This window comes from Poromitra crassiceps, assembly GCF_964638095.1.
Source record: "Poromitra crassiceps genome assembly, chromosome: 10".
Classification (NCBI taxonomy): Eukaryota; Metazoa; Chordata; class Actinopteri; order Beryciformes; family Melamphaidae; genus Poromitra; species Poromitra crassiceps.
This window is the reverse complement of record NC_139631.1, coordinates 7,457,002-7,517,949: the sequence shown is the minus strand read 5'-3', so window position 1 is coordinate 7,517,949 and position 60,948 is coordinate 7,457,002. Positions and strand designations below refer to the sequence as shown.

At 44.5% G+C, this 60,948-nt stretch overlaps 2 protein-coding genes and 1 pseudogene across 3 annotated transcripts; all 3 read left to right on the top strand.

Annotated features, from left to right (window-relative positions):
- The first annotated feature begins 228 nt into the window (after positions 1-228).
- Positions 229-30,846, top strand: LOC310783814 (uncharacterized protein). The gene is made up of 4 exons (XM_083644714.1): positions 229-1,918; positions 7,024-7,167; positions 14,373-14,516; positions 28,489-30,846. Exons 1-4 carry the CDS (start codon positions 267-269, stop codon positions 30,152-30,154), a joined length of 3,606 nt encoding a protein of 1,201 aa, XP_083500840.1. The 5' UTR covers positions 229-266; the 3' UTR covers positions 30,155-30,846.
- On the top strand, positions 9,917-11,819 carry LOC310784030 (tripartite motif-containing protein 16-like; the record flags this gene model as incomplete). Its single annotated transcript, XM_083644985.1, has 1 exon — positions 9,917-11,819. One exon carries the CDS (start codon positions 9,917-9,919, stop codon positions 11,570-11,572), a length of 1,656 nt encoding a protein of 551 aa, XP_083501111.1. The 3' UTR covers positions 11,573-11,819.
- On the top strand, positions 19,196-21,359 carry LOC310784031 (tripartite motif-containing protein 16-like; annotated as a pseudogene). Its single transcript has 2 exons — positions 19,196-19,604; positions 20,103-21,359. The product of its transcript is annotated as a tripartite motif-containing protein 16-like (transcript).
- Positions 30,847-60,948: the final 30,102 nt, after the last annotated feature.

Here is a 60,948-nt window from a genome sequence, read left to right as displayed (position 1 = left end):
TCCCCCGGTACAGCCTGCAGCCAGCAGCCAGTTCCATTCAGTTCTCTCCAGTTATTTCCTTGTCCCCTCCCCTTTCACAGATCTGCCACTTTATAGATGGGTGTAAAGAGCATGTTGTGAAGTCACGTGACAGAGCTGACAAGCCCATTCACTGCAGATCAGCAAATGAACATGAAGACAAGGAACAGAGGTTTGGTTTGGATCACAGCCCAACTTGTTTCTGAGAAAGTGAAACTATCTGACATTCACTGTCACTGAAAAGAGAAATGGCGCAGCGAGGACTTCAGCTGGACGAGGCAAACTTCTGCTGTTCGATCTGTCTGGATCTACTGAAGGATCCGGTGACTATTCCCTGTGGGCACAGCTACTGCATGAGCTGCATTAAAAGCTGCTGGGATGAAGACGATCAGAAGAAAATCCACAGCTGTCCCCAGTGCAGACAGACCTTCACACCGAGGCCTGTCCTGGTAAGAAACACCATGTTCGCAGAGTTGGTGGAGGACCTGAGGAAGACAGGACTCGCAGCTGCTCCTCCTGATCGCTGCTATGCTGGACCTGGAGACGTGGGCTGTGATTTCTGCACTGGGAGAAAGCTGAAAGCCCTCAAGTCCTGTCTGGTGTGTCTGGCCTCTTACTGTGAGCAGCACCTCCAGCCTCACTATGATGTAGCTCCTTTAAAGAAACACAAGCTGGTCGACCCCTCAGGGAAACTTCAGGAGAACATCTGCTCTCGTCATGACGAGGTGATGAAGGTTTTCTGCCGTACTGATCAGCAGTGTATCTGTCTTCTCTGCTCCATGGATGAACATAAAGGCCACGACACAGTCTCAGCTGCAGCAGAAAGGACCGAGAGGCAGAAAGAGCTCGGGGTGAGTCGGCACAAAATCCAGAAGAGATACCAGGACAGAGAGAAAGACGTGAAGGTGCTTCAACAGGAGGTAGAGGCTATCAATCTCTCTGCTGATAAAGCAGTGAGGGACAGTGAGAAGATCTTCACTGAGCTGCTCCGTCTCATTAAGATAAGAAGCTCTGAGGTGAAGCAGCAGATCAGATCAATGCAGAAAAATAAAGCAAGTCAGGCCGAAGAACTTCAGGAGAAGATGAAGCTTGAGATCACTGAGCTGAGGAGGAAAGACACTGAGCTGGAGCAGCTCTCACACACAGAGGATCACATCCACTTTCTACACAGTTACCCCTCACTGTCACGTCTCAGTCAATCTACAGACGTCCCAAGCATCGATACCCGTCCTCTGTGCTACTTTGAGGATGTGACTGCAGCTGTGTCAGAGGTCAGAGATAAACTACAGGACATTCTGACAGAGGAACGGCCTAAGATCTCACTGACAGTGACTGAAGTGGATGTTTTAATGCCACAACCAGAGCCCAAGACCAGAGCCGGCTTCTTACAATATTCACGTCAGATCACACTGGATCCAAACACAGCATACATACGTCTGTTATTATCTGATGGGAACAGAAAAGCAACACGCGTGAGTGAAGTACAGTCATATCCTAGTCACCCAGACAGATTCATTCACTCGTATCAGGTCCTGAGTAGAGAGGCTCTGACTGGACGTAGTTACTGGGAGGTGGAGTTGAGTGGGACGGGATTCATAGCCGTCTCATATAAAGATATTAGCAGAGAAGGATCGGGGCTGCAATGTGTATTTGGACACAATGACAAGAGTTGGTCATTACAAGGGAATGTATTCAGACATAACAATATCCACACTCTAACCCCAGGCCCGCTGTCCTCCAGAGTAGGAGTGTACCTGGATCACAGAGCAGGTATTCTGTCCTTCTACAACATCTCTGAAACCATGACTCTCCTCCACAGAGTCCAGACCACATTCACTCAGCCTCTCTATGCTGGATTTAACCTTTCTTTTGGAGACACAGCTGAGTTGTGTGAGCTCAAGTAGACATGAGTGATTAAAGCAGCGATGAGTGAGATTCTTCTTTTTAAGTTTTTAGTCTCCATCTTTGTTGCTTAGTGCTCGTTGCTGTGATGTTTCTACACTGCACTTAGCACCTGTCAATCACACATGTGGGCGGGACTGTGACATCTTTATCCTTGAATTTTCTGTTGATGACGTTTGAGTTTCTGTAGGTGGTGCTGTTTTCTTTGTCTTTCCTTTTCTGTGTATTACTGTATATCAGTCAGTGATAGAGAGAATCTTTTCTGTGTATTACTGTATATCAGTCAGTGATAGAGCCAATCTTTTCTGTGTATTACTGTATATCAGTCAGTGATAGAGCGAATCGAAATTGGTGTTTATTCATATGAAATCATAACTGTCATGTGGTCTATAAATATGTTTGTTGCATATTTCTATTGTTGCTGTAATATTTTCTGATGTTTCTGTTCCACTGCATGGGCCTTAATGGAGAAGCACTATGTCTTCCCTTTATTATAGCTGAATAGTTGTTAATATGTTGATTTTGTTCCCGGCTCCTTGTACCTTTTTTTGAGAAAAGTGCACTACAAATGTAATCATTATTATAATCAATAGTGAGAATATTCATTATTTTCTCCACAGTGATGATGGCATACTGGTTTAACACACTGATTGTGTGGATGAAGTTAATACGTAGATGGAAGATTGAACGAGAGACCTTTACCAGGCTTTAGTGATTGGTTGTGTGAACAAAGTTAATGTTTGCAATAAATTATTAAAAAAATCACGAATGAATGAAATATTGCCTCTGTATTCATTTCAGGAAATCAACCAAAGCTACTAGAGAAAATGAATGACATTATTTATAACTGAGCCGATTTCGCCCCTAAAACACAACAAAGTGTAATCTTAATTTTTAGAGAAGGCGTGGAATCAAGTCACATGAATCCGCAGTGAGAAGAAACACTAGCTGTTCAAAATCTCAAGCTTGAATGTCAATTCTGTGATTGATTGACCCGTCAGTGCACAGGGGAGGAGTTTAGAGAAGAGGAGGTTATATAAGAGGTGGGTGTGCTCTGTTCAAATCCTTTGTGTGAAACCTGCTATGTGACAAGTAGTTTGTTTGTACAAATCCTTTCTCTGAGACCAAGCAGCTCCACCAATCATGATGTGTTGTTTTCAAGCTGTTTGATATAGAGACACTGCATGAAATAGGCCACGCCCATCACAGGGGAAAGCACTCCATTCACTCCCACACACCAGCGTCATTTTCCTTGAATTAAACATAGCTAAAAGCTGTTGTGTGGTGGGCTGCACAGACAACAAATGCAAAAAATCGCCTATTAAAGTTTTTTGTACTCCCGAGCAAAACAAGGAAGCCATTGAGAATTTGCTGAGAAGAAAAATGTGGATCTTGCTGTCAATGAAGTAAGTTGGAGTCAGTTTCTCCCACAGGATTTTGAGTTGTTGTGGTGGGGGACCACATACCCCCTAGGGGGGTGCGGTGGCATGCACCCCCACAAGATTTCTTTTTAACATTTTAAAGTAAAATGCATGAATTTGGTGTACTTTGAGAAAGCAATTAAGAGCAAAATTAAAAGGCTAGATCTATGAAGAACATATCATCCTTACTGTGGGTTTACAATGACAAACTAAATTTCTCCCTATAGATATATTCTGAATACAGGTCACTCAGTAGAATACTGCTTGTTTAAATACAATGGCCCATCTATACCAAAATCACTTCCAGGGGAGAACTCAAAATACAAAGTTAACATTTGTTTGGTTCTCCTACAGGTACATTCTTCTGTTATCTCACATCACTAAACCATCTAAATCCTGGAATTGATCAGAAATTGAATTTTGATGAAGCAGGAATGATTAGATGAATAACTTCTCTCTTTGACTACACATTGTGCATGTCATTTATTAGCACAAAATAAGATATCAGATCTCTCAAATCACAAGACCGAAAACTAGGCCGGAACATGACCTCTGTGTCCCCCTGATACCCTAAGTCTCCATGAGCCCAAACCTGTGTTCACTAGTACTGTACGTCACTACAGGAACAACTTTTCAATAGGTCTCAATGACCTGACATGAACACAAGCTGAACATCAACCATTTTCTTTGATGCTCATCAACATTGAATTAAAGAAGTAGTAACTCACTGCTCCAGGCTCTTTTAGTCAGAGCTGCAGAAACAAGTTTTTATGCCTGTGTAGTAAGATGTGTAAGTGCACTCACACGGTGTATATGACTGCAACATATTTACATTACATCATGTTTTGCATCGTTTTGTTTTATTGTGCTTTGTTTCATGTTTTGACTTATGTGTTTTAATGTTTCCTTATGTGCTGTTTGTGTGTTCCTGTCTGCCTTTTAGGCTTTTGAGTCTGCAGTTTGTCACTGTATGCTTTGACCTATGTGCTTTTTAATATTTGATTGTGTGTGTTGTTGAAACTATTGCTGCTATCTTAGCCAGGGCTCCCTCGAAAAAGAGATCTTGTCATCTCAACGGGACTCACCAGTAGCCTGTACTACGAAGCTAGTTTAATGCCTTATCCGAGTAAGTTTGAGTTTAAACCTGGTTTAGCCGTACTACAAAGCAAGTTAACTTTCAATCACCATGGCAACTGACGCTGCAAAGCTAACCTGGTCGCGACCAGGTTAGCTTCAGAGGATAAGATCAAAATCCATGACAGACCCATATAATCGGCTCTCTGGAGTCACTCACCGTTCATATAAGATCGCCATATGAAAAATAGATTGCAGTCAACTGAGAATATAACAAGAAAAACATTTGTGGCTCTGTAGGCTACATAATTAAATTAAGCCTACTTACCACTTTATGTCTTAACAGCTCAACGATGCGTGGAGAAATATGATCACTATTAATCACCGCCGCGCATATCATGAATGGACCCTCAAATGGAGTGAGGGTGATATTCTCCTACATGCCAGAAAATCCGCATGTCTCAATTCAGTTCAGCAGTTTTCTCTTTTATAGTAGGCTATTAGGCTTTATACTAGGCTATTTTATATATGAATTATTCGATCAGTGCAACCACACACATGAGTGATAGAGATCATTATTCATTGAGCATGCGTTTCTAAATCTATGGTCTAAATAGGCTTACAGATTGTGGAAATGTATAGACTGAGATTACATTTGTTGCTGCTGTATCAATGTATGCAGCTGTATCAGACAGAAATCGCTGATCGAAGTAAATCAAATGACTGATGTGAATACAAGCTGCTGCTTTAGACAGCCCTTCAGCAGACTATCCAACGCGGATTTTCATTCTGACATTAAATCGCGGATACATTAAATATCCGCTAAAACTCTGATCATGCACTGCGCTTTCATGGAACGAGGAAATGGGTGTGGAAATTGGTGTGGGCGTGGATCAACTCAGCTGTTCATAATGTGATTGGCTAGTGCACCTCTTTCGCGTGGACGCGCGCCTGTGCACGAGCGAAAAACGTGCGCGTGCACAGGCAGATCCCAGGTCCACTTACCTAGTAAAAAACCAGCGTCGTAGTATCAGTTAACTAGATAGCTTTGATCCTGTTCAGTCAAACCAGATCAAAGGGACTTATCGCGGATCTGTTAAACTAGTTTCGTAGTACAGGGCTCTGGTTAAATAAAGGTTTAATAAAAAAATAATAATCATGTACTTTTTCATTCAAATAAATATAAATAAATATAAACCCCTTAGAAAATGGGGTACAAGAAAGTGTGCAATTCTCCTTTAAACTAAATGAAATTACGGTAAATAAAAATAAAACATAAACCCAACACTATATAAACAGACTTGGCAAAAAGTGTAGCAGTTGAAAGCAGTTACTTTCTTTCTTTTTAGAGTTTGATGCAGAGAAATAAATAATACAAAAACAATAGAAAATGAGTCAAAATAAAGTGTGCAATTCTCCTTTAAAATAAATAAATAAAATTAAAAAACAAACAAACTGTTGAATGTTATTTTGAGCTATGGTTAAGTCGGAGTTTCAGGCTTGTTTTGATGCCCTTTGATGTGTAACGTTAGTGAACAGTGGCTGGCTGATATTAGCGGTCATTAACCTGGTTACACACGGGAGTTACGCTACGGGGAGAAGGGGAGCCACTAGCCCGGCGGCCTCTCTCCAGGCAAGACCGCGGCTTCACTAAAGCCCCGCCTCCGGCCTAGCGCAGCCGACGTTACACGCAAGTACAAGGGCTTCCCCGAGCAGCTGACTTTTTCTCTCTCAAAACAATTGAAACACGTCATGTTAAGGCTGATGGAAATAAGAGAACAGAGAATTAGCAACCAAAAAAACCCACCAAAATCTAATCAGTTCATCCTTGAGTCCAAGTCGATGTTTGAGGCAGATTTGGCCTGGCTATCGCCAGCGGCGGAGGCATAAAAACAACATCTAAAAAATATTTTCTTCACGAAATGTGTATGGGAAAATAAATGGCGGATGAAAATCTCTGGTACAGTGCTGAAGCAGGAAGTAGGCGATCATTTTGCCTCTCTATAGTGATCAATATCACCTGTGACCCGTCCCAAGGTGATCAGTATAAGAGGAGTGCACTGTAGTGTGTGTAGTGTCACTCTGAGGTCATGAACTGGACTCAAACCTCAAGTCTACTCAGCCAAGTGAATGTTTAGCATGATTACAGCTGCTTCATCTATCTGGTTACTTCCTCGTTACTGCCGTCACATGATAGCCTGGCTCCAGACCTGCGAAGCCACGCCCACTCCACAGTTGTGGAGAGGAAATGAGTTGACGATGCAGTCTGAATATCAGGCTAGTCACATGAGGCTTCCCTCTCACCTCCATATTCACATCTCCTAAATACCTTTCAGCATGAATGAATGGAATGACGCACATACATACGCACACACACGCACCCACACTTGTTTCCCACGTAGCATATTACAAGGAGACACACAGTAAGTACAAAAGTAGAGTAAGCTTCAATTCTTAGGTTGATTACAAGCGATCAATAGTGAGGATTGTGAAGTTCAGAGCCAAAGTCCCCTGACATTATTATGGGTCCTGACATTATTACTGTGACCAGAATGATGCTACTGGAATGATCATGCATCTGGGCCACAGAGCACGTTCGTTCTCTCAGGTCTCTGCATATTCCGGGCCTGGAGAACACGGGAGCTGATCTGATGCTGAGAAGCTACCGCCTGCAGGACGAATGGAGACTACATCCTGACGTGGTGGACCATGGAGACATTGTCAATCCTCCAGTGCTGAGAAGACAACTGACGTACTCTACTGTCAAAAGTGTTTGTGTGTCAGCGATCTCTTCTTGTCATGAAGGATTTGGGAATATGTTGGTTGTCGGCCACCCTCTCCTGAAGTGCTTCCTGCAGAGTTGGTGGGTAGGGATCCTTCTGCTGTGATCCGCGCACACATTCAACATGGGGTGTTGCTGCACCAACGCCACTGTTTAGGAGAACAGGTGTGGAGGAGATCTGCACTGTTTAGGAGAACAGGTGTGGAGGAGATCTGCACTGTTTAGGAGAACAGGTGTGGAGGAGATCTGCACTGTTTAGGGGAACAGGTGTGGAGGAGATCTGCACTGTTTAGGAGAACAGGTGTGGAGGAGATCTGCACTGTTTAGGAGAACAGGTGTGGAGGAGATCTGCACTGTTTAGGGGAACAGGTGTGGAGGAGATCTGCACTGTTTAGGGGAACAGGTGTGGAGGAGATCTGCACTGTTTAGGAGAACAGGTGTGGAGGAGATCTGCACTGTTTAGGGGAACAGGTGTGGAGGAGATCTGCACAGCGGCGTCCTGGATGACCTGTTGGATATGTCTGGGTCTTTCTTGGGCTCGGCCCCCATTCGGGACCATATCTGGCTGACTCATGACATTTGTACAGTGGCACGCTGGCATTCATGAGTTTTTCTGTTGGATGTGGTGGGTCTTTCTCCAGTTCGGTACTCACTAGTGGTACATGAGAATGGTGAGGAAGTGACCTCTCAGGTGTGAGTCTCTCAGGTGTGGCTGTGGCTCGACAGAGAGCGGTCTCCGGGGTGACTGGAGGTCCTACTGTTTTGAAACAGGGGGGTAACGTTGGGCTCTTGCACCCTCTGTCAATGACAGGGATGTGGGCAGGATCTTTCCTGGCTGACCTTATAGATACAGTCAATGTCTCGTCATAGACGCTGGGGTAGCTGGCTGGGGGCGTGGTCAGGGTGAGGTAAATCCCCCCTGTTCTTCCCATTCAGCATAGTTAGCATTTAGCTGCCAGGCCAGGCAGACAGGATTGGGGATTCAACCCCCGCAATAAACGCACATCTGAACAGACGTCTATGTACCTGCTCTAGAATCCCCACCGTCCTTTGGTGAGTCAGCCCATTGAAATATATGCAGGGTTTACCCCACTCGCGCGCCAGCCGTAGTAACATTTTGTGGGCGTTTCCACACAGCACTATGGAGTCAATCCAGGTGTGACATGGCATTGTTGTTTGTGCTGGTGTCACGGCAGGGGGTATAAGTAAACCAGCTCCGTCCCTGTAGCATAGGAGCCGCTAACAGGTGGGGACTGTGTAAAATAGACTGATAGTTACATATTGTGACTCTAGTTCCTCTTAGCAGCCATCATTCCCCTCCAAAGTTGCTGAAAGTAAGTTTAGTGGATAGCGAGTGGGAGGAAGCCAGTGGTTTTATGCTTGCAGAGGTTCAACGTGATTGACTGAGGTCCATGTTAATTCAGTGTGCTATTCCCTTCATGTGATTGGTTGAGCATAGGAGCCGCCAAGAGGCTCTGCTTGTGATCATAGAACTACAGTTACAAGGTGTAACTATCTCTACTACTTGAAGGGATGGTTTGTAAAAATCATCATTTTGTAGCTTATGCTATAATCAAATATTCTTATAGGTCCCCAGTAGTCTGAGCTCTAAGGCCACATAGTCAGTCATTTAGTAATGCTTAGGTCTACAGTAAGCTACAGCAGTGGTTCTCAAATCGGGGTCCTTGAGGGGGTTCCAGGGGGTCCCCAGCCAAAAGGGGGGTAAATTTATTTTCGCATAAGTAACACATTGACTATTTTGGTCATGGGTTTTATACACTTTCTGTAATAAAACATCTAAAAGCATCAATCTTATTATCATATGGGGGACCGTGGGACAAAATCCTATCAAATGGGGGTGGGTGGTCTAATCATTGTCAGTTTAGCGGTCCTTCATGTGAAGACATTTGAGAACCACTGAGCTACAGTATATGTAGTGAGCACCACCATGCACCACCATGCACCACCATGCACCACCATGCCTCACCATTGACAAATTAAGCACTGCTGATAACCTTTAAGTAAAAACTCAGAACCACTGTCTGACACTCCACACACAGCATACGCCCATGCATGGGAGAGAGAGAGAGAGAGAGATACAGGTATTTGTTTTTTAATAAGTTTAACAAGTTAAAGTTGAACTATAATCCATTTTTATTTGAGATAATCATGTTGTAAACACACAGTGCTCTTTAAATATGGCTCCTCTTCCTGGAATCAAGCAAAGCCTGATAACCCAGGTACAGCCTGGAACTGGCTGTACCTGGTCTCAGGTATACAGCAAGTTCAAGGCTGTTCTGTCCAAATATTTCCTTGTCCCCTCCCCTTTCACAGATCTGCCACTTTATATTGGCCAAATTATGTGCATTATATGCGCATTGTATATGTATTAACTTGCTAATAGTAAGTACCGTATCATTTTTTGTCATGTATCTTGATTGTTTAGACATTAGGATTTTCTTTTAATTGCTGTATTTGATATGTACTGTGTGTGCACAGGACTCTGTGTGTGCGCCCAGGGACTACAGATGCAAATTAGCTTTTAGCTATCTCTGGTGCAATATATTTATTGTGTACTGTCCCTGCTCAAATAAACAATAAAGATAAAGATAAAAGATAAAGAGATAGATGGGTGTAAAGATCAGGTTGTGACGTGACAGAGCTGACAAGCTGACAAGAGAGTGAAACTATCTGACATTCACTGTCATTGAAAAGAGAAATGGCGCAGCGAGGACTTCAGCTGGACGAGGCAAAATTCTGCTGTTCGATCTGTCTGGATCTGCTGAAGGATCCGGCTACTATTCCCTGTGGGCACAGCTACTGCATGAGCTGTATTAAAAGCTGCTGGGATGAAGACGATCAGAAGAAAATCCACAGCTGTCCCCAGTGCAGACAGACCTTCACACCGAGGCCTGTCCTGGTGAAAAACACCATGTTCGCAGAGTTGGTGGAGGACCTGAGGAAGACAGGACTCGCAGCTGCTCCTCCTGATCGCTGCTATGCTGGACCTGGAGACGTGGGCTGTGATGTCTGCACTGGGAGAAAGCTGAAAGCCCTCAAGTCCTGTCTGGTGTGTCTGGCCTCTTACTGTGAGCAGCACCTCCAGCCTCACTATGATGTAGCTCCTTTAAAGAAACACAAGCTGGTCGACCCCTCAGGGAAACTTCAGGAGAACATCTGCTCTCGTCATGACGAGGTGATGAAGGTTTTCTGCCGCACTGATCAGCAGTGTATCTGTCTTCTCTGCTCCATGGATGAACATAAAGGCCACAACACAGTCTCAGCTGCAGCAGCAAGGACCAAGAGGCAGAAAAAGCTTGGGGTGAGTCGGCACAAAATCCAGAAGAGATACCAGGACAGAGAGAAAGACGTGAAGGTGCTTCAACAGGAGGTGGAGGCTATCAATCTCTCTGCTGATAAAGCAGTGAGGGAAAGTGAGAAGATCTTCACTGAGCTGATCCGTCTCATTAAGATAAGAAGCTCTGAGGTGAAAGAGCACATCAGATCAACGCAGAAAAATAAAGCAAGTCAGGCCGAAGAACTTCAGGAAAAACTGAAGCAGGAGATCTCTGAGCTGAGGAGGAAAGACGCTGAGCTGGAGCAGCTCTCACACACAGAGGATCACATCCACTTTCTACACAGTTACCCCTCGCTGTCACGTCTCAGTCAATCTACAGACTCACCCAGGATCGATACCCGTCCTCTGTGCTACTTTGAGGATGTGACTGCAGCTGTGTCAGAGGCCAGAGATAAACTACAGGACTTTCTGACAGAGGAACGGCTTAAGATCTCACTGACAGTGACTGAAGAGGATGTTTTACTGCCACAACCAGAGCACAAGACCAGAGCTGCCTTCTTACAATATGCACGTCAGATCACACTGGATCCAAACACAGCAAACACACAGCTGTTATTATCTGATGGGAACAGAAAAGCAACACACGTGAGAGAAGCACAGTCATATCCTAGTCACCCAGACAGATTCATTACCTTGTATCAGGTCCTGAGTAGAGAGGGTCTGACTGGACGTAGTTACTGGGAGGTGGAGTGGAGTGGGACGGGAAAGATAGCCGTCTCATGTAAAGATATTGGCAGAAGAGGATCGGTGCAGCAATGTGTATTTGGATACAATGACAAGAGTTGGTCATTACAAGGGAATGGATTCAGACATAACAATATCGTCACTCTAATCCCAGGCCCGCTGTCCTCCAGAGTAGGAGTGTACCTGGATCACAGAGCAGGTATTCTGTCCTTCTACAACGTCTCTGAAACCATGACTCTCCTCCACAGAGTCCAGACCACATTCACTCAGCCTCTCTATGCTGGATTTTTCCTTTTTGTTGGAGACACAGCTGAGTTGTGTGAGCTCAAGTAGACATGAGTGATTAAAGCAGTGATGAGTGAGATTCTTCTTTTTAAGTTTTTGTCTCCATCTTTGTTGCTTAGTGCTCGTTGCTGTGATGTTTCTACACTGCACTTAGCACCTGTCAATCAAACGGTGTGGGCGGGACTGTGACATCTTTATCCTTGAATTTTCTGTTGTTGACGTTTGAGTTTCTGTAGGTGGTGCTGTTTTCTTTGTCTTTCCTTTTCTGTGTATTACTGTATATCAGTCAGTGATAGAGCGAATCGAAACGGACGTTTATTCATATGAAAACATAACTGTCATGTGGTCTATAAATATGTTTGTTGATAATTTCTATTGTTGCTGTAACATATTTTCTGCTGTTTCTGTTCCACTGCATGGGCCTTAATGGAGAAGCACTCTGTCTTCCCTTTATTATAGCTGAATAGTTGTTAATATGTTGATTTTGTTCCCGGCTCCTTGTACCCTTTTTTGAGAAAAGTGCACTACAAATGTAATCATTATAATAATCAATAAGGAGAATATTCATTCTTTTCTCCACAGTGATGATGGCATACTGGTTTAACACACTGATTGTGTGGATGAAGTTAATACGTAGATGGAAGATTGAACGAGAGACCTTTACCAGGCTTTAGTGATTGGTTGTGTGAACAAAGTTAATGTTTGCAATAATGAATTAAAAAAATCAAGAATGAATGAAATATTGCCTCTGTATTCATTTCAGGAAATCAACCAAAGCTACTAGAGAAAACTAATATGACATTATTTATAACTGAGCCGATTTCGCCCCTAAAACACAACAAAGTGCAGTCTGTTTAGAGCAAATGAAGCCGCAGTAAGAAGAAACACTAGCTGTTCAAAGTCTCAAGCTTGAATGTCAATTCTGTGATTGATTGACCCGTCAGTGCACAGGGGAGGAGTTTAGAGAAGGGGAGGTTATATAAGAGGTGGGTGTGCTCTGTTCAAATCCTTTGTCTGAAACCTGCTATGGGACAAGTAGTTTGTTTGTAAATCCTTTCTCTGAGACCAAGCAGCTCCACCAATCATGATGTGTTGTTTTCAAGCTGTTTGATATAGAGACACTGCATGAAATAGGCCACGCCCATCACGGGGGAAAACACTCCATTCACTCCCACACACCAGCGTCATTTTCCTTGAATTAAACATAGCTAAAAGCTGTTGTGTGGTGGGGCTGCGAAGACAAAAAAATCGCCTATTAAAGTTTTTTAGTACTCCCGAGCAAAACAAGAAAGCCATTGAGAATTTGCCGAGAAGAAAAATGTGGATCTTGCTGTCAATGAAGTAAGTTGCAGTGTTCATCTTCCGTATATATGATCTTTGTGTGCAACACCTGACCATGCACGCGACATAGGAGAACGCCAGGATTGGGGGGAGTTTGTGTTTTCCCCTGTTTTGGGCGTGGTCACTTTGTCAAGTAACTCAAGTTACAAATTGAGTTACATTTTATTAAATCAAAGCACATGATTTATGCCTGCGCTATTAGTTCTTTTCTTGAGTCAAAATCGCCATTTGAGGCAAATTGGAAGAAATTCTGTCAAGGCGCTCCTGAGATGTTGCGTTACAGAGCTTGAATGTGTGAGGTCACAGTGACCTTGACCTTTGACCTTTGACCACCAAAATCTAATCAGTGCATCCTTGAGTCCAAGTTGATGTTTGAGGCAAATTTGATGAAATTCCGCCAAGGCATTCCTGAGATATCGCGTTAACAAGCTTGAAAATGGTCTTCGAGAGGTCACAATGACCTTGACCTTTGACCACCAAAATCTAATCAGATCATCCTCGAGTCTAAGTGGATGTTTAAAGCAAATTTGATGAAATTCCGCCAAGGCATTCCTGAGATATCGGAGTTAACAAGCTTGAAAATGGTCTTCGAGAGGTCACAATGACCTTGACCTTTGACCACCAAAATCTAATCAGATCATCCTTGAGTCTAAGTGGATGTTTAAAGCAAATTTGATGAAATTCCGTCAAGGCGTTCCTCAGATATCGCGTTAACGAACATTGTACGGACATACGTACGGACAACCCGGATCCATAATGCCTCCGGCCTGGCTATCGCCGGCGGCGGAGGCATAAAAACAACATCTAAAAAATATTTTCTTCACGAAATGTGTATGGTAAAATAAATGGCGGATGAAAATCTCTGGTACACTGCTGAAGCAGGAAGTAGGCGATCACTTTGCCTCTCTGATCAATATCACCCGTGACCCGTCCCAAGGTGATCAGTATAAGAGGAGTGCACTGTAGTGTGTGTAGTGTCACTCTGAGGTCATGAACTGGACTCAAACCTCAGTCTACTCAGCCAAGTGAATGTTTAGCATGATTACAGCTGCTTAATCTATCTGGTTACTTCCTTGTTACTGCCGTCACATGATAGCCTGGCTCCAGACCTGCGAAGCCACGCCCACTCCACAGGTGTGGAGAGGAAATGAGTTGACGATGCAGTCTGAATATCAGGCTAGTCACATGAGGCTTCCCTCTCACCTCCATATTCACATCTCCTGAATACCTTTCAGCATGAATGAATGGAATGACGCACATACATACGCACACGCACGCACCCACACTTGTTTCCCACGTAGCAAATTACAAGGAGACACACAGTAAGTACAAAAGTAGAGTAAGCTTCAATTCTTAGGTTGATTACAAGCGATCAGTAGTGAGGATTGTGAAGTTCAGAGCCAAAGTCCCCTGACATTATTATGTGTCCTGACATTATTACTGTGACCAGAATGATGCTACTGGAATGATCATGCATCTGGGCCACAGAGCACCTTCGTTCTCTCAGGTCTCTGCATATTCCGGGCCTGGAGAACACGGGAGCTGATGTGATGCTGAGAAGCGACACCCTGCAGGATGAATGGAGACTACATCCGGACGTGGTGGACCATGGAGACATTGTCAATCCTCCAGTGCTGAGAAGACAACTGACGTACTCTACTGTCAAAAGTGTTTGTGTGTCAGCGATCTCTTCTTGTCATGAAGGATTTGGGAATATGTCGGTTGTCGGCCACCCTCTCCTGAAGTGCTTCCTGCAGAGTTGGTGGGTAGGGATCCTTCTGCTGTGATCCGTGCACACTCAACATGGGGTGTTGCTGCACCAACGGCACTGTTAGGGGAACAGGTGTGGAGGAGATCTGCACAGCGCGTCCTGGATGACCTGTTGGATATGTCTGGGTCTTTCTTGTGCTCGGCCCCCATTCGGGACCATATCTGGCTGACTCATGACATTTGTACAGTGGCACGCTGGCATTCATGAGTTTTTCTGTTGGATATGGTGGGTCTTTCTCCAGTTCACTACTCACTAGTGGTACATGAGAATGGTGAGGAAGTGACCTCTCAGGTGTGAGTCTCTCAGGTGTGGCTGTGGCTCGACAGAGAGCGGTCTCCGGGGTGACTGGAGGTCCTACTGTTTTGAAACAGGGGGTAACGTTGGGCTCTTGCACCCTCTGTCAATGACAGGGATGTGGGCAGGATCTTTCCTGGCTGACCTTATAGATACAGTCAATGTCTCGTCATAGACGCTGGGGTAGCTGGCTGGGGACGTGGTCAGGGTGGGGTAAATCCCCCCGTTCTTCCCATTCAGCATAGTTAGCATTTAGCTGCCAGCCCAGGCAGACAGGATTGGGGATTCAACCACCGCAATAAATGCACATCTGAATAGACGTCTATGTACCTGCTCTAGAATCCCCAATCCTGTAGTGTAGAGACACAGCACCGTCCTTTGGTGAGTCAGCCCATTGAAATATATGGGGGGGTTTACCCCACTCGCGCGCCAGCCGTAGTAACATTTTGTGGGCGTTCCCACACAGCACTATGGAGTCAATCCAGGTGTGACATGGCATTGTTGTTTGTGCTGGTGTCACGGCAGGGGGTATAAGTAAACCAGCTCCGCCCCTGTAGCATAGGAGCCGCTAACAGGTGGGGACTGTGTAAAATAGACTGATAGTTACATATTGTAACTCTAGTTCCCTTTAGCAGCCATCATTCCCCTCCAAAGTTGCTGAAAGTAAGTTTAGTGGATAGCGAGTGGGAGGAAGCCGGTGGTTTTATGCTTGCAGAGGTTCAACGTGATTGACTGAGGTCCATGTTAATTCAGTGTGCTATTCCCTTCATGTGATTGGTTGAGCATAGGAGCCGCCAAGAGGCTCCGCTTGTGATCATCGAACTAGAGTTACAAGGCATAACTATCGCTACTACTTGAAGGGATGGTTTGTAAAAATCATCATTTTGTAGCTTATGCTATAATCAAATATTCTTATAGGTCCCAAGTAGTCTGAGCTCTAAGGCCACATAGTCAGGCATTTAGTAATGCTTAGGTCTACAGTAAGCTACAGCAGTGGTTCTCAAATCGGGGTCCTTGAGGGGGTTCCAGGGGGTCCCCAGCCAAAAGGGGGGTAATTTATTTTCGCATAAGTAACACATTGACTATTTTGGTCATGGGTTTTATACACTTTCTGTAATAAAACATCTAAAAGCATCAATCTTATTATCATATGGGGGACCGTGGGACAAAATCCTATCAAATGGGGGTGGGTGGTCTAATCTTTGTCAGTTTAGCGGTTCTTCATGTGAAGACATTTGAGAACCACTGAGCTACAGTATATGTAGTGAGCACCACCATGGCACCACGATGCACCACCATGCCTCATCATCATTGACAAATTAAGCACTGCTGATAACCTTTAAGTACAAACTCAGAACCACTGTCTGACACTCTCCACACACAGCATACGCCCATGCATGGGAGAGAGGGAGTGAGAGAGAGAGATACAGGTATTTGTTTTTTAATAAGTTTAACAAGTTAAAGTTGAACTATAATCCATTTTTATTTGTGATAATCATGTTGTAAACACACAGTGCTCTTTAAATATGGCTCCTCTTCCTGGAATCAAGCAAAGCCTGACAACCCAGGTACAGCCTGGAACTGGTTGCACCTGGTCTCAGGTATACAGCCAGTTCAAGGCTGTTCTGTCCAAATATTTCCTTGTCCCCTCCCCTTTCACAGATCTGCCACTTTATAGTGGCCAAATTATGCACATTATATGCTCATTGTATATGTATTACCTTGCTAATAGTAAGTATAACTTTTTGTCGTGTATCTTGATTGTTTAGACATTAGGATTTTCTTTTAACTCATTCATGGCCAAATACGTCTTTAACGTCTTATCAGGAATGTGCCTCCCCGCCAAAGACGTGTTTGACGTGTTTTTGTTTTTATTCGTGTTTAGCGTAGTTCAAAGACTTCCCCAGCCTGTGACATGGTATCAGGTCCCTGGCCTCAAAGGCAAGCCGACAACACGTTATCAAACAACTACGCAGCTGTTGTTTTGAAATGGGGGAGGAGGAGAAAACGGAGAAACGCTGCCTGTTGCAGAGAGGAGAAACGCCATTGAAACGCCCCTCGGCGTGCTGCGCTGGTCGCCTTGCTGCAGTGCAGGGAACCTGGATTGAGTTGTTCGCGGTAGTCAAACCCGTGACCAACATGATCGATCCGGTTCCAGCGCCTGGTCCCAAAGCCAAGCCGGACCCCGTTCCTGTGTCCCAGCATTCGTCCCAGCCCGAACGAGAGGAGGAGGAGGAAAACGAGGACAACGCAGCATTTTGTTGTTGATATACAGAATATGCATTGCCAACGATGCAGAGGCAGAGGAGGCTAGACGCTGATCTCAGACCAGTTTGGTGTTCTCCTCCTATGCTAATTTGCGGGGCGATCAATAGTGTTCCCTGGGAAGGAGGTGCGATCCAGCAGCAGCTGTGGACAGAACTCTCTCTCTGTGTGTGTGTGTGTGTGTGTGTGTGTGTGTGTGTGTGTGTGTGTGTGTGTGTGTGTGTGTGTGTGTGTGTGTGTGTTGATGTTACTCTACTGCAGCTGCAAGGCTGCTTTGGATAAAAGTGTCTGCTAAATGACGAAATGTAATGTAATGTAAAGAGACACACATGGGCCCCACTCACTCACACTGAGTAAACTGTATTGTTAACACATTGACTGCCAGCCCTTTTTTCAATGCTGTAGGTAGGTTCTGCCAGGTTTTTTTTTGAGGATTCTGGCTCATTTTACAAGAGCCGAGGATTCTTTTCTGCTAAGATTTTGTGAACACACAATATCTCAAAACAACTAATAGAATGTGTGCTTTCTCTGTCTAAAAGAGTTAGTTTGTAGAGTTAGTAGTTATGTAAGCATTAGCAGTTGAATACAGCATGGTTTCAGCGTCAGAAAAATTATTCAGAGATAAACGGCTTTTTGTGAAATTCGATAGAACAGTCACTTTAACCATTCATTTTTGGCATCAGTAAGACCTAAACAATAGTTTTGAACAGTAATTTCCTCCATAACAGCAGGAAACTCCCCTCTGCTTCCAACTCCTCCCTCCGTGGGCGTTCCTCTTGGCTGCAGCCAGCGGCCGTGTCACAAGCTTGTCACCAGTCTCACTGCTTTGCAGCTGCTGTGCGGCTGTGCCTGTCTGAGCGGCCGCTCTTTGAGGAAGTCTGGTTGGACTCGCTCGCTTCTTGGAGTTTTGGTTGAGAGCTTTGATCAAGCTTTTGCGATTCTGGTCATATTTATGCTGCGTGTTTCAAAGTGTGTTCCATCCGTGATCTATTATGCAAATTTGCAATCCCGCACTGCCAGCAATCAGCGCGAAAACGAAAGCGTTTTCGCCAATCCATTTTCATGAGAATGGCTTCGTCACACTGCTTTTTGCTTGCCTTCCTCCTTCCTTGTCGCCACTTAGTGGGTCGGTGGAATGGGTTGTACACGTTGTACACGTCCAATACTTATATAAGAGATGTAAAAGGGTTAGATGCACATCCCACCGTCAAAAAAAAAAAATCAATTTTTTTTGACGTGTTAACACGTCGTTGGCAGTCAACAGCTGGATTCTGAAAACGTGTTAACACGTCATTGGCAGTGAACGTGTTAAATGTAAAAAAAGCACTTCATGTATGTATATATATATATATATATATATATTTTTTTTTTTTTGTCATTTGTGTCATAACGAATAATATTTACATGTCTGATGTCAATACAGTTCAAAATAAAAGAATTGAGAGCGAGTTCTGCCTGAGATTGTGTCCTTTACAAAAATGCCTTTTTCTCCTATTTCCCTTCTCAGAGAGACCTTTTTGGTGAAAACAGGGTGTATATAAATGGCTATAAGTAGAGTACAGAACATGCTAAAAGCTCACTTTTTTTTCTGGTGAACCCAGAGACGTACATCTTCATTTTGAGGTATTGCAAATCACTTTGGTGCTAATAGATAATTTACTGTGGGTCTTGAATGATGACCAACAATTATGAAAATCTTTGGCCTGAGCTAAATATTGGCAGTCCTAAACTGGCCATGAATGAGTTAATTGCTGTATTTGATATGTACTGTGTGTGCACAGGACTCTGTTTGTGCGCCCAGGGACTACAGATGTAAATGAGCTTTTAGCTATCTCTGGTGCAATATATTTATTGTGTACTGTTCCTGCTCAAATAAACAATAAAGATAGAATAAAAGATAAAGAGATAGATGGGTGTAAAGATCATGTTGTGACGTGACAGAGTTGACAAGCTGACAAGAGAGTGAAACTATCTGACATTCACTGTCATTGAAAAGAGAAATGGCGCAGCGAGGACTTCAGCTGGACGAGGCAAAATTCTGCTGTTCGATCTGTCTGGATCTACTGAAGGATCCGGTGACTATTCCCTGTGGGCACAGCTACTGCATGAGCTGTATTAAAAGCTGCTGGGATGAAGACGATCAGAAGAAAATCCACAGCTGTCCCCAGTGCAGACAGACCTTCACACCGAGGCCTGTCCTGGTGAAAAACACCATGTTCGCAGAGTTGGTGGAGGACCTGAGGAAGACAGGACTCGCAGCTGCTCCTCCTGATCGCTGCTATGCTGGACCTGGAGACATGGGCTGTGATTTCTGCACTGGGAGAAAGCTGAAAGCCCTCAAGTCCTGTCTGGTGTGTCTGGCCTCTTACTGTGAGCAGCACCTCCAGCCTCACTATGATGTAGGGATGGGCATTTCTAGCAAAAACACTATTCGAAATTCGCTGGCCAAATTCGAATTTAATTCGAATTTCGAAAAAAAAAAAAAAAATGTAAAAAAAAAAAAAAAAAAAAAAAAAAAAAAAAATTTACATTTTTAATTTTTTTTACATTGACATTTTCGAAAATAAAAAACAGTTTTGACAATCATGAGTGGTTGTGGTTCATTAAATATTTAGTAGGCTCAGGTCTGAGTGCCAAAGGGGTGCCAAAGTCACCCCCTCTCCCTCTTCATGGGATTTCATCCGCCATTCATTTTTCCATAAACCTTGCTTAAAATGCTTATAGCGATTTGACTATACCGGTACTTAGAATCAGGGGAGACAATGCAACATTTCACTCAAAAAAAAAAAAAAAAAAAAAAAATTTTTTTTTTTCGAATTTCGAATTTCAATAATAAAAGTCGACCTTGATAATAACAACGATTATTCGAAAATTCGAAATTCGATGCCCATCCCTACTATGATGTAGCTCCTTTAAAGAAACACAAGCTGGTCGACCCCTCAGGGAAACTTCAGGAGAACATCTGCTCTCGTCATGATGAGGTGATGAAGGTTTTCTGCCGCACTGATCAGCAGTGTATCTGTCTTCTCTGCTCCATGGATGAACATAAAGGCCACGACACAGTCTCAGCTGCAGCAGAAAGGACCGAGAGGCAGAAAGAGCTCGGGGTGAGTCGGCACAAAATCCAGAAGAGATACCAGGACAGAGAGAAAGACGTGAAGGTGCTTCAACAGGAGGTGGAGGCTATCAATCTCTCTGCTGATAAAGCAGTGAGGGACAGTGAGAAGATCTTCACTGAGCTGGTCCGTCTCATTAAGATAAGAAGCTCTGAGGTAAAGCAGCAGATCAGATCAACGCAGAAAAATAAAGCAAGTCAGGCCGAAGAACTTCAGGAGAAGATGAAGCTTGAGATCACTGAGCTGAGGAGGAAAGACGCTGAGCTGGAGCAGCTCTCACACACAGAGGATCACATCCACTTTCTACACAGTTACCCCTCGCTGTCACATCTCAATCAATCTACAGACTCACCCAGGATCGATACCCGTCCTCTGCGCTACTTTGAAGATGTGACTGCAGCTGTGTCAGAGGCCAGAGATAAACTACAGGACTTTCTGACAGAGGAATGGCCTAAGATCTCACTGACAGTGACTGAAGTGGATGTTTTACTGCCACAACCAGAGCCCAAGACCAGAGCTGCCTTCTTACAATATTCACGTCAGATCACACTGGATACAAACAGCACACACATGGCTGTTATTATCTGATGGGAACAGAAAAGCAACACGCGTGAGAGAAGCACAGTCATATCCTAGTCACCCAGACAGATTAATTGGCTACCGTCAGGTCCTGAGTAGACAGGGTCTGACTGGACGTAGTTACTGGGAGGTGGAGTGGAGTCGGAAGGGATTAACAGCCGTCTCATATAAAGATATTAGCAGAGAAGGATCGGTGGAGCAATGTGTATTTCGATTCAATGACAAGAGTTGGTCATTAAATGGGAATGCATTAGTATTCATGCATAACTATATCAACACTGCAATCCCAGGCCCGCTGTCCTCCAGAATAGGAGTGTACCTGGATCACAGAGCAGGTATTCTGTCCTTCTACAACGTCTCTGAAACCATGACTCTCATCCACAGAGTCCAGACCACATTCACTCAGCCTCTCTATGCTGGATTTTACCTTTATGATGGAGACACAGCTGAGTTGTGTGAGCTCAAGTAGACATGAGTGATTAAAGCAGTGATGAGTGAGATTCTTCTTTTTAAGTTTTTGTCTCCATCTTTGTTGCTTAGTGCTCGTTGCTGTGATGTTTCTACACTGCACTTAGCACCTGTCAATCAAACATGTGGGCGGGACTGTGACATCTTTATCCTTGAATTTTCTGTTGATGACGTTTGAGTTTCTGTAGGTGGTGCTGTTTTCTTTGTCTTTCCTTTTCTGTGTATTAGATCAGTCAGTGACAGAGAGAATCGAAACGGACGTTTATTCATATGAAAACATAACTGTCATGTGGTCTATATAGTTCTTATATTTTTTGCATATTTCTATTGTTGCTGTAATATTTTCTGCTGTTTCTGTTCCACTGCATGGGCCTTAATGGAGAAGCACTATGTCTTCCCTTTATTATAGCTGAATAGTTGTTAATATGTTGATTTTGTTCCCGGCTCATTGTATCTTTTTTTGAGAAAAGTGCAATACAAATGTAATCATTATTATAATCAATAGGGAGAATATTCATTATTTTCTCCACAGTGATGATGGCATACTGGTTTAACACACTGATTGTGTGGATGAAGTTAATACGTAGATGGAAGATTGAACGAGAGACCTTTACCAGGCTTTAGTGATTGGTTGTGTGAACAAAGTTAATGTTTGCAAAAATTAATAAAAAAAATCAAGAATGAATGAAATATTGCCTCTGTATTCATTTCAGGAAACCAACCAAAGCTACTAGAGAAAACTAATAAGACATTATTTATAACTGAGCCGATTTCGCCCCTAAAACAGAACAAAGTGCAGTCTGTTTAGAGCAAATGAAGCCGCAGTAAGAAGAAACACTAGCTGTTCAAAATCTCAAGCTTGAATGCCAATTCTGTGATTGATTGACCCGTCAGTGCACAGGGGAGGAGTTTAGAGAAGGGGAGGTTATATAAGAGGTGGGTGTGCTCTGTTCAAATCATTTGTCTGAAACCTGCTATGTGACAAGTAGTTTGTTTGTACAAATCCTTTCTCTGAGACCAAGCAGCTCCACCAATCATGATGTATTGTTTTAGAGCTGTTTGATATACTTACCTGTGAGAAGTTGAAGGCGTGAAAGATTCCTTCTTAACCTTAGTGGATGCATTAATCATAAAAACCATCCATACATTCCTCTCACTCAATAAATGGTGAAATGATTCTTGGGTCCTTGAGTTTAAATGTGCACACAAACAGCTTTGTCACGGAGGACCAAGCCTGCAATGTCCGACTTTTGAATCATTTGTTGCTTTTTGTCTTGTTGTAAACACATGTGATTTGCATAGGAGGCAGTGTTGTCAATATGATAGAGTAAAACAGAATAGTACATCCCTCTTATTTTCTTTTTCTCTCCTGGCTCTTCCCATATATTCTCTTTCCTTCTCTCCTTGGTTCATCTCTGAATCTTTACAGCATCTACTGTAACCCTAAACTGTAATCTACTGTAAATATGAAAACACAAGTTCTAACTAACTGAATTGACCGGCTAGAAAAGCAAAGCAAAGAAAAGGTTTGTTTTCATATTTGTGGTTATCCAGAGTGAGATAGACAGAGTCAACATGAAGCTTGGGGCCCTATCTTCCCAAAGGCGGTAATTTTGCGTTAGCGCCCGTTTTGCGCTGGAATAGCGCCGTGCAAAGCCCTAATTGTGGGCGTGTCGGCCCGCTGCGCTTCACGTCATCTCGGCGCACATCTCCGTATAGGCGTGTTTATGCCCAAAAGCATAGTGGAGGTGTGGTCATGCCCATAAAACCACAGCGTCACGTCAGCAGCTTCCTCCTCACTCAGAGGGACTAGAGTGAGAGAGAAAGAGGGACAGAGAAAAGATAGCCTAGATGGAGAGAGGGAGAGAGAGATGTGAGGCTGTCATGCATAGAAATCAAATAACGTGCTCATGCCCACCTCCACCTGTGAATCACCTGTGTATTATTGCCATTTCACACGCTGAAAAAGGGCTGCTGCCCAAACGTCTGTATGGATGTATGCTTATCCCTTTTCGGGCTCTCTTCTCCTGCATCTCCGCTGCGGGGCTATACTGCATGCGTAATTTACGCAGCGTACTGAGAGCCGCGATGAGTGATGCTGCTCTATTTGAAGTTGAATTTCGTTCCACCAGCACACATTTTATTAATCAGCTATTTTTCTATTCGTTTCTATTAATATATACATCGAATCCCACCAATTTAGTCCGTCATTTTCCTCTTGGCGCACATAAAGACACATGCTTCCGTCACTGTCTGCTTGATGGCAAGAGGGACTTCAGCTGTAGGCTACTAACTCGTGACAAAACCAGACATCGAATTTTCAACAGTTAACTTTTGCAGTAGCTAGGCCTATAGGTTACTGGCTATCAGGCGCGGACTGCACCATCGGGCGCTTCGGGCAGATGCCCGGTGGCCTGGCTTGCAAATCTTTTTTTTTGCAGGCCAGGCCACTCACTGAACAGCAGGCCAGTATGTAGAAGTGTTCCTAGTTGTGCAGATTGCAGGCAGGCAAGCTGCAGGCAGCCAGGCAGGGAGGACTGAGTTAACTTTTCAGTCAGAAGCTGCTGAGGTGGGCGGGGCTTGCTGATCAATGGTGCCAAAATGGAGAAGAAAAGCGGTGCAGAGAGGTGGAAAGCAAGGAGCCTATGTTGTGTTTTGGCCTAAACTACAATATCAGTGGTAGACAATTGTCTATTGCCTCTAGATTTATTTATTTATTTATATTAGGCTATATAAAACATCCCATTGGTCAAATGTAAACAGTAGTGGCTAAACTGAAAGTATGGGTTGGATTGCTTTTGGGGTTTTCTTCACAAAAGTGGAGAAGGAGGCAGAAGCAGCACTAGCACTGCAGCAGGTGCTCCTGCAGAGCTGGAGGTGGTGTTGAACTTATCAGAATTAGGAACCTTCAAGTAGGCTACAATTTCAGAGCATGAAGTGAAACATGTAGGCCATGCTTATTGCTTTCACATTAATGTGCTTTATGGGATTATCAGTAGGACTGCACAATACAGTTTAAAGTGGAGATGAAGCAGTTTGACTTTATTATTTTTGTATTTGCATTTCACCTCAGACAAGACAAGACAGGACACTGCACTCTTCCTTAAATTAAGTTTGCTGTGAAGCTTTTGTACAGAGGCATGTTTTTGTTTTTACGTCTTCATATTATACTTGCAGTTATCTAGGCAATGTTGAATTCTATTAGTGAACAAATAGGTAACATGTGACATCACGTTAGCATTATATTGCCCAAATCTTGCTTCAAACGGCCCAAATTTTTCGCCGGGGTCGCCGGCATGTGTGTCACCGTGTGTTGGCCTGGCCTGCATGGTATCTAATGCCCGGTATCTAATGGTCCCAGTCCACCCCTGCTGGCTATTACGAGGTGAGGCAGTATGCCCCGTGTCTCTCTCTCACTCTCCCCCTCACGAGGGAAGTGGAGAGGGCTATTGCGGTGCTATTAAACGTATAATGGTGTTTGGAAAAGATCAACATTTGCTTTTTATTTTCTCCTACCCTCTCCTACCTAAAGTAATCTAATGTTTCACCACAGACCTGTATGGTCAGGAATTATGTAGCCTAATAAAACCAGACAAACGAATTCTCATTTTTAAATCAAGATGTGTTTTTTCTGCAATGTAGGCTATAGTTGAAAATCAATGTGGCATTCTGAGGAGGGAAGAGTGTCTGCGTGCGCGAAGTGTTGGAGAGAGAGATAGTCATCCATGCCGTGCGTAATGTATCCAAGCAAGGATTTCCTGCACTGCACGGAGAATACTGTGTGCGCTCAGGCGTACGCCTGACGTAGTGGGGTTGTTTGCGCTAAGACCAGCTATTTGCTGGCGTTAAAATTGAGAGCAACCAAGGCCTTCTAACACATTGCGCTGTAACGTCTATTTTGGAACGGGCAACGCCCAAACCTTTCTTTGCGCTCAGAACGTACCGACGGTATCTTCCCCAGAGCGCTAAATGACACTTGCGCGAGACAGATGATAGGCTAGAGGCCAACGGACACGCCTGGGCCACGCCTACACCTGTGTCTGCGCTTAGACCCCAGCGCAAAACTGGACGGTGGAGGCAGACGATAGCTTAAGACGCAGGGAAGATAGCAATAAGAGGCGACGCAGGGAAGATAGCAATAAGAGGCGCGCAAACGGCAGCGCAAACGATAGCGTCGTACGAAGATAGGGCTCTTGGTCTCTTGACAGCAGAGGGGTTTGAACCTGCAATCTTCAGTTTCCAAAAGTCTTTTTAACTGCTGGCACATCTGACCTGCTTCCACAGGAGGATTCACCTGTTGAATGAAATCCACCTTCAGCTGGGTGGAGTAATAAATGCTTTTTTCTCATTAACAGTCATAACACAACTGGGCCAAGTGGGCGGGGCTACATAAGGTGAATAGGCTATTTGTGTCTCGTCTAGCCTGTGGTGTGCAGGAGCGCTGGGTAAACAACGTTATAAACTGGAGACACTTGTCAAATTTGAGGGAAACCTCAATGATTCTTCGAGATTAAGGGTGGAATGAATGAATGAATGAATGTCTTTATTGCAGACTCATGGTCCATAGAAAACATACAATTACAAAAAACATACAAAAAATAAAAATACAAAACAGTCCAAACAAACCTCATGTGAGACCATTTAGGACTATTTTAAATACAGGATTTTAAGCCAATGTATCCTAAGGCTAGAGGAGTACCGTAACTAGTGCAGCTCTTCACAGGGTTGTTATACCAACAATGATGCTATTCACAGACTCATCCAAACCACTCAGGAATCTATGCATTCAATTCTGTAGCACAGCTTGAAAAGTGTTAACTCTTGCAGCCATAAACAATTCACTTGCACTGCACCATCTAGGCCTTTTGAGTTAAATCCTCATGGCATCATTATAGGCTACTTTAAGTTTCTGCAGACTTGCTCTTTTGTAGCTTGACCACAAGTGGGCAGTGTAGAGTGGTGTACAGTACACTCTAAATAGTGATCTTAACCCCTTCTGAACACGTGCTGAACTTACGTGCGAGGATGTTCGCCTGTGCATACATCCTGCGACACTGTCTGTGAATATCATCATCATCTGTTCTGTAATAAAACTGAGAATATTAAAAGATAGTTTAAAGTCAGGAAATACTTTACCTTTGTCCTCTTTTGTTCTACAAATTAAAACATCACTGGCATTATATTTGATATTATTTTCCATGCCATACTCAGTGCATATATTGAGAAGAAGTTGGAGTCCAGTGCTACTTGGACTCCGCACCACCAGATCATCTGCATACATCATCAGATGATTCACTAGATTATCACCCACAGATCATCAATATATCAATTAAAACAAATAGGAATGCATGAAATTACCTTTCGTTTTTTAAACTGTCCCGACTATACAGATGTGATACATCAAAGCAAAGGGGAGCGCTCTGAAAATAGACGCTGGTTGCAGCACACTTTCTCTAGACGTCCGTGTGCACCCGCATACGCTCTCTCCTCATTGGAAACTAAGTGAAAAAAGACGCTGGAGCTGAGGAAAAGAAGCTAGGTCGACACAGGCCCTTATGCTGCATTATAATTGTTATTGCTGCTTTATTATTATTATATTGCTATATTATTACTATACTCTATAGACCGTTTTCACCAGCTGCAACCCCACAGCACTTCCTTTTTCTCAACTTCTTCTTTGGTGTTTTATAGCGGTTATTATCCTTAAACGTTGCATTACCATTCTATCATCTTCGCAGTGCTATTTACAGTGTCCACTTTCTCAGCTGTTCAGGGGGAAACACTGACATACTTCTATTTAAAAAAAAAAAATTGCTATGTAAACGTGTAAATGTAAAGATAGGCCTATGCGTGCAATAACGTACTGATAGTCAGCTTACTCTGTAACATGTAGCTTTTATTAGCCTCTCAGGCTAGCTCTGGACCAGACAACTACGTTCCCATTACCCTGCGTGTGCACGTTTTTCGGACAGGGCTGGTTGTTATGGCAACTATCAACAACAACAACTACTAACTACTACAAGACATAAAGACCGAAATAGGCTACGTTGTTACTGTGTCTGTTCGGAGACACGGCATCAAGTTAACATTTAATATGAGCCGAATATCAACCTGCGCACAGCTATGTATACAGGAAGTAAACCGGATATTCAAGTGGGTTGTGACCGTTTGTTATTGTTGTCAAGTTAAAACTGTCTATACTGCCTATCAATCTAGTGGTGCAATCTGGTGCGATTGATGAAACCTTACTGGACTCCACCTTACTGACAACATGAGGCCAATATTATGGCCGGTGTGATTATTGCACGGACTTGCCTCGAAGCCCTTATGTGTGCAGTGAACACTTTTTAACTTTGAGCTTTAACTTTGTATTTTGTTGCCTTTATCATTGTGTTGTGTTGTGAAACTATGTTGTCTTGTTTGTCCCTACATGGCCCTAATTTCACTGCTCATTACTACTGTGATGCTGTACTACAGTATGTGACAATAAGAACCTTGAACCTAGTCATATAGTCGGGCATTTAGTCATGTTTAGGTCTACAGTAAACTACAGTATATGTAGTGAGCACCACCATGCCTCATCATTGACAAATTAAGCACTGCTGATAACCATTAAGTAAAAACTCAGAACCACTGTCTGACACTCTCCACACACAGCATATGCCCATGCATGGGAGGGAGAGAGAGAGAGAGAGAGGGAGGGAGAGAGATATCTGTTTTTTAATATTCCATTGAGATCACTGGCCCCAAGTTTAAGTATATTCCACTTTTACTTGTGATAATCATGTTGTAAATGAGGGCTAAACACACACACTGCCTCTTTAAATACAGTACTGCGCCTCTTCCTGGAATCAAGTAAAGCCTGATACCCCGGTACAGCCTGCAGCCAGCAGCCAGTTCCATTCAGTTCTCTCCAGTTATTTCCTTGTCCCCTCCCCTTTCACAGATCTGCCACTTTATAGATGGGTGTAAAGAGCATGTTGTGAAGTCACGTGACAGAGCTGACAAGCCCATTCACTGCAGATCAGCAAATGAACATGAAGAGACAAGGAACAGAGGTTTGGTTTGGATCACAGCCCAACTTGTTTCTGAGAAAGTGAAACTATCTGACATTCACTGTCACTGAAAAGAGAAATGGCGCAGCGAGGACTTCAGCTGGACGAGGCAAAATTCTGCTGTTCGATCTGTCTGGATCTACTGAAGGATCCGGTGACTATTCCCTGTGGGCACAGCTACTGCATGAGCTGTATTAAAAGCTGCTGGGATGAAGACGATCAGAAGAAAATCCACAGCTGTCCCCAGTGCAGACAGACCTTCACACCGAGGCCTGTCCTGGTGAAAAACACTATGTTGGCAGAGTTGGTGGAGGACCTGAGGAAGACAGGACTCACAGCTGCTCCTCCTGATCACTGCTATGCTGGACCTGGAGACGTGGGCTGTGATGTCTGCACTGGGAGAAAGCTGAAAGCCCTCAAGTCCTGTCTGGTGTGTCTGGCCTCTTACTGTGAGCAGCACCTCCAGCCTCACTATGATGTAGCTCCTTTAAAGAAACACAAGCTGGTCGACCCCTCAGGGAAACTTCAGGAGAACATCTGCTCTCGTCATGACGAGGTGATGAAGGTTTTCTGCCGCACTGATCAGCAGTGTATCTGTCTTCTCTGCTCCATGGATGAACATAAAGGCCACAACACAGTCTCAGCTGCAGCAGAAAGGACCGAGAGGCAGAAAAAGCTTGGGGTGAGTCGGCACAAAATCCAGAAGAGATACCAGGACAGAGAGAAAGACGTGAAGGTGCTTCAACAGGAGGTAGAGGCTATCAATCTCTCTGCTGATAAAGCAGTGAGGGACAGTGAGAAGAGCTTCACTGAGCTGGTCCGTCTCATTAAGAAAAGAAGCTCTGAGGTGAAAGAGCACATCAGATCAACGCAGAAATATAAAGCAAGTCAGGCCGAAGAACTTCAGGAGAAGATGAAGCTTGAGATCACTGAGCTGAGGAGGAAAGACGCTGAGCTGGAGCAGCTCTCACACACAGAGGATCACATCCACTTTCTACACAGTTACCCCTCGCTGTCACGTCTCAGTCAATCTACAGACTCATCCAGGATCGATACCCGTCCTCTGCGCTACTTTGAAGATGTGACTGCAGCTGTGTCAGAAGCCAGAGAGAAACTACAGGACATTCTGACAGAGGAACGGCTTAAGATCTCACTGACAGTGACTGAAGAGGATGTTTTACTGCCACAACCAGAGCCCAAGACCAGAGCAGACTTCTTACAATATTCACGTCAGATCACACTGGATCCAAACACAGCAAACACACTGCTGTTATTATCTGAGGGGAACAGAAAAGCAACATGCGTGAGTGAAGTACAGTCATATCCTAGGCACCCAGACAGATTCATTCACTCACAGGTCCTGAGTAGAGAGGGTCTGACTGGACGTAGTTACTGGGAGGTGGAGTGGAGTGGGAAGGGATTAATAGCAGTCTCATATAAAGATATTAGCAGAGGAGGATCGGTGGTGCAAAGTCTATTTGGATTCAATGACAAGAGTTGGTCATTAAATGGGAATGCATTAGCATTCCTACATAACAATATCAAGACTCTAATCCCAGGCCCGCTCTCCTCCAGAGTAGGAGTGTACCTGGATCACAGAGCAGGTGTTCTGTCCTTCTACAACATCTCTGAAACCATGACTCTCATTCACAGAGTCCAGACCACATTCACTCAGCCTCTCTATGCTGGATTTTACCTTTATGATGTTGGAGACACAGCTGAGTTGTGTGAGCTCAAGTAGACATGAGTGATTAAAGCAGCGATGAGTGAGATTCTTCTTTTTAAGTTTTTGTCTCCATCTTTGTTGCTTTGTGCTCGTTGCTGTGGTGTTTCTACACTGCACTTAGCACCTGTCAATCACACATGTGGGCGGGACTGTGACATCTTTATCCTTGAATTTTCTGTTGATGACGTTTGAGTTTCTGTAGGTGGTGCTGTTTTCTTTGTCTTTCCTTTTCTGTGTATTACTGTATATCAGTCAGTGATAGAGAGAATCTTTTCTGTGTATTACTGTATATCAGTCAGTGATAGAGCCAATCTTTTCTGTGTATTACTGTATATCAGTCAGTGACAGAGAGAATCGAAATTGGTGTTTATTCATATGAAAACATAACTGTCATGTGGTCTATAAATATGTTTGTTGCATATTTCTATTGTTGCTGTAATATTTTCTGCTGTTTCTGTTCCACTGCATGGGCCTTAATGGAGAAGCACTATGTCTTCCCTTTATTATAGCTGAATAGTTGTTAATATGTTGATTTTGTTCCCGGCTCCTTGTACCTTTTTTGAGAAAAGTGCACTATAAATGTAATCATTATTATAATCAATAGGGAGAATATTCATTCTTTTCTCCACAGTGATGATGGCATACTGGTTTAACACACTGATTGTGTGGATGAAGTTAATACGCAGATGGAAGATTGAACGAGAGACCTTTACCAGGCTTTAGTGATTGGTTGTGTGAACAAAGTTAATGTTTGCAATAATTAATAAAAAAAAATCAAGAATGAATGAAATATTGCCTCTGTATTCATTTCAGGAAATCAACCAAAGCTACTAGAGAAAACTAATATGACATTATTTATAACTGAGCCGATTTCGCCCCTAAAACACAACAAAGTGCAGTCTGTTTAGAGCGGGTGTGGAATCAAAAGTCACATGAAGCCGCAGTGAGAAGAAACACTAGCTGTTCAAAGTCTCAAGCTTGAAAGTCAATTCTGTGATTGATTGACCTGTCAGTGCACAGGGGAGGAGTTTAGAGAAGGGGAGGTTATATAAGAGGTGGGTGTGCTCTGTTCAAATCCTTTGTCTGAAACCTGCAATGGGACAAGTACTGTAAATTCCGGACTATAAGCCGCGGCTTTTTCCCCGTTTTTTGGCCCCTGCGGCTTATATAACGGTGCGGCTTATCTATGGATTTTTTCAGAAAAAAAAAAAAAAAATACAAATAAAATCTCTCTTTTTTAGCACTCTTTCTAACTATAAATCCACTTCTGTTTTAATTTCCTCTCTTGCCCTCTTTTCACCACACCGCGGACACTGTGTGCACTGTAAAAATAAACAACGGTGGTGTTGTGTTATGTTGTTTTGTTGAAATGTTACGGTAATACGGTAAATGGGAGCTTCCTCAAACAGCCATCTCTTTCCCGACAATCCCCTCTGTGCGTGACCACTTACATATGGTAATTACGGTAAGCAAACGGCCACTCGGCCAACAACTCCCTCCCCCGACTACCAGGAGAAAATCACAAACTTCGGCGAATTCACACAAAGGAAGATCAAGGAATATTCACAACAAGACGAGCAGTAGAAGCAACACTCTCACTTACCATGGGGAAGGTACGCAGAAATTCACACGACGCAGCTTTCAAGTTGAAAGCAGTCAATCTCGCATTAAAAGAGGGAAACAGAGCAGCCGCGCGTAACCTGGGCATCGATGAGTCAATGGTGAGGCGTTGGACGGTGCAGCAGGAGGAACTGTCTCAGTGCAAGAAGACCAAAAAGTCCTTCAGAGGTCATAAAAGCAGATGGCCCGAACTTGAAGATTCCCTTGAAGATTGGGTGTTGACCCAGAGAGCAGACGGCCGAGGCGTTTCCACGGTGCAGATCCGACTGAAGGCCAAAACAGTCGCCACCGAAATGAAAATTGAACATTTCATAGGTGGCCCATCTTGGTGCTTCCGATTCATGAGACGAAAGGGACTGTCCGTCCGGGCGAGAACTACTGAACAACTCCCTCCCGACTACCAGGAGAAAATCACAAACTTCGGCGAATTCACACAAAGGAAGATCACGGAATATTATAGGAGTGTGAAAACATCCACAATCACCAACGGGTTCCAAAACGCTGGACTGCTGCGGGATGAAGAGGATGACGCCGCCACAGCTGGCGCTGAGGGCCGTCAGAGGCTTCAGAGGCTGTTCGATGCCGACAGTGACGAAGAGGAGTTTGTTGGTTTTGAGTGACAATGAAGGAGAGAGGAGAGTGGTTGACGAAGCCACCCTGAACCTGTTCGTTTCCGACACTGAAGATGAGGACTTTGGTGGTTTCAGTACGCAGGAAGAAGAGGAAGACGAGGATTAGTGACTTGACTTCTCTGGTTACAGCCGTTTGCTGCACATATAGCCTATTGTTGTGTGATTTTGTCTGGGGATTAGTGACCTGACTTTTGTTTTGTTTTGTTGAAATGTTAATAAATGGGAGCTTCCCCAAACAGCCATCTCTTTCCCGACATTCCTCTCTGTGCACGAACCCTTTCATATGGTAATTAAACATCAAAACACCCGCGGCTTATAGACCGGTGCGGCTTATATAAGAAAACAATAGTCAATTTTGGTCCCGCGGCTTATATACCGGTGCGCCTTATAGTCCGGAATTTACGGTAGTTTGTTTGTACAAATCCTTTCTTTCTCTGAGACCAAGCAGCTCCACCAATCATGATGTGTTGTTTTCAAGCTGTTTGATATAGAGACACTGCATGAAATAGGCCACGCCCATCACGGGGAAAAGCACTCCATTCACTCCCACACACCAGCGTCATTTTCCTTGAATTAAACATAGCTAAAAGCTGTTGTGTGGTGGGCTGCACAGACAACAAATGTAAAAAATCGCCTATTAAAGTTTTTTTGTACTCCCGAGCAAAACAAGGAAGCCATTGAGAATTTGCCGAGAAGAAAAATGTGGATCTTGCTGTAAGTAAGTTGGAGTGTTCCTCTTCCGTATATATGATCTTTGTGTGCAACACCCGACCATGCACGCGACATAGGAGAACGCCAGGATTGTGGGGGAGTTTGTGTTTTCCCCTGTTTTGGGCGTGGTCACTTTGTCAAGTAACTCAAGTTACAAATTGAGTTACATTTTATTAAATCAAAGCACATATTTAAACTAGAACGATCGCACCGCGGATTTATGCCTGCACCATTAGTTCATTCTTGAGTCAAAATCGCCATTTGAGGCAAATTGGAAGAAATTCTGTCAAGGCGCTCGCTCCTGAGATGTTGCATTACAGAGCTTGGATGTGTGAGGTCACAGTGACCTTGACCTTTGACCTTTGACCACCAAAATCTAATCAGTCCATCCTTGAGTCCAAGTTGATGTTTGAGGCAAATTTGATGAGATTCCGCCAAGGCATTCCTGAGATATCGCGTTAAAGGAGAATTTCGGTTTTTTCGAACCTGGAGCCATCTCCTGCCATTAATTATGATTTGTCCACTCACCAGGCGATCCCCGCGGCGTATCTGGGCGTCCTAGCGTTGTTTTGATATCAATAGCGTCCAAGTCAGTCGTAAAGTGGAGTTGATTTGGGGCCAAGTGTGAGCCTGTATTTCCTGCATCTAAATAGCTATTTTTCTTCCCTTTTTCGCCAAATATCGCCGTAATCTGATCCGTCAACATCCAGCCGAGTGTTATTTCACCCCAGGCTGTTTCCTGGACTGCACAGGGATCAAATTACCTCAAACGTGATCTAGGTCACCAAGTCTCGTGAAGTCCCGCGATACTTTCCTGTCGACTGGCCAAATACAGGCAGGACGCTTTGCGGTCGTGGTTTTAGCGTAACCTATGTGGGGTTTGGCGTAACCTATGTGGGGTTTGGCATAACCTTCGTTATTTCGAATCCCACATAGGTTACGCCAAACCCCACATAGGTTACGCTAAAACCGCGACCGCAAAGCGTCACCTTAAAATTCTATTATTCACCTTATTCACCTTAAAATATGATATGTATGTCTCTGAATTTGATATATATATTTTGCTTTACTCCCTCTTCCTGCCTTTTCTCTACAATTGGATCCTTTTTTGGATATTACATGTTTTTTGAAATTCCGCCTAAAACAACATACAGTACCCTCAATTAAATAAGGATATTTCTAAAACTACAGGGGCTACAGGCATACATTTGGTACCTGAGGAAAGGTCAGATCTGTGAGATTTTTAATCTGGTGTCAAACAAAAGATAGATATTACTCTGCTGTGACTAAATACACAGCATAAATGGAAAAATGTATGCTTGTTTCATTAATATGTTGTGATTTTCATCAAATTCAGAGACATACATATCATATTTTTAAGGTGAATCAATTATTATTAACATGGTAGATATCTGGGTACAAGGAAAAATGTACATTGCATGGATTTAGGCATCCTGGGTAGTCACCAAGCCCCATAATACCGAAAATGCAGTAGGCGCGATTCTCAGGTTTCTGCTCTAGGCGTCCATATATTCAACACATGATAACTACCACTAAGCTGCCAGTCTGCAAAGGTTATCATACCAATAAATAATGTGGACATATATAGGAAGAAAAAAATAGCTACAAGAATTTGCCCACCCATTTGAGCCCGATCAGTGACCTGGCTCATGGACTAATACGGACGGACGGACGGACAACCCGGATCCATAATGCCTCCGGCCTGGCTATCGCCGGCAGATGCATAAAAATATAAATGTCAGTGACTTCCTTTTTCCAGTCATTCATGCTTGACATTTATGATGTCGGAAGCTCAGCAGCTAGCTAACTAGCAGCTTACAGCGATATAGGCTAGTATGGCTAGGTTGAACTACCCTAAATTCCGGACTATAAGACGCACCGGTGTATAAGCCGCGGGACCAAAATTGACTATTTTTTTCTTCTATAAGCCGCACCGGACTATAAGCCGCGGGTGTTTTGATGTTTAATTACCATATGAAAGGGTTCGTGCACAGAGAGGAATGTCGGGAAAGAGATCGCTGTTTGGGGAAGCTCCCATTTATTAACATTTCAACAAAACAAAACAAAAGTCAGGTCACTAATCCCCAGACAAAATCACACAACAATAGGCTATATGTGCAGCAAACCTGTAACCAGAGAAGTCAAGTCACTAATGCTCGTCTTCCTGCGTACTGAAACCACCAAAGTCCTCATCTTCAGTGTCGGAAACGAACAGGTTCAGGGTGGCTTCGTCAACCACTCTCCTCTCTCCTTCATTGTCACTCAAAACCAACGAACTCCTCTTCATCTATAGCTGTGTTTCCATTACAGTTTTTCGCAAAAGAATTGCGATATTTCTACAACTTCGACAATGTACAATTGCGACTTGTAGGCGTTTCCATTGAAGTTGCGTTTGAGTGATTCCCCGTTGCAGCAGCTGCCACAGTGATTACGCACGGGGATCTGCCCCATATCCCGTCCCCTGCATGCTCAAATCCAACCAATGGTCAATGGAAATCCCAACATGAAGTTACAATGCATATAAACGAGCCTGATTATCAATTCAAAAGAAAATGAGTCGCAAAATGTTGCTGGCTGCGTGAATGCAGTCAGCGCGACAGGCAGAGGAAAAAAGGTAGCCTAATAGCCTACAACTGGTCCGATTTAGAGATGGAGGGGGGAAAAGGCTGATTTGGTTCTATAATTGCACCTGAAACGTGTGCAATGTATTAGCCTACTCACAGTCACTGTATTCACTTCAGACAGCACCACCGCACCAGTGTGTGCTTTTCATCCTCTCATCTCGCCGCTGTGCCAAATGCGCGCACACAGGCAGCCTGCTGTCACCATGGACCGATTTCTGCCATTAAACATTATCTAATTTGCCCGGCTACGCTTTTGCACAACACTCGTCTTTCTGCTAGGTAGCGTTGCTTCAAAGTTTTCCACTTGCTGCGGAGGTTTTGACACGGCTATCGAACCTTACTTACCAAACTTATTTTCCGCTCCTTTTCCAAGGGATAATATGGGTCACATGACGTGCAAATGCGAAAAATGTGTTTCCATTACACTTTTGCGATAAACTGCTATATCGACACGTCTGAAAAACCACCTCATGATCATCTACTGCTCGTTCTCATGCTGTCGAGAACGAGCAAAGCTTTTTTTTGGTGAAAGAATCCTCCAGGGCGCTTCTTGTTAACAGTCCGAGTGAGTGGCAGGTCGAACGTCAAAGGCACTTCATCCATATTTATGATCTGCTCCGGTTCGATGGAATATTCCTTGATCTTCCTTTGTGTGAATTCGCCGAAGTTTGTGATTTTCTCCTGGTAGTCGGGGGAGGGAGTTGATGGGCTTGTGGCCGTTTGCTTACCGTAATTACCATATGTAAGTGGTCACGCACAGAGGGGATTGTCGGGAAAGAGATGGCTGTTTGAGGAAGCTCCCATTTACCGTATTACCGTAACATTTCAACAAAACAACATAACACAACACCACCGTTGTTTATTTTTACAGTGCACACAGTGTCCGCGGTGTGGTGAAAAGAGGGCAAGAGAGGAAATTAAAACAGAAGTGGATTTATAGTTAGAAAGAGTGCTAAAAAAGAGAGATTTTTTTTTTTTTTTTTTTTTTTTTCTGAAAAAATCCATAGATAAGACGCACCGTTATATAAGCCGCAGGGGCCAAAAAACGGGAAAAAAGCCGCGGCTTATAGTCCGGAATTTACGGTAGGAAGGACAGCTAGGCTGACTAGCTAAGCTAACCTAGATAACGCCCCTGACTATCACCTGAGGAGGAGTGACTCAGATGCATGCTACGTCCCTGACCGTCACCTGAGAGGAGGAGTGGCTCAGATGCAGCGCTGCATGCTACATCCCTGACAAATGGCTCGAGCATAATGACCTGTGAGTGCTAACAAATATAAATGGCTTTCTCCTGCATTTTACTGTCATCAAAACAAAATGCTCATTAGCCTTTTATGAGGGATTGTGTGAATAATAAATAGATCTTAATTACCCGCCATCGCAAATGCAAATGCGTGAATTAAAAGTCACGGGTAGTAAAACTATAGAGCTACTGTCATGGTGTAATGTTGTGTGTACAGCGCCAAATTATCTGGCAATTAATGCTTTATATTGTTTTTGCTTGTCCAGTTGCTTCACTTGACATTAGTCCATCCTCTGATTGAGCTTCAAAGTTCAAAAGTATTTCACAGAGTATGAATAGAGTCACCTTCTCACCACTGAATATTCCCTTTTCTCTACTCAGATTACTCTAAAAATTATTATTATTATGTTGTTGTTATTTAGCACTGCTGTCTTACATTATCATAATTTGGTCACATCAGGAACAGACTATGTTAGCACTATGGCTCTGATCTCTTATATGATCTAATAATTTAAGCTTGTACTGCCGCACTCATTGTCAGTTTCTCTGGATAAGAGTATCTGCTACATGCCTAAACATTCATTTATTTGTTTATTTATTTTATGTCTGGTTTATGATATTCAATTTTTTCCAGTTGGTGACCCCCATTAGGCATAGTTACCAACCATAAAATCAGAGTTATTTGCATATTGCTTACAAAACAAACAAACATTAGGGGGTCGTTCCCATGATCTCATGACACTTTGTCACCTAAATCAGAGGATAACCTACATGTATTTTCATATATTTTCATTTGTCAGCTAAATCAGAGGATAACCTACATATAGTTCCACACTAATCCGGGCTAAAGCATGTCAGATGCCTATACAGGAGGCCCCATCCATTGTTCAGGGTGACAGCTTATCCATGTTTGGCATGCTGAGTGACAATGGACTTATGTGTGTGTGTGTGTGTGTGTGTGTGTGTGTGTGTGTGTGTGTGTGTGGCCCTGTCGGTCCGCAGCTCCAGAACCAGTCGCTAAATTCATGTCAATGTTAGATCCACTTCCTGTGACCCCCCCCCCCCCACACACACACACATCCCCCCATCCCGCCCTACTGCATTCAAGTCCCCTGGGAGTGACTGACAGTACAGACACACACAGACGTACATGCACACACATGGTCACACACAGGTCACACTTGAAAATGAGACCTCGGTCTCAATGTGTTTTTACCTGTTTAAATAAAGGTTAAATAAAAAATAAAATAAAAAACATACATGCGCACACACACAAACAACACATTTAGAAAATGGGTAATAGCTAAAATAGCTAAACAGCTAAATGATGAAAACCATGGATCTTTCACCACTCCAACACTTTCATCTTCCCTCATCCTAACAGAGGCAAACTACAGCGTCATCTAATCGTCTTCTAATGAGATTTTCCTTTAGACAAACGGATCATCATCACATTCCACTGGGGCAACTCTGGGCTTGTGACCGGAAGGTCGTCGGTTCAATCCTCGGGACTGGCAGGATAAATCTGGGTGAGGAAAGGGGAAAAGCAGCGCTTGCCCCTCCCTCATTACCACCACTGACTGAGGTGCCTTTGAGCAAGGCCCTTAACCCCAACTGCTCCAGTGGAGCTGCTCAGTGGCCAGCAGATCAGACTGTGGTTGTACTGGGCAGCTTCCAGGTGTGAATGTGTGTGTGAATGTGAACAGGTCACTCCTGAAAAAGAGAGCATTGCTCTCAGTGAGAGTCCCCCTGTATTGAAGATAGAAAAAAAAAAAGGCAAAATAAGGCACTCAATTATATTTGAAGTTAAATTGATTTCTTGATTGTGCATCCCCTTAAGATTCAGAATCTTAAAATAGAAAATCATCTAATGGCGTAAATAGATATGGATCAGCAAAATCTAAATTGTTCCCTGCACTGAATGTCATGGAAATCTGCTCGTAGGGTTTTGAGATTTGAGATCCTTTGTCCAACAACAAAAAGCTCTTTCTCATAACACTTTCACCCGTCATGGGGATTATTACAAAAGGTACGACTTTCATTTGTGTTATTGTTGTCCAGGCAGCTGCACGCCGACTTAGCTGCACTGTCGCTATGTGTGGATTAGAGCCGCCTGATCCACTGGATAGATTATGATTATTACCAGGTCCCAATATCGCTTCAGTTGTCACACCCAGTGCCTCGGGTTACATATGGGTGATGCTTTATGTCATGGCTGGGCAGTAGGATTTCACCCATATAATGCATGGTACTACAGACCTCTTTGCAAGCTCTCTGCAGAGATGCTCACAAGTCATTTATTGCAAGTCCAAGTCTCAAGTCTTTGGTCACAAGTCCAAGTCAAGTCTCAAGTCAAGTTTCAAGTCTTTGAGCTCAAGTCCAAGTCAAGTCTCAAGTCTTTGGTCACAAGTCCAAGTCAAGTCTCTTATGGATGAGCGTTCTATCATCTGCTGGATGCAATCTGGTCTGCTTAGAACACTGCAGAGCTAAAACGAAGGAATTCAAAGCATGTACTGAATTATTCTTCTCACTCATTTATCTATTTAGCATACCAGCACTCATCATTTTTCTTTATTCACAAGTCCCAAACTTCAAGTCCAAGTCAAGACTCAAGTCTTTGAGGACGAGTCTCAAGTCAGTCTCACTTTTTTAATTTAGTTTTTTGTATATTTCACATACTACGGAGAAAGAAATCCCACCCAGGTGTTAAAGTAAGCAGTGCAGGCTGGGTGAAAACAGACACACTATGTCACTTATAGAAGTGGCTGCACCGCTTAAAAAACCGCATTGACATAACAGTGAAGGGAGGCAGAATATAATACATAGGCCACAGCTACACTGCAAAAAATTACAGGCTGTCAAGAGAAATTTCAAGAAATTTCACTTCTTGATACATGCCAATATAAGACTTTTTGACTTCATGAAATCAACATAAAACAATGAAGAAAAGCTTGAAACAAGAAACTCTCCAAGATAATTTCACTGATTTTTTTCCCTTTTCTTTTTTTTTGCAAGAGGGATCCCCCTATCCAGCTGTAACGGGTGTGGAGGGTGGGCACACCAGCTGGGTGTTTGAAACAGAATGGGACTTCCCAACAACGGCTGGTTACGACAAACTTATCAGCGTTTAACACAGGTGTTAATCCCCAAACGAGGGAGAAAAACAGTCTTCTCAAACGATCCTGACACAGCTCCTTTCCCAGGCCTCTGTAGGAGAGAGGAGAGAGCAGCGCTGCCTCTCTGATCACTGGCCTGATTAATCGGGGCTTGAATTGGAAATTTAATTGGATGTGGTTACAATTATAAAGGCATGCTCTCCCCGGAGCGTTGCACCCTGGCTGTGGGACGCGGTGCCGACGGGGGAAAGATATCAGTGGGGGGAACATGTTCTGTCACGCCGCCCCCAACACGTTGCTCCAATAAGACGGGGATGTGAGGTGTGTCTGATGGGCGTCGCCCACAGCGGAGCCATTACAACACGCAGACGTGTCGTTGACCTCCGGGATGCTTTCCACTGGATGGCCAATTTCTCTCCAAAGGGCCGGCGTGGGAGTTCCATTTCAACGCCTTCGCGCACGTTTGACTCCGGGTTTTATTGCAGGTGACTTTGAGGTGGAAATGGAGAAGATCCCTGCCAGAAACATTTTTCTTCACCTTCTTACTTACTCTTCTTACTTCACACTTTTTTCAGCAACAATGCTTCGCAGCACCATTGGACCATTGAGCAGCACCATTGGACTGTGCTGTCTGTGCTCAAGGGCGAACCCCAACAGTAAACATGGCTTGATGCCTTTGTGTTGAGACATGCATGTGTGCGCTCTCTCTCTCTCTCTCTCTCTCTCCCTAGCATGTCTACTTTGACCATTACCTTTGATCCATCCACTCTCATTTTCCAGCCAACCAACTGCCTCTCAGACACAGAAATCACCACATCCCAGCTCTCTGCAGTTGCAGCCCCCCCCCAAGGCCTCCAGAGGTTGAGGGAGCCCTCTTTTGGTGGGAGGTGGTACTGCACCATCCTCACCCCCACCCACCCACCCACAGTACAATTCCATCAGTGAAATGAATAGGGCTCAGTCTCAGTCAGTTTTGGCACGATCACGCACACTCTTGATCCAGCATACATTATAATCTGTGACATATGTAAGTAAGCTCTGTGTCAGGTTTCGTCCATAAGCTTTAAAAAACTTGAAGAGGATGAATTTGAAGCTTTCGACAATATAAGCCGCTTTTCATGAGAGTTAGAAGCAGCAGCTCTACTGACAAATGACAATTGAACAATTATTATTATTGCAATGAGTTGAGATATAGGCGTCTGCCAGTTATTACACTTTAAAAGCTAAAAGGATCGCAAGCATAGGGCGCCCAAGATGGTTCTCACATCCAGGAGCTCTTCAATAAATCCTTTAGGGACATTTCTGAACCCTATAGGTGCTCATTGGCCTAATTTGGATCTCTCTGATAAACCCTTCATTTTTAAGAGCAGCTCTACCACCCTCAATGGTTCTCATTGTCTTGACAGAGTGTGTGAGGCAGAGAGAAATCTAATGTCATTATGTAACTCCTCTCACGTCCTGTAAATCAAGTGGATTTTAATGTGCAAATGATAATTTGTTTGTTTTGAAATGTTACAGTTAGTTGATACTACTATGGCAATCTTATTTCACAGTAATCCCAATGAAGTAATTGAAATGGAGCACGGGCGGCCTTTATGATGCCATTAGTGATATTATGTTGACATGGTGGAGGCTGTTCCTCCATATGGGCAGAGAGGAAAGCGTTTGATTCAGTCGTACAGTAGCACGACAGGAGGCCGCAGCAGTGTGTGTGTGTGTGTGTGTTTAGGTGTTTACATTCACACATGTGGTACATGCGTGTGTGTGTGGGTGTGTCAGTGCCGTGGTGAATGAACCTGGAAGCCACGCTTAAGTAAAAGTACAGATATCTTAAAATGACTTTGGTCACCTATTAGAATATTACCTGAGTACCGGTAAGTCTTAAAGTATCTGATATTTCCTGTAGTGAAGTATCAAAAGTAATTTTCTGATATTAAATGTATACTAGTGAAAGTACAAGTAAATTTGAGCAAGCATTCGTCGATTCCACCCATGTTCATGTCCCTCTGACATGTTTGAGTGCAAATCTTGAGTTTTATAGCGGTTGACAAATGTTATAATAATAATAATCATAATAATAATACATTTAATTTATTGATAGCTTTTCTAAAAACTCAAAGACGCTTTACATTATATGGGTTAAAATATCAAAGAGAACAATATATTAAAAACAAGAATTACATAGCATAAAATCACGACAAGTACCGTAAATTCCGGACTATAAGACGCACCGGTCTATAAGCCGCAGCACCAAAATTGACTATTTTTTTCTTCTATAGGCCGCACCGGACTATAAGCCGCGGGTGTTTTGATGTTTAATTACCATATGAAAGGGTTCGTGCACAGAGAGGAATGTCGGGAAAGAGATCGCTGTTTGGGGAAGCTCCCATTTATTCAACAAAACAAGCATTACGGTAGGGTAGGCTATAGGCTATAAACTCCCATTTATTAACATTTAAACAAAATAAATACCGTAGCTATAAAAAATAAAACAATAATAATAATAATAAAACAATCCTCAAAAGGATAAAGTGCTGTAAAAACAATCAAACAATTCTCAAAAGGTTAAGGTGCAGTAAATACCGTAACTGGAAAACAAAAAACAATCCTCAAAGGATAAGGTGCTGCATGTCTCTTTTTAAGATCACATTTCAATATACGTACGTAAACATGTACCGTACTGTAATCCTTCTCTTCATCTTTTAGGTGAAGGTGCAGCAAACGGCTGTAAACATAGTCAAAGTAAAGTCACTAATCCTCGTCTTCCTCGTCTTCCTCTTCTTCCTCCGTACTGAAACCAGCAAAGTCCTCAACTTCAGTGTCGGAAACGAACAGGTTCAGGGTGGCTTCGTCAGCCACTCCTCTCTCTCCTTCGTTGTCGCTCTCAAAACCAACGAACTCCTCTTCGTCACTGTCCGACTCGAACAGCCTCTGAAGGCCCTCAGATGTGGCGGCGTCCTCCTCTTCGTCACGCAGCAGCCCAGCCTTTCGGAACCCGTTGGTGATCGTGGATGTCTTCACACTCCTCCAGGCTGTCAGGACCCACTGGCAAACTTGTGCGAAGGTTGCCTTCCTCATGCGCCCTGTTTTAGTGAATGACTTGTCACCGCTCGTCATCCACGTCTCCCACTCCATGCGCAGCGCCACTTTAAATGCCCGATTGACACTGATGTCGAGTGGCTGGAGGTGTTTGGTCGTGCCCCCAGGTATCACAGCTGGGATACTGTTGGTGGTCTTGATGGCTGCTTTGACTGAATCGGTGATGTGAGCCCTCATGCTGTCCAGGACGAGCAACGCTTTCTTTTCGTGAAAGAAACCTCCAGGGCGCTGGACGTAGCACTGGGACAACCACTCCTTCATTACAGTTTCCATCATCCAGCCTTTTTTGTTCACTTTCACGACGATACCACTTGGCATTTTCTCTTTCGGCATGGTAATCCGCTTGAAGATCACCATGGGCGGCAGCTTCGCTCCAGATGCTGTGCATCCTAGAACACAGGTGAAATTGGTTCTCTCGTGACCTGTGGTTCTCAGCGTTATCGACGATTCACCTTTCTTGTTCACAGTGCGAGTGAGTGGCAGGTCGAACGTCAAGGGCACTTCATCCATGTTGATGATCTGCTCCGGTGCGATGGAATAATCCTTGATCTTCCTTTGTGTGTATTCGCCGAAGCTCGCGATTTTCTCCTGGTAGTCAGGAGGAAGCTGTTGGCAGACAGTCGTCCGCGCCCTGACAGACAGTCCCTTTCGCTTCATGAAACAAAAGCACCAAGATGGCCCACCTAGGAAATGTTCAATCTTCATCTCGGTGGCTACCGTTTTTGCCTTCAGTCGGATCTGCACCGTGGAGACGCCTCGGCCGTCTGCTCGCTGGGTCAACACCCAGTCCTCAAGGCAATCCTCAAGCTCCGGCCATCTGCTTTTGTGGCCTCTGAAGGACTTTTTCGTTTTCTTGCACTGGGACAGTTCCTCCTGCTGCTTTTTCCAACGTCTCACCATCGATTCATTAATGCTAAGAGTACGCGCGGCTGCTCTATTCCCCTCTTTCAGTGCGAGTTCGACTGCTTTCAGCTTGAACGCTGCATCGTGAGAATTTCTTTCCCCATGGTGAGTGAGAGAGAGACTGCTCGACTGCCCGTCTTGTTGTGGTTCCGGGCTGATGAACTTTGCTTACCGTAATTACCATATGTAAGGGTTCACGCTAGGGATGCACCGATATGAAAATTCTGGCCGATGCCGATAACCGATATTAACATTGCTGTTATGGCCGATAACCGATATTTACCGATGTCGATATGATCTGTATAAAACCACATTTTTATGATCATCACATTTTGTACATACTGAAAAACACATGTTAACACTGAATTTGAAAAAGTTATGCATTTCTTTATTTGCAAAGCCTTTGGAAAAGCCCATAAATCATAGATTTACTGCATTATTTCATATCAATGTGAAGAATTTGGCTGATAATGATAACCGATATTAACATTGCAACATCTGACCGATACCGATATGACCGATATGTAAAAAAATGACTAACATCGGCCGATACCGATATGATTGCCGATATATCGTGCATCCCTAGTTCACGCACAGAGGGGATTGTTGGCTGTTTGATGAAGCTCCCATTTACCGTATTAGCGTAACATTTCAACAAAACAACATAACACAACACCTTTGTGTTATGTTATGTTGCACACAGTGTCCGCGGTGTGGTGAAAAGAGGGCAACAGAGGAAATTAAAACAGAAGTGGATTTATAGGTAGAAAGAGTGCTAAAAAAGAGAGATTTTATTTTTTTATTATTATTATTTTATGTATTTGGAATTTTTTTTCTGAAAAAATCCATAGATAAGACGCACCGGTCTATAAGCCGCAGGGGCCAAAAAACGGGAAAAAAGCCGCGGCTTATAGTCCGGAATTTACGGTAATCAAACATTAAAAGTGGTTTTAGCGGTTTGGACTCCCACGGGTCCACAAGTAGCCTACTCAAAGTACAGATACTCCCAAAAATACTTAAGTATGTACAGTACTCTCAGCTCTGTCTTTCTCCCTCTCACAAATTCCCAGGATAAAGTCCCTCTCACACCGCTCTCTCGCTCTCCCTCCCTCACCCCTCTCTCTCTCTCTCTCTGACATGGCCAGTTGATAAAGAGAGCGGTTTATTTCATGCCCGGCGTCGGAATGATGGCTGCTCTGCATGAGCGGGCCGTCCGTCAAAGGGTTCGACAAGCGAGGAGGATCCTCATCCTCATCCCAGCCAGCACAAAGTAAGACACAAACACAGGGCCACAGAGACAGAGAGGGGGAGAGAGAGAGACAGAGAAAGAGAGACAAAGATAGAGGGAGAGAGAGAGAGGGAGTGAGAGAGAGAGAGGGACAGAGATAGAGGGAGGGAGAGAGAGAGATAGAGGGAGAGAGAAGGAGGGAGGGAGAGAGAGAGAGAGATAGATAGAGAGAGAGATAGAGGGAGAGAGAGAGATAGAGAGAGAGACAGATCGAGAGAGAGAGAGATAGAGGGAGAGAGAGAGAGAGAGGGAGAGAGAGAGATGTGTCCCATGTCCCATTTAAGTGACTATTATTAGAGTGGGTCACCATCTGCAAAGTAGATAAGGCAAGCAGGGCGAATGAGGAAGATTATGCTAAACAAAGTAAACAAACATTAGCACATGCTAATGCTAGCTTGTTAGCACTTAGCAGACAGTCGACATATTTAGCATGCTAATGCTAGCTTGTTAGCAGACAGTCGTATATGCTGTAATATGACTTTGCAGAGAGACAGCGGTAGCCGTGAGGTCGGAAGAGCCCCTGACGAACCCCTAATTTAAAGAGTGTCGTGTTTTTGTCCTAAAAATGGGTCAAGCAGGCGTCCACCTTCATGCATTTATCATAATGCTGAAAAGTCCTTCTTGAATGTTTTCCTCTTGACCTTATGTAGAAGAGACCGTCAGGTCAAACTGCCCTTTAAAACGGTTTCCCGAGCGACTCGTTCCCAGAAGGTTATGTGAAAACAAAACATCTGGGAGTGTTATGTTAGCAGCACAAAGTGCGCCCTCTACAGTTGCCTCAGTGTGTAGTGTAGTGGGGGGGTGGGGCTTGTTCTCTGAGCTAATGTCACCTTGCTATAAGGCACATGTTGTGCAGTGTGTAGTGTAGTGGGGGGGTGGGGCTTGTTCTCTGAGCTAATGTCACCTTGCTATAAGGCACATGTTGTGCAGTGTGTAGTGTAGTGGGGGGGTGGGGCTTGTTCTCTGAGCTAATGTCACCTTGCTATAAGGCACATGTTGTGCAGTGTGTAGTGTAGTGGGGGGGTGGGGCTTGTTCTCTGAGCTAATGTCACCTTGCTATAAGGCACATGTTGCTGCCTCAGTGTGTAGTGTAGTGGGGGGGTGGGGCTTGTTCTCTGAGCTAATGTCACCTTGCTATAAGGCACATGTTGCTGCCTCAGTGTGTAGTGTAGTGGGGGGGGTGGGCTTGTTTTCTGAGCTAATGTCACCTTGCTATAAGGCACATGTTGCACAGTGTGTAGTGTAGTGGGGGGGTGGGGCTTGTTCTCTGAGCTAATGTCACCTTGCTATAAGGCACATGTTGCGCAGTGTGTAGTGTAGTGGGGGGGTGGGGCTTGTTCTCTGAGCTAATGTCACCTTGCTATAAGGCACATGTTGCTGCCTCAGTGTGTAGTGTAGTGGGGGGGGGTGGGGCTTGTTTTCTGAGCTAATGTCACCTTGCTATAAGGCACATGTTGCACAGTGTGTAGTGTAGTGGGGGGGTGGGGCTTGTTCTCTGAGCTAATGTCACCTTGCTATAAGGCACATGTTGTGCAGTGTGTAGTGTAGTGGGGGGGGGTGGGGCTTGTTCTCTGAGCTAATGTCACCTTGCTATAAGGCACATGTTGTGCAGTGTGTAGTGTAGTGGGGGGGGTGGGGCTTGTTTTCTGAGCTAATGTCACCTTGCTATAAGGCACATGTTGTGCAGTGTGAGGCTTGTTCTCTGAGCTAATGTCACCTTGCTATAAGGCACATGTTGTGCAGTGTGAGGCTTGTTCTCTGAGCTAATGTCACCTTGCTATAAGGCACATGTTGTGCAGTGTGAGGCTTGTTCTCTGAGCTAATGTCACCTTGCTATAAGGCACATGTTGTGCAGTGTGATCTAATGTCACCTTGCTATAAGGCACATGTTGCACAGTGTGTAGTGTAGTGGGGGGGGTGGGGCTTGTTCTCTGAGCTAATGTCACCTTGCTATAAGGCACATGTTGTGCAGTGTGTAGTGTAGTGGGGGGGGTGGGGCTTGTTCTCTGAGCTAATGTCACCTTGCTATAAGGCACATGTTGTGCAGTGTGTAGTGTAGTGGGGGGGTGGGGCTTGTTCTCTGAGCTAATGTCACCTTGCTATAAGGCACATGTCTCTGAGCTAATGTCACCTTGCTATAAGGAGAGCAACTGCTTTCCAGCCCACACAAACAAAACAGATGTTGAGGGGGTCAAGGGTCAGGGGTCGCTGTGCATGCTGCACGCCACGGGCTCTGTGATGTGAAATAAAATGCAGTAAAAAGAGACCGACAGCGGAAGATTTGCTCCGTTTCCACTGCACTAAATCACATTTATGTTTTATCGATACACCATCTCTTCCACCTCCCCCAAGTGTAAAAACGTGTTTGCGATATTTCCAGTTTTTTTCAAATCTTGTAACATTTGCACTCAGGTTTTGAATGCGCAAATTGAAAATGTGCATAAAAACAGGTGGATGGAAAGCCAGCTACTGTAGAGAGACGCAGGCAAACATCTTGCTATTATACCATCTCAGCATTCTAACTTGTCAAACTATTTCATTTTAAATAAAGAGACATCTGCAACATACATACATGTTCATGTGCTTATTTGGCTATAAAGCAACTAATTTCTCTGATACGAGGACCTAAGCACCCAGCAAGAATAGCATGCATGGCATGGCATGGAATGAGATGGCATGGCACACTGTCTCCCCATCTTTTAGGGGTGGAGCAAAAAATCGATACACCATAGTATCGCGATATTTTGCCTGACAATACTGTATCGATATTTGGACACCAAGTATCGATGTAAAAAATAAAATAAAAATTGCAGGCCATGCCATGCCAGGCCACCGGGCATCTGCCCCGAAGCGCCCGATGTTGCAGTCCGCGCCTGCAGTGGCGTATTGAGTCCAGAGAAGCTTAATAATGTAGCCTACGTGTGGGGCAAAAACAAAACAAAACAAAAAAACACTGCATGTTTTACTTCCGGTGAGGTCAAGGAAAAGGTAGGAAAAGGAGTTAGACAAGATATCGAAATATCGGCGATATCGCAATACTATCGTATCGTGACTCAAGTATCGTTTTAGGCGTGAGATGTTTTTCTGAGTCCCAGGGGCTTCTTTGTCTCATAAGCACAGTTTTCATTTCTTCTCTCTTATTTCCAGTTGATCTTCTTGGCAGACACAAACTCTCAGACGTGACACGTGGTTGATCTTCTTGGCAGACACAAACTCTCAGACGTGACACGTGGTTGATCTTCTTGGCAGACACAAACTCTCAGACGTGACACGTGGTTGATCTTCTTGGCAGACACAAACTCTCAGACGTGACACGTGGTTGATCTTCTTGGCAGACACAAACTCTCAGACGTGACACGTGGTTGATCTTCTTGGCAGACACAAACTCTCAGACGTGACACGTGGTTGATCTTCTTGGCAGACACAAACTCTCAGACGTGACACGTGGTTGATCTTCTTGGCAGACACAAACTCTCAGACGTGACACGTGGTTGATCTTCTTGGCGGACACAAACTCTCAGACGTGACACGTGGTTGTTGCCATTTGGTAGATGCCTCTATCCAAAGAGCCTTACAGTACCATGACAGCATTCATTTTCAGCATGCATGGCCCCAGCAGGCATCAAACCCCTCACTTTGGCAGCCTTAGTGCCTTGCTCATCCCCGTCGACTTACACAGCATGTCAGCGAATAAGCATGAAATTAACTCATCACATCATGACATCATGACATGCACTGCAAAAGACAAGAAAGACAAAACATCTTTTTTGAAGACAGCTTCTGCCAGTGAGGAGAGATAATAACACCACCTGTTTCCAATGCAGTTCCACTTATTTCAGGACTTTTCAAGACATGTTAACACAGCCAGCCACAACGGAGGTGTCCCGTCTCAGGGAATGACAGAACAGTGTGGGTAGAGGACATTAGAGAAGTGAGACAGACAGACAGACAGACAGGCAGACAGACAGACAGACAGACAGACAGACAGCCTACATTTAGGTTACAAATGCAGCTAGCTGTTCACAGCTATTGTTGCCCAATGGGTTGAAGCCCTCCAATATGGCGGCCAGAGGGTACATTGCGTTAGATAAAAGCATCTATATGGGATGATGGCAGTAGAATAAAGACACAAAGCGGGACTTGTAGTGACTGCAGTGTTTCCAGTGTGTCCCCTCTGCAGTGTTTCCAGTATGTCCCCTCTGCAGTGTCTCCAGTATGTCCCCTCTGCAGTGTCTCCAGTGTGTCCCCTCTGCAGTGTTTCCAGTGTGTCCCCTCTGCAGTGTCTCCAGTGTGTCCCCTCTGCAGTGTCTCCAGTGTGTCCCCTCTGCAGTGTCTCCAGTATGTCCCCTCTGCAGTGTCTCCAGTATGTCCCCTCTGCAGTGTTTCCAGTATGTCCCCTCTGCAGTGTCTCCAGTATGTCCCCTCTGCAGTGTCTCCAGTGTGTCCCCTCTGCAGTGTCTCCAGTGTGTCCCCTCTGCAGTGTCTCCAGTGTGTCCCCTCTGCAGTGTCTCCAGTGTGTCCCCTCTGCAGTGTCTCCAGTGTGTCCCCTCTGCAGTGTCTCCAGTATGTCCCCTCTGCAGTGTCTCCAGTATGTCCCCTCTGCAGTGTCTCCAGTGTGTCCCCTCTGCAGTGTCTCCAGTATGTCCCCTCTGCAGTGTCTCCAGTATGTCCCCTCTGCAGTGTCTCCAGTGTGTCCCCTCTGCAGTGTCTCCAGTATGTCCCCTCTGCAGTGTCTCCAGTATGTCCCCTCTGCAGTGTCTCCAGTATGTCCCCTCTGCAGTGTCTCCAGTATGTCCCCTCTGCAGTGTCTCCAGTGTGTCCCCTCTGCAGTGTCTCCAGTGTGTCCCCTCTGCAGTGTCTCCAGTATGTCCCCTCTGCAGTGTCTCCAGTATGTCCCCTCTCCCTTCCAGTCAGCAGCCTCTGGTGTCATAAGTCATGTAAGCATCTGGGACAAACAAACAACAGTGATCCAGAGCCTCTCCACAGAGACCAGGCATCTGCCTTCCTCAATCAACAGACCCCTCCCCCCTCCCTCCCCCGTGAACCAATTGGAATAATGAGTCAATTAATGTGCGAAAACGCAAGGAGAGATATCGTGGGGAGGGGGGCTGACGGGAGAGTGAAACGCATGTGAAAGGAAATAAATTGCAAGGGGAAACACGAGTGTACAAAGAAATAGTGAGGCAGACTAAAGAAAAGTCATTCACTTCTGGAAAGAAGAATAAAATGTATGGCTTGATAGCAACATCATTCGTATTCAACAATTTGGCCTTTTTGCGTGGCTAATAGCTACAGTATAGCTAAGGGCTATTTGTGCCAATGTTGGTGCTTCTTTCCGGAAGTGAAAGATTTTACATTAAAGTGCATTTCATCTGCTCCATTAAAGGTTGTGTGTGTGTGTGTGTGTGTGTGTGTGTGTGTGTGTGTGTGTGTGTGTGTGTGTGTGTGTGTGTGTGTGTGTGTGTGTGTGTGGTCACACTCAGAGAGCCACACAGCAGCAGTATCCATGCATGAGTGATGTTCTGGGCTGACATGTCTGTCTTAAGTGAGGAACCCCCAGGTTTAATTGCAAAGGGCACATTGGAAATGAATCATGAGAGAAACGAAAGAAAGAGAGTAAGGCAGAGAGGAGCAGAGGGAGAGAGAGAAGCAGAGGGAGAGAGGGAGACAGAGAGGAGCAGAGGGAGAGAGAGAAGCAGAGAGGAGCAGAGAGAGACAGAGAGGAGCAGAGGGAGACAGAGAGGAGCAGAGGGAGACAGAGGGGAGCAGAGGGAGAGAGAGAAGCAGAGAGGAGCAGAGGGAGAGAGAGCAGCAGAGAGGAGCAGAGGGAGAGAGAGCAGCAGAGGGAGAGAGAGAGGGAGACAGATGAGCAGAGGGAGAGAGAGGGGGAGACAGAGAGGAGCAGAGGGAGAGAGAGGGGGAGACAGAGGGAGAGAGAGAGGGAGACAGAGCAGCAGCAGAGGGATAGAGAGGGGAGGCAGAGAGGAGCAGAGGGAGAGAGAGAGACAGAGAGGAGCATTCCTGATTCCTGAAATTCCTGATGCATTTAAACAAGCTGACCAGTCTATGGAAATACAATCTGGGAACCCATCGGTTAAACAGAAAAAATTAAAGTTTATTTCTCTAACCACTGGGGGCAGCAGCCCCGTTTCAATGTGGTGCAACAGGAACTCAAGACACGCGGTCGGCAGCGGAAGAAAATCCCTTTCCGCTCCCTGCAAGCTCTGCCATTGGCTCCAACCGACCGGCTCTGACCATTAATGGATTTATTTTCCGCTCCCTGCGTGTCGCTCTCAAATCCGTCCGTCGCTATGAAACAACAATAACAACTCTAGCTCGTTGCTAATAGCAAGTAGCAACTTGCTATACGCTGAGAATGGTAAGTTTAGACTACACACCGGTTACGTTCACTTCATTTTGATGGGGTAAAGCGCAGCATGCGTGCGAGCGCTGTTACACCAACAGATGTAAGAGATGGACAACAATGAGTACAAACAAACAAGAAATGGTATATTTTAGTTGGCAATGCCAGACTACAACACCAGGCTATGACAGATCGACATAGATGAAACCTTCATGGTTCCATGGTCCCATGGTCAAATACACACACATGCCATCATCAGCAGTGCACATGTGGCATTACGAGACGGTGCCGTTACAAATAGGCTGTGAGTGTAATTAGCCCTGTTGCTAATTGTCCTGGACCCTGTGAAAGTGGCACTGCCCACACGACATTACAATCCACACAGACACTTCAACCTCGCCCATCAATTACTTACGCTCTTGAATAATTAATAACGGTTTAATTGTCCACATTGCTGTTGGCTGGCTGAGAGTCAGACGGCAGGCGGGTTGCTTACTGATTCGCCCGACGATTACCTTAATTCATATTCCTCACCGGATGGGACGCTTCTTTGTCACTTTGCGTCTCGTTTTTCATTCACCTCTTACAGTTCCAACCAGTGTTGGGGGTAACTCATTACAAAAGTAACATATTAAATGTAATATTACTTTTAGCAGTAACTCAGTAATATAACTTATTACCAATGGGATTTCAGTAATATTATACCAGTTACTTTGTCAAGTAACAAGTTACAAATTGAGTTACTTTTTTTTATTTTTTATTATCAAAGCACATTTAAATAAAGATACAATCATTTCCTAATCAAATTGTGTTTTCTTTTATGCAAATAACCACTATAGGTGACAATAACAGGATAACATTTTGAATTTTGGGTGGTTTACACATGACTTCAAGACAGTTGAAATTATTTTTCGGGATGGTTCCAGGGCGGCGATGTCATTCTGCTACTGCTGTTATTTTGTTGAAAGTAATGCAAAAGTAGTGTAATAAGTTACAAATTGAGTTACTTTTTTTTATTTTTTATTATCAAAGCACATTTAAATAAAGATACAATCATTTCCTAATCAAATTGTGTTTTCTTTTATGCAAATAACCACTATAGGTGACAATAACAGGATAACATTTAGAATTTTGGGTGGTTTACACATGACTTCAAGACAGTTGAAATTATTTTTCGGGATGGTTCCAGGGCGGCGATGTCATTCTGCTACTGCTGTTATTTTGTTGAAAGTAATGCAAAAGTAGTGTAATAAGTAACACGTTACTCTACACAGAAAGTAATATTGTAAAATAACGTATTACTTTCAAATGAAAGTAACTAGTAATATGTAGCATATTACTTTTTGAAAGTAACTTGCCCAACACTGGTTCCAACCCTCCCTATACCAGACAGCCATTTCTGTCTTTTGAAGGATCTTCAGGGTGGGGTAGGGGTAGCAGGTGCACTGCCACATAGAAGTGGGCCACATCATCTAAACGTTAGGAAGCTGAGGATTAATTTGAGCTGCAGCTTAGCACTGTGTGTCAGGTGTTCTAGTCATACATCTGTAATAAACATAATATTTAAATTTTAGACAGTTATAAGGCCTTCCCACATCATGATGGAAGCATCTGAAGGTCATCCACACGCTCAATTATGTCTCTTAAGGTTGAACAGACAAACGGAAATAGAGAGCGTTTCGCGGCGTTGTTCCCCTCCGCGGCCGCCTCGACCGCGTCCATCAATTATTCAACGCCACTCGCCTTTGAATCAGTCACTGACACTCTGCACGGCCGACAGGAGCTTGTACAGCGACTAGGAGAACACCAGGGGGTCCGGGGCCCCAGCGGAGCTTCAGGTTCAGACGCACGTACACTTTTACTCTCAGCATGTCACTAGGAATCACCGACGACCTTTAACGCTCTCACCCGCCCCCCCCTTTCTTAAGCACGAGTAAATTAGCATGCGTCTCTGAGGAGCTGCTTTACAAGACGCATCGTCAACAATCCAGTGTAACGTGGGAGGAGCACCGCTGCAGCGCTCAGTGATTCAGGAAGTACACTGGAAGCCATGTCCAGCTGGTGCTCCCAGCCGAGAACGCAACTTTGTGACACCATCAGGGACATTGGGGAAAGTAATTATGGAAAACTAATGATATCTATATTGTTATTATCGATTTCTGGAAAGAGACATTGCTGTTGAGTTTTTACAAAATGTTTTTTTTTTTTTTTTTCGCTTTGAGCACCACAAGCCGAGTGCCATCCAGTTCCATTGTATTTGAGAGAAGGCAGACAACTCTACAGCCGATATCTCCAAAACTCTCAACAACTCGCACCAAAACGATCTAGATGGAGAAGTAGCACTAGGGCCTACTGAGAGGAAAAAGATGTATTTTTGATTTTGGGATGAACTGTCCCTTTAAGGAAGACGATCATTGACAGTGAGGAGAAATAGGCACAATCAGAGCAATTTAGAGAGAGAGTGGCGTCAGAAATGCGTGACTCATTAGCTAATGAACAGCCAGTAAGGGGTCTCGCGCTACTTTTGAATGCTAAAATAAAGCTGATAATGTACTATTTGTTTTAGTTTTGTTTTGACTTTCAGAGTACAACACAAACTGTCCATTTTGCTGCAACTCGACAGTGCTGCTTAATCCAGGACCTTACTTCCTGGAACTCTTGAGAGTAAAAAACTGCTCCATTGGAATGAATGGAGATGTCGCGACTCTTCTACATAGCTCTGCACACCATCTGAATCTTCGACTCCACCCCCCACACACAGTTCAGTTGAACATCTCAACAGTATCTTACACAACTCACCCCAGTCCACAGCCTCTGCTCTTTATCTAGCTCTTCAATACTGTTGTTTCCTTGACAGAACACACACACACACACACACACACACACACACTCACTTCTGTACCGCCAAAGAAAGAGGAGCCTTGAAAGTCCTCTGCCCAGCCCAGATGTTGATGACATCTCCCGAGCCAATGCGGAGCTCATTCAGGGCCTCGGAGACGGCGCTCTGCGCTCGGGGGCGGGGCTCTGTGCTCGGGGGCGGGGCTCTGAGAGATAAATAAGAGGCGGTTTGTGTGCTGCTCGGCTCCACGCAGGCTGAGGGGAACAGTGGAGTTGCTGCAGTAGATAGTGTGTGATAGTGTGAGAGGTGGCACGATGGCACTGGATGCATGGCAGCTGTTTCCCTCAATGTTTCATGCTCATAGACACAGCTGCTCTGCAAATGAGAGTTAGTATTGCAGGAGGGGGGGGGGGGGGGCGCACTGTGGAGGCTTGTCACATGGTCTGAATGTCAAACCCCGCCCAGCAGGGGGACACACGGTTTTTCTCCCTCCACCTCTCGGCCCTGTTGATGTGTCTTTCTGCCTCATTGGATCTTTTTCCCCCAACTGGACATGGAGGCAGACTGGTGTGTGTGTGTGTGTGTGTGTGTGTGTGTGTGTGTGTGTGTGTGCCATGCGCGTGCGTGCACACATGGGTCATGTAAACAGCATACTCCGTTTAGATATTCCAAATTAGGCCTCGGCCCAAATTTAGCATTTTCTGATGAAGACGGTCAATGCTGGTCTTTCTTACGCTCAGCTACAGTAATATGTGCTGTAAACAAACCGCCCAAAACAAAAGACTACATTTCTGGTCGGAAGGAGAAAGAAACATATTAGCTACTTTATAACCATTAAGAAAGACTTGGATACCAACAGGTTTTTTGATATAGGCAAATATCACAACACCGGTGTTTTCAGTGGCAAGCTCCTCAAATGGACCAAATGATGCTGGTAAGAATAGGGAAAAGGACAGCAAACTTAGGTAACGTTAGCCAGCTGGCTCCTTTAGCTGTTTGTAAATGCTGTGTACATCTAGGTAGGTTCATGCACCCTAACAGTCATTAAGATGAGTGAGTGAGTGACTGGATGAATGAACGTAGCCGTAGGTCGTGCAGTTACAAATAATCAGAGTGTGCATGGCTGGATGTAAACAGGAATATTAGTGGAATATTCATTTTCATTCGCCATATATACCATAGCTTCATTGGAAATTGGAATATTGTCTTTTTCAGAATAAGGGCAAAAAAACGGAATGTTGTGTGCGTGTAAACGTTGCTAGAGTTACTGCCTCTCTGCCCATTGAGCCACACAGGACCTGTACAGCAGACCTGTGTGTCTCGCACACACACCCCCCCCCCACCCCACACACACACACACAGTGGTAGCAGTGGTGAGGACAGTCTGATGTGAAGTGTCGGTGCAGCAGCATAAAGGAAGCAGCTGCTGAGACATGGCCGCCGCCCCCCCTGTGTCTCCTGGTATCCATCACAGAGGAGAGGAGCCTGCAGAGAGCCCACACTGCAGAGACGTCTGCAAGATGGCCTCGGACACACGGCCTCTGATGTCATGTGGTCTTGGCCGGGGAGGGTGATGGGATGAGGCTCCGCCCACTCCTGCTGTTTCCTGTTTGTGTTGTACAGCGAGGGGCCGGCACACAGACAGCCACCCGTGTTCACAGAGCATGAAGTATGAAGAGGCATTTCTGATGCACCTTTGTCTTCTTCAAGGTTGGCACGGCCCTGTGTCCACCATACAGAGAGATGTAGGTGATGTCCCAGACGTCACGGCCCTGTCCACCATACAGAGATGTAGATGTTGTCCCAGACGTTACGGCCCTGTGCACCATACAGAGATGTAGATGATGTCCCAGACGTTACGGCCCTGTGCACCATACAGAGATGTAGGTGATGTCCCAGACGTCATGGCTCTGTCCACCATACAGAGATGTAGATGATGTCCCAGACGTCATGGCTCTGTCCACCATACAGAGATGTAGATGTTGTCCCAGACGTCATGGCTCTGTCCACCATACAGAGATGTAGATGATGTCCCAGACGTTACGGCCCTGTGCACCATACAGAGATGTAGGTGATGTCCCAGACATCAGACGTCGCCCATGTTAATTGATGGGTGATACACGCGGTACGGAAAAATGACGCGCCTGTTCTATTTTCGTCGGATCCCGCATACGTCTGACAGATGACATGAGTGTGGGTCTGTTCGCAGCCGTACCGGATCCGTACCGCATCTGTTCCAGAGGCCGTGTACATTAGCCCTAACGCGCCACATTTTCACCTTCCTCTAAACAGAACAGCGCCCCCCTGTGAGGGAGGGGCCACTGGATGTGACTCGCCCGTAGGGCACGAGCCCATGCCTGATTTTTGCTTTTCCACCATCTATTATTTAGCCCTGGTCAGCTTAGAAACAACAATAACAACGTTGCTAGTAGCAAGTAGCAACTTGCTATATGCTGAAAATGTTAAGTTTTGACTACGGTACACACCGGTCACGTTCACTTCATTTTGATCGGGTAAAGCGCAGCATGCGTGCGAGCGCTGTTACACCCCTTTTGACGGAGCCTGCCGACAGATTTTCGATGCAAGTCGAAAGTCTGTCTCGAGAGATTACCTGTGGACAGGCCAGCAGAGTTGATTCAGGGACAGGATCAGATGATCTTCGGGGGTATAAGAATAAAAAACATACGAATAAATCCCTAAACATCTGCCTACTATCGTTCACTGATTCAATATGTCAGATCCCAGCCCACTGAATCATGGACCAATCACAGACCAGCCCCGCCCACTGAATCACAGACCAGATATACTCCAGCTCATATCTCCTCCCATTACTCTCAAGGTTTTCTCTTCACCTCATCGCCTGCTGAATTCTCAGTGGGGGTTTCATGTTCCTTCCTCGAGCCGTTCAGTTTTCACAAAACCATCTTATCATCACACTCCGAAGGGAAACTGGACCCGCTGCCAACTTCTTCTCATATAGCCTCCTACTCCCCCACACCTGTTGCCTTCCAGCTCCTCGGGAGATGTGCCACAGCGCTGACACTCACAGGAAAATGCATGTCGACGGCATATGGATCTTATTTGAGCAGTTATGGCCGTCGTTCGTCACCGATGTGGAGTTGAGCTGAACCAGATGTTTGGGCAACCCAACGCTCTGAAAGGTTAGCTCACTGTATAAGGCCTATCTGAGCGGTGTGTGTTATTTTACAGAAGGCCACATGGTTCACACGGGCCAAAGACTTCAATAGACTCGCACAAATTGGCTAAGTTGCCTCTTCATGGTTACAGAACCCTCCCAGGACTAGTACCTTCTTTTTTTCTGAGAAAGTCAAACATGTCTTCACACAGTGGTCACTGTTTGCCCTTCTGTATTTATCAGATACTGTAGCCTACTGTATACCCTACAGACAGTAACTTTGACGGACTGAAAAGAAAGCAAAAAAAGGAGTGTAGACTTACCACGGGCGAGCTAGCTGTGAAACGATGCTATGTGTTCCTGTAGAAGCCACAAATCTGTATATCATCCTTATTTTTTTGCAATTTTTTTGCAATTTTCAAAACGCAAAACAGAAACAACACAAAAGGCTCAGACAGAGAAAGAAAAAACAAACAAACACAGTTCACATTCCAATACTACAGCTTGGCACTACCAGCCACGTAAGGTCCCCATGTGCCTGCAAGGGATGTGCGTGGGATCCCACGCAAAGGGTCCATGAGAAGTCAATTATGCGAGTCACGTATCGCTATTAACCTCATCCAAATAGGCCAGAAACGGGTCCCAGATAACCAAGAACTTCCCAAGAGAATTTGTCCTCAAAAACCGGAGCCTCTCCATACGTATAACCGAGATCATGTCCGTCAGCCACAGCTGAAAAGAAGGTGTAGAGGGAGACTTCCACTCCCTCAGAATGAGTCTCTTGGCGACAGTCGTTCCCTGCGTCAGAGACTGTTGCACGGCCGTAGGGAGGAGCAGAGAGGATTCCGAGCAGCCGAAAATGGCGAGTACCGCCTCCGACTGAAGGGTTATTCTATAGTCAAATATTTTGGCCCAAAAACCAGATAATGAAGCACAAAACCAAAAAGCATGGGACAATGTACCCTCTAACACCTGACACCTATCACATAGTGGTGAGACAGAAGGGTAGATCTTGTGCAATCTAGACTTGGAATAAATCCTTATTTATTTAAAAAAAAAAAATTATTCGATGTCATGGAGAACTACCGGTACTACACTACCCACAATTCTAAAGTGTAATATCGATGCTCACTTAGGGTTTCCTCTCTCTACCGGTACATTCTTTTGTTGTTTGTCTGTTTCTGTTTTTAAATATGTGCAAAGAATAAATACATAAAAAAAAAATATGTGGAACGTAATTCTGGAAAAATAGTGTCCATTACATTTTTGTGACTATTTCACATATTTTTGAAAGACTATGTTGATATATCTGTATCTCACACACCAGACCGGTCATCTCTCCATGCTACTCCTCACATATGGAGATCTTCAAGGAATGAGATCTCTGCTGCTGCCGACGTCAAGGAGGCTTTGAGAGCCGAGCGCCCGGGGGCGACTCTGAGCTATATCAACAGTGACAAAAGTATATTGAATAATTATCTTTGGAATTAATACATTAGCCCAAACTTAAGTAAATGTCAGCAGATCACTATATCAGGGAGAGAGGGAGAGAGCGGGGGGGGGAGAAATGTGAAGGACGCGGTGCTCATTAAATCACGTCTGCGAAAGTAATGTGGGCAGATGAAATGATTCTTACAGAGCGCTGTCATTACCATCACACTGTCATTACCATCACGCTGTCATTACCATCACGCTGTCATTACCATCACTGTCATTACCATCACGCTTTTGACGGTCACGGTATTAAAGTATAATTCGTAATTCCTTTCTAATTGAAAAATTAAAAAGAGTGAAACATTTTAATTGAAAAATGAAAAACAGGGAAAGAAATGTGGGGGGAAAACACAAAACAAAACAAACAACAACAACAACAACAACAGAAACATAATTTTTCATGTCAGACCTAAAAATGAAAAACGAAGCAAAATCTGGGCTCATTTTCATTTTGGCCTTCCCTTTTTATCATTATTCATTTTGGGGTGAAGAAAATCAATTTTCAAACAGAATCTGAAAAAAAAGAAAACTACCACCCACACCACACATGATTGATATTTCCTGTGATGTGAACATCAAGTGTGTCGTGAGCCGAGCTGAATCGCACACATCCGAACTGCAGCCCGCTCACTAAGAAAGTGTGTTTACATTATTCACCGGTATGAATAAATCACTCCGGGTCGTGATTGGGCAGCATATGTGTGTTCTAAGTTGTGTTCATCTGCCATTCTAAACAGCTGTTTAGCCGCGGTCTCTGCGGAGCGTGCTCAGTAGTGACCTAGCTTCTGCCACCAGACACACAGATGAAATATAGATACAGAAATGCACAGCTGAGTGCAGACCGGTGCGTTATTGATGATCCTACAGTCTCACTCTCTACAGGGTTCCCACGGCTCCTTGAAATCCTTGAAAGTTTTTGAATTTGAGAGAGAAAAATCAAGGCCTCGAAAGTTTTTGAAAATAAGACATAAATAGACATGGGTCATTCAAAGTGCTTGAATTTATATTTGTGCAAAAAAAGAAAAGTGATTACTGAAACTGCAACAGTAACGCATTACTGTATTTCCTTAACATAAACAGGGCAAGTCTGTAAAGGGGAGACTCGTAGGTACCCATAGAACCCATTCTCATTCGGAAATGTTGAGGTGAGAGGTCAAGGGACAGGGACTCCTATGAATATGGTCATGCCAGTTTTTCCCTAGCCAAAATTCAGCCAAATTGTTTAGCGTTATTTAGCCCCCTTTCCAACAAGCTAGCATGACATTTGTTTTTCTGGTTTCATCCTCACTCTGAGAAATGAGCCTGCTTCAGCCTCTAAAAGACAGTCATGTCAACCATGGACACCGGCATCCTAGAAGAGGTTCTCATGATTGGCTGGGCCTCAGCAAGAAGTGGGTGGGCCTCTGCCCAGCCAGCCCCACCCATAGCTACGCCCTTGGGACAGCAGGGGGAATTGGCCAAGTCCAATTGTGGGGAACATGTAAAAAAACATGTTATTTTAATTGAGCACTGGCAGAACAAGAAACAAGACAGGTCTTGTCACAAACGAGTGAATCCTCCATCAGAGAACATGATGATCTGAGGGACGTGGCTGCTGGCAGTCTCTGCAGCACTAATGTATCTAGAGGAAAGTTGTCCTGGTCCTGGAGAAGGTGTGACCTCCTCCACACAGCAGCAGGTGCTGAGGTAAGTGACAGGGTCCAGGATGAGTGATGCCTT

What these genes read in the sequence shown, in the direction of transcription:
- LOC310783814 (XM_083644714.1), top strand. Translation starts at nt 267, where the DNA reads ATGGCGCAGCGAGGACTTCAGCTGGACGAGGCAAACTTCTGCTGTTCG. An exon ending in GTGCTGAGAAGACAACTGAC is followed by an intron (nt 7,168 to 14,372) that starts GTACTCTACTGT and finishes TCGTTCTCTCAG; the next exon opens with GTCTCTGCATATTCCGGGCC. An exon ending in GTGCTGAGAAGACAACTGAC is followed by an intron (nt 14,517 to 28,488) that starts GTACTCTACTGT and finishes GTCACTGAAAAG; the next exon opens with AGAAATGGCGCAGCGAGGAC.